Source organism: Eubalaena glacialis, chromosome 3 (genome assembly GCF_028564815.1).
Source record: "Eubalaena glacialis isolate mEubGla1 chromosome 3, mEubGla1.1.hap2.+ XY, whole genome shotgun sequence".
Classification (NCBI taxonomy): domain Eukaryota; kingdom Metazoa; phylum Chordata; class Mammalia; order Artiodactyla; family Balaenidae; genus Eubalaena; species Eubalaena glacialis.
In genome coordinates this window covers 74,147,482-74,219,570 of record NC_083718.1, presented here as the reverse complement: position 1 = coordinate 74,219,570, position 72,089 = coordinate 74,147,482, and positions in this window count along the sequence as shown.

The following is a 72,089-nucleotide window of genomic DNA, read 5'->3' as shown; positions in this document are numbered from 1 at the left end:
AAGGCAACCATCACCCTGACACCAAAATCAGAAAAAGATACTACAAAAAAAGAATATTACAGACCAGTATCACTGATGAATATAGATGCAAAAATCCTCAACAAAATACTAGCAAACAGAATCCAATTAAAAGGATCATACAACATGATCAAGTGGGATTTATCCCAGGGATGCAAGGATTCTTCAATATACACAAATCAGTTAATGTGATACACCATATTAACAAATTGAAGAATAAAAACTATTTGATCATCTCAATAGGTGCAGAAAAAGCTTTTGACAAAATTCAACAATGATTTATGATAAAAACTCTACAGAAAGTAGGCACAGAGGGAACATACCTCAACATAATAAAGGCCATATATGACAAACCCACAGCAAACATCATTCTCAATGGTGAAAAATTGAAAGCATTTCCTCTAAGATCAGGAACAAGACAAGGATGTTCACTCTCGCCACTATTATTCAACATAGTTTTGGAAGTCCTAGCCATGGCAATCAGAGAAGAAAAAGAAATAAAAGAATACAAATTGGAAAAGAAGTAAAACTGTCACTGTTTGCAGATGACATGATACTATACATAGATAATCCAGAAAACTACTAGAGCTGATCAATGAATTTGGCAAAGTTGTAGGATACAAAATTAATGCACAGAAATCTCTTGCATTCCTATACACTAAAAATGAAAGATCAGAAAGAGAAATTAAGGAAACAATCCCATTCACCATTGCAACAAAAAGAATAAAATACCTAGGAATAAACCTACCTAAGGAAGTAAAAGACCTGTACTCAGAAAACTATAAGACACTGATGAAGGAAATCAAAGATGACACAAACAGTTGGAGAGACATACCATGTTCTTGGATTGGAAGCATCCATACTGTGAAAATGATTATATTACCCAAAGCAGTCTACAGATTCAATGTAATCCATACCAAATTACCAATGGCATTTTTTACAGAACTAGAACAAAAAATCTTAAAATTTATATGGAGACACAAAAGATCCCAAATAGCCAAAGCAATTTTGAGGGAAATAAACGGAACTGGAGGAATCAGGCTCCTTGACTTCAGATTATACTACAAAGCTACAGTAATCAAGACAATATGGTACTGGCATAAAAACAGGAATATAGATCAATGGAACAGGATAGAAAGCACAGAGATAAACTCATGCACCTAAGTTCAACTAATGTATGACAAAGGAGGCAAGGATATACAGTGGAGAAAAGATAGTCTCTTCAATAAGTGGTGCTGGGAAAACTGGACAGCTACATGTAAAAGAATGAAATTAGAATACTCCCTAACACCATACACAAAAATAAACTCAAAATGGATTAGAGACCTAAATGTAAGACTGGACACTATAAAACTCTTAGAGGACAACATAGGAAGAACACTCTTTGACATAAATCACAGCAAGATCTTTTTTGACCCACCTCCTAGAGTAATGGAAATAAAAACAAAAATAAACAAATGGGACCTAATGAAACTTAAAAGCTTTTGCACAGCAAAGGAAACTATAAACAAGATGAAAAGATAACCCTCAGAACGGGAGAAAATATTTGCAAACAAATCAATGGACAAAGGATTAATCTCCAAAATATATAAACAGCTCATGCAGCTCAATATTAAAAAAACAAACAACCCAATCCAAAAATGGGCAGAAGACCTAAATAGACAATTCTCCAGAGAAGACATACAGATGGCCAAGAGGCACATGAAAAGCTGCTCAACATCACTAATTATTAGAGAAATCTAAATCAAAGCTAGAGTGAGGTATCACCTCACACTGGTTAGAATGGGCATCATCAGAAAATTTACAAACAACAAATGCTGGAGAGGATGTGGAGAAAAGGGAACCCTCTTGCACTGTTGGTGGGAATGTAAATTGATACAGCCACTATGGAGAACAGTATGGAGGTTCCTTAAAAAAACTAAAAATAGAATTACCATATGATCCAGCAATCCCACTACTGGGCATATACCCAGAGAAAACCATAATTCCAAATGACACATGCACGTCAATGTTCATTGCAGCACTATTTACAATAGCCAGGCCATGGAAGCAGCCTAAATGCCCATCAACAGACGAATGGATAAAGGAGATGTGGTATATATATACAATGGAATATTACTCAGCCATAAAAAGGAACGGAATTGGGTCATTTGTAGAGATGTGGATGGACCTAGAGACTGCCATACAGAGTGAAGTAAGTGAGAAAGAGAAAAACAAATATCATAAATTAACGCACGTATGTGGAACCTAGAAAAATGCTACAGATGAACTGGTTTGCAGGGCAGAAATTGAGACACAGATGTAGAGAACAAACGTATGGACACCAAGGGGGGAAAGCGGTGGGGTGGGGGTGGTGGTGTGATGAATTGGGAGATTGGGATTGACATGTATACACTAATATGTATAAAATAGATAACTAATAAGAAGCTGCTGTATAAAAATATGAATTAAAAATAAATAAATAAAAATAAAACAATTAAAAAAAAAAAAGAAACACCACACATTTACTATCCCATTTTTTCTGTGTCAGAAATACAGGAATGTCTTAGCTGGGTGGTTCTGGCCCAGGGTTTTTCATGAGGTTGCAGACAGGATGTGTTCAGGGATGCAGTCATTTCTTTCTTTCTTTTTTTAAGATTTTTTTAATGTGGACCATTTCTTTAAAGTCTTTATTGAATTTGTTACAATATTGCTTCTGTTTTATGTGTTGATTTTTGGCCTTGAGGCATATGGGATCCTAGCTCCCCGACCAGGGATTGAACCCTCACACCCTGCCTTGGAAGGTGAAATCTTAACCACTGGACCATTAGGGAAGTCCCAGGGATGCAGTCATTTGAAGTCTTGCCTGGGGCCAGAGAATCTGCTTCCAAAATGGCTCACCTCACATGGATGCTGGCAGGAGGTCTCAGTTCCCCACGAAGCAGACCTCTCCATTTGCTGCTTGAGTGTCCTCACCACATGGCAGCTGGCTTCCCCCAGAGTGAGTGATCCAAGACAGAGAACGGGAAAGAGATGCTGTGCCTTTTATAACCTAGTTACACACCATAACTTCTGCCATATTCTATTCATTATACTCGAATCACTAAGTCCAGCCCACGCTTAAGAAGAGGGGAATTAGTTTCCATCTTCTGCGGGGAGGAATGTCGAAAAATTTGTCGACATGTTTTAAAACCACGATAAAAGCTTAGGTGGGATTTTAGTAGAATGGCTTGCTTTCATAAGCAGAGGGTTAAGGAGTCCTCAGTCTCAGGGTTGCTGAGACCCTTGTCTGAAGAAAACACAATACAGAATAAGGCAAAACAATAGCAAAGCACAGACTTGACCTCTGTGAAGCCTGGGAGGAAGGCAAGGCTGAAAAATCTTTATTCTAGCAAAACCTTCTCATCTAGATGACTATAGAATTCCCTCTGGGGCCTACGGATTCAGGGCTGGGTGAGATTGTGAACAAGGCTAGCCTTGGTTTTCTTTGTTTGTTTTAATTGAGGTAAAATTCACATTACACAAAATTCAGCTTTTTAACCATTTTAAAGTGTATAGTTCAGTGGCTTTTAGTATATTCCCAATGGTGTGAAGTCATCACCACTCTCTAATCCCAGATAGTCCCTCCCAAAGAAACCCTGTACCCATTAATCATCACTCCCAATTTTCTCCCTCCTCCCTCCCAACCACCAATCTATTTTTTTCTATATGCCTTTGCCATGACTTTATGGTTCTGAGTCAAGAACTAAAGAGGAACCAAGGTCAGACTATCTGCAAAGGAGAGTCTAACATGTGTGGGAAAGTGGGAATTGACAAGTCCAAGAGAGCTAGTGGAAAGATGATACAATCCCAAGTAACAGAAAAGAGAGAATAATGTGAATATACTTACATAAGTAGTTTAGGGCCATCTTATAAACTTAGACACACTAAAAGGGAGTGGTCATTTGAATGCGTATTACCTGAAAATTAAGGGTGATTCTAGAGCGTCATTGGATTCTAAAATTTACTTTAGAAGAACATCCACACATTATCCTTGGCACGTGATGAAAGATGTAGCGATTCAACCCCAAATTGGCTGTGTTCCAATAAGAAATGTCATCTAGTTATTTTAGAAGCATAGATAAGAATCTGGTGGAGAACAACTGACTAGTGAAAGAATAAAAATCTAGATGTCATTTTGAGGGACAGTTTGGGGAATCAGTACAGTGTATTGGTTAACTGTATCTTTTTGAGCTGGACATCCTATGTTTGAATTCCCACTCTGTGACCTTGGACAAGTGACTTAACCTTTCTGCCTCTTTTGTAACCTAGGAACTAAGTAATAGTAAAGTAAAATAACGCCCGTTACATTTTAGGATTGTTAAGTGGAATAAATGAACCAACACACCGAAGACTTATGACCAGTGCCCAGCACGCTACTGTAAGCATCCACAGATGTTTGCACTGATCACCTTACCATTGAAGGAAGCACACTCTTTAGGGGAAACTAAAGAGATGTAATGTTTCTTTCATCCAATTATTTTAACATATAAAATCCTACATATTTTATACTAGGCCCTGGGCAGATGGAGTTTTAACTGTTCACAGCGTAAGACTGTGAACGAAGATACTGCAAATTCAGTCGCAGCGTCAATCTGCTGACAGTAACTGTTTCCCTTTGACATTTCTCAAAACCAGGACACCGTCTTGAATGCTCCAAGTGTGTGAAAGAACTCTTCAAAGAGACTCTAAGCTTTAAAAATATGAATCTGCATCTGGAATCACTCCTGTGAACAACACATTTTATGATACAAATATCTCCTGGGATCTCTGCGTCACCAACTCTTTTTAAAATAATGGAATTCTATAATGGAGAAAACATTGCTCTATAAAACGTGAAGTTTGGCTGTCAAAAAAAAGGGAGAAAAAAAGGAATGAGTGAAAGATTTAGTAACTGAGTCCTACGGTTAGAAGTGGGTTGGTAAGAGTACTGCCAATAGGTCAAATGACCAGAGTACCACAGGTAAGCTGTGCTATCAAATCGGATAGAATATGTGGGAGACCAAGCTCTTTTATGCCTAGCTTTTAGGATACTGTGGTTCAGCTGAAACCTGTCAACATGTGCTAAGGATCAAAGTCATTAAAATAAAAAAAAGGATCAAAATTATTATTTAAAAAGTACCATGAGAACTGAAGATAACCATCTGGTAATACCACTTGCCAAACAGGTTGTACATAAAATCAGCCTATCAACTGACTGTCAGTCTTTCTCCAGGATATGTGAAGTTTCAACCCAGTCCACTTTTCTAGTCATCTAGCGATGACTGCTAATTTAGTAACCAAATTTGTAAAGGATTTTCTAATGAAATAAGGTGCAAGAGAGTAAACGGGGTAGGGGAGAGACAGAGAGAGAGAGAGAGAGAGAGAATAAGTGTATTCATAAAACCCCAAATCTTCCTTTATGACTTATTCCTACAATCAGATCAGTGGGTATAGGTGATGCTTGATGACCTGTCAGATGAGTCCTGTGTATATATGTCATGATGCCTTTGTAGATGGGTGTCAAAATCTCAACACTGTTGTTTAAAATTTCTGACTGCTAGGCAATAGCTAACCTGCTTCTGGCCTATAAACAAGCCTGCCCCATCTACAAACTTATTGTAACAGTAAGCTGCATTAGCCAGCCAGGGCTCTCTGTTTCTACTCAGGCCACCTGACCACTGTCCTATGCACTGCTTGTTTTTGACCTGTGTTACACTGAATTCATTTCTGAAAGACTGAACTTCTGGCCTTCTGATGCATAACCATTCCATAATGCCCCCTCCTCTTCTGATAACATATCCTCTATTTGCACTCTGCCTCTATATGTTTAGGGTTCATATGCAATTTTTCTGACATTTGGACTTCAGTATTTTTCTTTAGATTTCAGCTGAGTTTAACCCTTTGACTTTCAGTTTTCAATGTAGTTTAATATAGTTATCCCTGCACTGTCCCAGCCCACTAAAATCCAGTGTCCAATGGGTGGCTAGGCCAATATTGACCTCTTAAGTGAGGAATTAAAAAATGGGCCACTATTCAGACAGACATCTAGAAAATCCTCTCCGTCTTGTACAAATATAAACAATACTAAATTGGACTTTGGCAGAGTTTTGAGACAAGGGAAAGAATAGAAACAGTCTGTTTAGTGCCCCTCCCCAACCTTCTGGGATATATGATGGCTTAGGTACCCATTTATTTGATTGTCTAGTTTACTGATTGAGTTGAAGTAACTGTAGTCAGAAATAACAAGACTTTTATCACAGCACAATGATGAAGGAATAGAGAGATTTATTCTGATCAGTGTTAATATTTAGATATCAGAAGCATGAAATACCTACCTAAATTACTGGGAATTAATCATCGATGTAATATAGCCCACCTGAGTCAGGGCAAATTGACAAATTGATATCTGAAAACAATATTTAGATATTACGTTGAAAAGGCTTGGGTTCAAACTCTGTTTGATGCTGATGCTAAAAAAGACCTTAGATGAGGGCCATGGAAATGTATCTATATGAGGTGGTGTCTGAAGAAGCCAGACTGCTTTTTGGAACTCTTACTGAGTACATTAAAAACAAGTTTTACTAATGAGAAGTGACGTTGCTCTGTGGTTAATCATGTTAAAGAAATGTTCCACATAATCACTGTGAAATTGAATGTTGGTAAATAAGTTGCTTAATATTTATTTAAATGATTTTGTAAATGAAGAGGAATAAGAAATAAGACGTTGGGTCATGATAAAAAGATTTGCCCTGAGAAGCCACTCACTTCAGAGAGCCAAAATATAATTGCAGATGTTCCAGGAGCTGTTGTAAATCCAAGGTATGGTTTCAGTTATCTAGATTGTATTAGGAATTTTATGTGGATAAATCAGGGCATGCAATTCATGTATAAATGCTGGTCATTTTGCTGGAAAAATGTAAAGGGAAGATCAGAGTTCAGACATTTGTATTCTCTTTGAGGTGTTTCTGAAGATCCTGAGGCCTCATAAAGCACAGCATTCTTGAGGGTGGGGAGCTGCTTGCCCTCTTTTCTTCAAAGTGACCCCTTTGACTTTTGGAGAGGAATCAGAAGCATCACACAACTTTCTCTGTCTAGAAATCAAAGGCCTGGATGATGACTTTGAAGGCACTAGCTAAGGAAAAATTTATTACTCACCCTGATCATGAGCGAAGAATTGTGACACCCATTACCAATTGGGAAAAGTCTCTTGGCAAAGTATCTGTTAAGTAGCTAAAACTTTTAGGAAATTATATCCCACTATCACTTTCTGTCAGTTGGATGCATAGATGATAAATATAAATAACACATATCATTTTTGTGACTATATGTGCTTCATAGAGATCTATAATGGAAAATGTATTTTATATATTCCATAATGTAAAATTTATTATATATAAGAAAGCACAATGTATTTAAGCATGGAATCACCAAGAGACTTTTGAGTACTGTTATTGAAAATATGATATTTAAGGAGTTGCCATAGAGAAAAGGCCTATAGATTTATTAAACAGTCTTTGAAAATCATGGAGACTGGAAGGGCTTCTCTTTTGGGCAAAAAGACATTAAGAAGAGGTGATGCTGAGGTCATCATTTTTACAATTGATTGGGAGACTGCTATGTACCTGTAGCTTTACTTACATTGTATTAGTCCTTCAAATTACCCTACAAAGAGGTTCTTATTTCATTTTATACGTGAGGAAACTAGGAAATAGGAAGGTTAGGTAATTTGTCTAAGTTTACAGAGCCAGTAAGTGGCAGAGCTGAGATTTAAATCCAGATCTATCTGACCCATAGCCCATAATCTTTCCAGTATGTAAAACAAAATGATGTTGATTAGATAAATGAATAGTGTTACTCCTGTTTCCTTCTGCTGACATGTGTGAATGGTGGGTTCCTAAAGATATGTCAGAGATTGCTGAGTTGCCAGTGGGTCTCTTCAGGAAGAAGGTGTGCTGGACCTGAGTATTATTAAAAAAGTATTAATTCATCACATATGTTTTGAGGCCCCTCCATGTTCATGACATACTATAAAGTTTGACAGGTGATACAAAGGTGACCGCATCTGCAACTCGAATAACGCATGCAGGGCTAATCTTTAAAATGTAAAAATGACCTAAGAGCAAAGATTCATGAAAGACTAGCATGATGAACAAGAGCACTGAGGGTGGGGCTTGTGTTACATGCACATCGGAGTGAAGATGATGATATTTTAATTTGAAAAAGCAAAGGCTGAGAGAGACATGAGGGCATCAGATCAGGACTCAGTTGACCCTTTGGCTTCATAACCCTGAGTAAATAATTTAAAACATTTGAGGTTTCAACTTGCTCTTTTGTGGGGATCCTAGGAAAGCCTCTTTGGTGCCTTGGTTTCCTTATTTGTGATATAGGGTTAGTAGTATCAACTTTGCCTATCTCAGATCATTGTTTTAAGAATCAGTTTGAGGAACTCACAGAGTTTTAAGTTCTAAATAGGCGAAAGGAATCATCAACTTTATGAAAATAAAATTAGTCCCTAGGAACCTTCAGATATGATTGACAGATATGAGAAGCACACAAATTCAACATATGATCCAACAGCCCCCGGTCAGAGGGATACAAATGAGGGGCCATGTTCAAGTGGGAACTCAGCTGGAAACTGAGGGTGGTCATTTGTTTAGAATTAGATATAACAATACTCTCTAAACCTCAGAAGGGTTGGTAGCGTGGTATAGGTAAGTGTTCATTAAATTTGAAATGTCTGTGGAATGATCATAACATTGTAGGCTACTGACTGATGCTGAGTCATTTAATCTGGATGTAAAGTGGCAAATATATTATGAGGTTTTCTGAAAAGGAAAACCAGGGTTTAAATGATTACCTGATTTTTAGCCTTTTTTTCTATGCAAGGAGAAAAGTGTGGGAAGTGAGCTATCACCTGTTTTAGGAAGGAGGTAGTATATGGTGAAGGAGGATCAGTGCTGCACATTGACATTTAAAAAAAAAATTTATTGGAATATAGTTGCTTTACAATATTGTGCTAGTTTATACTGTACAGCAAAGTGAATCAGCTGTACGTATACATATATCCCCTCTTTTTGGGACTTCCTTCTCATTTAAATCCCAATGAGACCTATGGCAACCACAAATGGATGGAGCACTCTGATTATTATCTTGTCACTGCTTTCTGGAGGATACTTATCTTGCAGTGCCTCCCATACCCTTTACTATCCAGCACCCCATTACCTGGACAACATCTGTTGACAAACACTCCCTACTCACAGAAATAACTCCATGTTAACTGAGGCTCATATAGATGACGCATTGGCCTCATAATATGATTCTAAAGCCACTTCTGAATCATCAAGGTGTGATGAATTATGTTCAGAATAAATTTTATGCCCCAAATATTTTGTTATGTTCTATATATCTTATAATAGGTAGATTATTTCAATTGTGAGTTTCTGATTGTCAGAACATCTGATTAATGAGAACACTTTCCTTCCCTATGCTGAATAGAAGTTACTATCTTACTGATCTAGTGATGTCATGGATTGGTGAAAATTCAAATTGGATCACATTCCTGGGGTTACAAAATTTGAGTTCAATGCCTTCCACAAGGTGAGACTTGGGATATGAAGGGAGAAGAGAGATGCTGAAAGGAGTTGGAATAGATAATGGACAATTCACATTTATCCATCTATTACCTATCTATCATTATCCATGCAGCCTCATTTTTAAGCATCTTGAGAACTCAGTGACACTGGAAGGGGAAGAATGTAAGCTAGTAACTTAAGGGGCCAGGACCAGGAGAACAGATTTGGCTGAGGTGGTCATTAATCCAAATCTCAATATCCAAGTGGCCATAACACTGCTCCATAAAGAGGTCCAATTCTTTAAATGACAGCAGAAATCTCACTTAAAAGACTGTTTGGGGGGGCTTCCCTGGTGGCGCAGTGGTTGAGAATCTGCCTGCCAATGCAGGGGACACGGGTTCGAGCCCTGGTCTAGGAAGATCCCACATACCACGGAGCAGCTGGGCCCGTGAGCCACAACTACTGAGCTTGCGCGTCTGGAGCCTGTGCTCCGCAACAAGAGAGGCCGCGATAGTGAGAGGCCTGCGCACCGCGATGAAGAGTGGCCCCCGCTTGTCGCAACTAGAGAAAGCCCTCGCACAGAAACGAAGACCCAACACAGCCATAAATAAATAAATAATAAAAAAGCTCAGCTATTAAAAAAAGACTGTTTGGGGTGGTTAGTAGTATTGTGATTATGTGGAGAAGAATGTCAGCCAAAATTTGTGGTGTGGACAGCTGGGACTCAGAGTTCAGCAGAGGTCCAGAGCCCCCAGTAAGATGCACAGGAATTCAGGGCCAGGTGTCTGCCTCAAAGGGGAACTGTGGTGCAATCAGTACATCAGAGCAGAAGCCTGACTCTAAAAGGGGGTCAAGACAGGAGAAGTTAGAGGAAAAGGCTGAAGCTTAGAAGACATGAGGGTGTCCAGGCTATCTTTGGACACCAAAGATGCCAATCTTCAGGAAGCTATGCTGATTTCACTTACTAGGAAATATTAGATTTCCTCCTACATTTGGGGGATGAGTCTACAGGCTGAAGATCTTTATACCTACAGGCAAGCAGGGCTTTAGTTGTAAGGATGACACTGACATATTTCCATTGCTATTCTGCCGCCTACCAACTTTCTGTTCTGATAAAGTTCTCTCAAAGAGAAAGGATGTGAGGTAGGCAGGCAGCCAGGTCATTATAGACACTGTCACATTTTGGGGTTCTTCGAAAGAACTTTTACTAATTATAAGTTTTGACTGAATGAATCCATTCTGAACCTTTAGAGATGTTACAGAAGGGATGGATGGATATGAGATAATGCTGCAGTTAGAGTAGCTCATGAAGGATTTTGTTGTTGCAAATGTAAAAACAGAATACATTTAATCAAATCAGATGGGTAAAATGAAACATAAATCAGTGCCTCATAGCTACTCATATTTTTGTTTCTATTTTACAACTAACATTTTAGGTCTATTCCCATGTAGACTGGCTTTTAAATTTTTCATTTAAGAATTTGCAAGGATAGGGGTTTAATCTGAACATTGATCTTCATTAAGACAGGCAGTTTAAAACTTTCAATTTTGTCATGGTTTTAAAGCTGTACGTGAAGCCTTTATCTCTTCCCGTTGAACGTGGGAGAGAAGGGAAATCTGTAACTGCGTTGGTGATCAGATTGTGGCAGAAGTCACACCTCTTGGCTTCTGAGGCTTGGTTAGAAAAGGCCACACAGCTCCTGCTGGTTTCTTTCGGGAAATTCTCTCTAAGAGCCTTTGGCTGCCATGTAAGAAGCCCAGCCACTCTGAGACCAGCATGTAGAGAGAGAACATGGAATTATCACATGCACAGAAAGATGCCCAATGAGCCCCAGCTCTTCCAGTCGCAACTGTTTTTTTTTTGTTTTTTTTTTAATAATTAAAAATCCAAGTACTGCCATATTAAATTATTATTTATTTATTTATTTATTTATTTATTTTGGGCTGTGTTGGGTCTTCATTTCTGTGCGAGGGCTTTCTCTAGTTGTGGTGAGCAGGGGCCACTCTTCATCACGGTGCGCGGGCCTCCCACTGTCGCAGCCTCTCTTGTTGCGGAGCACAGGCTCCAGACGCGCAGGCTCAGTAGTTGTGGCTCACGGGCCCAGTTGCTCCGCGGCATGTGGGATCTTCCCAGACCAGGGCTCGAACCCGTGTCCCCTGCATTGGCAGGCAGATTCTCAACCACTGCGCCACCAGGGAAGCCCCGCAACTGTTTTGAGTCTTCCCAGTCCAAGCACCAGAGAAGTGAATAAAGAAATATTTGGATCCACTTAAGTCACTACTCCACTGCAACCTCTTTAAAGATGTTGAGCAAGAACTGCCTCACTGTCTTAGTCCATTTGAGCTGCTTTAACAAAAGTACCATCAACCGGGTAGCCTACAAACAACACAAATTTGTTTGTCACAGTTCTAGAGGCTGAAAAGTCCAAGATTATGGTGGCAGCAGATTCAGTGTCTGGTGAGAACCCTGCTTCCTCATAGATAGGCATCTTCTCACTGTAACCTCACATAACATGATGGAAGGAGCAAAGGAACTTTCTTGGACCTCTTTTATAAGTGCATTAATTCCATTTATGGGGGCTCCACCCTCATAACCCAATCACCTTCCAAAGGTCCCACCTCCTCATAGTATCACATTGGGCACTAGATTTTCTTTTTTTCTTTTTCTTTTTGGCCTCACCACGTGGTTTGCAGGATCTTAGTTCCCCAACCAAGGATTGAACCCAGACCCCAGGCAGTGGAAGCGTGGAGTCCTAACCACTGAATGGCCAGGGAGTTCCCAGATTTTCAACATATGAATTTTCTGGGGGATAAAAACATTCAATCTATGACACTCACTGAGCCCAGTCAATTCCTAGATTCATTAACAAAATTAATAGTTGTACTTCTTTAAGCCATTCTTTTGGGGAAGTCATCACTTGGCAATAGATAACCAAAATACAATTTATGACCGTTTCTATGGAGTCTCTGCTTCCTGTTGGAGGGGAGGGGGTACAGGCGGTGGTGGTAGTGAGAGGTATCGTCACTGAGTTTGATGGGATGGTGAAACGGGATGAGGTGGAAGTTGCTTCTTACTGCAGCAATAGTTCCTGTCTTTCTACTTGCTAATTTTACACTGTCCCTTCTACCTTCCCTTTCCCTTCCTGCCCTGCTTCTATGACAAAAAAGGGACACATGTGTTCATTGCACCTCTTTTCAGAGCACATAGGTAGACTCCTAGAAGACTCCCTGCCTCTCTTGAAGTTAGGTTGAGGCAAGAGTGATATAAGCATGCCCCCTTCTTGCATGCCTAGCCCTAAAACCTTCCTATGTGACACTTGGATACTCTCTCTTTTCTTTCAGCAGTGATCTTGGAGGCCATGTTTCAGAAGATGTAGGAGGGCAATGCAACCCACGTCAGCTGTGACATGAGGAAGAAATAAACTACTCTGTTAAGCCACTGAGATGCTGAATATTGAGGCTATTTGTTCAGCAGCCAGTGAGCATTACCCTAACTTATACAGAATCCTTTGATCTGACTCACTTTTTGCTGACATGGAAGGCACCTAGGGGGAGCAGTCCTTTCTGTGAATATCTCACAAAACCTCAGCCCATCTTTTCACTCATTTTTTTTTCTTTCAGTTTTATCAAGATATAATTAGCATGCAGCACTGTATAAGTTTAAGGTGTAGAGTATAATGATTTGACTGCCCCTCATTTCCAACCCTCCTGTGGGGTACATAGAAGATGATCAAAGAGGCAGAACCCCCTTGGGACTCTGAGACCTACTCCCTTGTTATACCCACCTCAATCTTATAAAATCACATGTTTCTAACATGTGCTAAAGGAACTTAGCCATCATGTTTCCCTGCCATTGCGGCCTATGATTTACACAGAAGAGATCAAAATTCTGTATTTCATAACTGAATTTTCTCTCCTAAAGAAATCACAGTAATAAACTTCAAAGCAGATGACACAAGAGTAAGGGGAAGAAATGTAGAGAAAACTATCAACTCCCCCCCACCCCCAAAAGAAGACTGATCTTTCTTAAAGATACTGTTTTTTGTCAGTCAAATTAAAATATGTTTTTCCACAGATAAGTCAACTTCTCAATTGATAGTCAATTCAAGGAAGATTGAGTCAGTTCAGAAAATAAAACAGTGGTGTAGAAAAGTTAAGCTATAATCTGGTTTTTCAGTTGAAGTGTTCTCAAGAGCTGTGTATTTTCCAACTGTCCCCCTCTTCCCAGTGAAAAGGGAAGGAGATAAAATAATACCCTCAAATGCTCTTCTAATTGTCATAGTCATTATCTCTTTCCCGATTGTTCTGTATTTTTCTCTCCCACACACAAACACATATGCATTCGGGTTTCTAATCATCCACCAGCACACACACGAGAATCATGGCCATCTTAGACATTTGGAGATGCTCAAAGGTGATGGGGGGAGGGGAAGAGGGACCAACAACCCTTTGCCCCAGGAGGGAGCTCTTCCTGCCCAGAAGCTAATAGCGCAACATCACCCCACAGGTCATTCGACCCCACAGTTAAGAAAAAAATGCTGGCACCGGAGATAAAAGGGATATAATGAAAATGTAAACGAAAAACTTTATACCAGGCATGGCCTGACAGAGGGAAGATTGATATCCCATGATGCTTTGTCTTGATGAGACAATGAAAAATAACCACCACAGCAGCTGTGTCAATATCAGACTTGGTAATGCACCACTGGCTGTGGGTTTTTATTTAATCCGCTTTGCTTTAAGATGATAACGGTTGTTACTTTTCAGTGCCTGTCTGTCAGCGCCCAGCATTGCAATATTCCTCCGCAGCTCTGCGAGCGGGTTTCATTTATTTTAAAATACCATTTCACACACTGCTGACTTTTAACAGTGTTCTGTGTGAGTTTGTGAGATTGAATAGTGACAGAAACAACACTTTTTATGAGAATACAGAATATTAAAAACGGGGCACAATATACAGATGGCAGTTTTCACTACAGCTTGTTTTTTTCCCCCTTGCTTCTGCTACTGAGCTTTCCCACTGAATGCATTTGTAGTAACACCATAAATGTCACTTTCACTGACTGCCTTTTGGCATTTTATTTAAATGGAATTCAACTCCGGCTTGCTGCTGCCACTGTTGCTACTGCTGTTACCAACTTGTTTTAGAGTAGCTCTGTTTTACAGAATCATCCCCTTGGCTTCATTCTTTGGGGCCCCAGATCGGGAAATATAGAAATAACTGCTCAAACCCTAATGGCAAGGAGTCAAGGTCCAAGGATTCCAAAAGAAAAACTTTACCAGCAGAGGTTACTATAGACATATGTGTTTGACCTTCACAGCCACCACTTAGTGGAAAATACTTCTCATCTCTGAGAATACTTCTGACTGGGACATAAGTTACTTCCTTGTTGTGGGGAAAAACCAACATATACAAACTGTCTTCAGTTGAAAGCCACAGGAAAACAGAGAGACAGGGCTCTGAGTGACGTATCTGGGCCTTGGGTCTATTATTACTGACTAGCAGTACTTTGGTTGGGACGTTTACCTGGGACCTGGCTTCTCTCCATCGATTCTTATCTTGGCAGATACATGCTTATGCTGCTGGGCCTCTAGACACGTACAAGGGGTGGCATCTTGCTGCCAGCGTGATGTTGACGTGTGCAAATTCCCCTTTCTCTCTTGCACGAAACATCTGTTGCTCCATCAATTCCAGAGACAAAGTAGAATAGACAGGGGTGGTGAAGCCTTTTCCTGGGAGAACCTTCAATTTGGGGAAAACTGGATTCTTGTCTAGGCCAAATGAGGCTAGAAATGATGTGCTTAATGCAGCCATATAAATGTGTTCACATCTCACAGGCTCGGGCCTGAATCAGAGGCCTAAGAGATTTCTAGCTGAGAGCTCAAATTTTCAGAAAATTGGAAATCTTTATAGAAAAAAAAATTAAACAGAAAATGCAATTCAAAACCTCAGTCGTGGCCTGTATACTGTGGCCTTCATGGTCCTCTTGTACAATACCCCTTAGAAACAAGTAAAGATGGGAATATTGGGTAAGTCCAAAAACATTTTTACAAACCTGACTAGTTTGTGGAGACATCTGAAAGTCTGTCTCAATCTCTTTTTATCCTTTTAATTAGAAAAGTTGGGAGAGGTAGGAATGGGAGGCTAGAGAGATCCCCATAAAATAAACTTTGGAATCTCTTTGTTTTGGACTATTTATACTTCAGATTAACTTCCATAAGCCTTTCAGAAGTGCTGAAGCAAAGTTAACAGGACAAAAAATTAGGCCACAAAAATATTTAAATAAATTTGGGAAATGAAACTATTCAAGACCCCTGAAATAAAGGAGGAAAGAAAGAGAAAAGAGAAGTAGGACCCAGGCAAGGACAACGTTTTATACTATTTATGCATTTCAGATAATACCTAGCACAGAAATCTGTCTCTTCAAATGCACTCCCATATCAGTGAATGGGAAAAACATCTAAGCAGTTTCTTTAGACAAAAATCTTGGGTGTCATTCTAAACTCCTCTTGATTGGCAACCTTCTCCTCCAATCAATCACTAAGTTCTGACAAGAGATCTACTTAATATGATTTAAATGCATCTATAATTCTCTCCATCCTCACTTCCACCAACATTAAATTGTATCACTGGTGATGTATCAGTAGTCTCCTTGTCCTCTTTTTTCCTCAAATCCATCCTTAATAATGTTGCTAGAGTATTATTCTAAACAAACATCTGGCAGTGACACTTCACCCTTCAAAATCTATGCACTGTTCCTCTCTGATGTGATCTCATGAAAGAAGTTTTCTCTGAGTGCTTGAGCTCACTGCCATCTTTATCCTCCTTTACTTACTGTAAGCATCTCTCATGTGACTTGGCCTGTGTTTGTTGTCCTTTTTTAATCTTCTCATTTACATATGTCTTTTCTCCTGTCTTAGAATGTAAGGGATCACATTTATGTTCTTTGGTATCATCAACAGTAGCTAGTTGGCTCTTGGGTGCAGTGCCATACCCCCAATAAGTTATGTAAAACTTCAGAGAGTTTGCTGAATGTTTGTGTCTGTGTAACATGCAACACAGTGCCTGACCCAGTTATCAATGATAGAGCTGTCTGAAACTTAAGGCACTAGTTACGGTGCAGAAGAAAAGCAACTTTCTATTGTGTGTGATGGTCACGAGCATTATCTTCAGCCAAGCTTATAAGTGAGGGAAAATCCCCTGTCTGAAGACAGAGATCTCAGGGTTTGCCTAGAAAATCTTGGGTTAGAGATGGTATTTCTACTCCCAAACTCTTCTGCTCAACTACACTGACTTTTTTTTTTTTTGGTATGATTAGAATTGAGGTCAGTAACTCTTCTCTTAGGCTGTTGAGAAGAACTAGATGCATCTCTCCCACCATCTTAACTAGAGAGTCAGCAAAGGAGCGACGGGGCCTCCCTTTCAAGGGTTTGTGAATCATCTGTCTCTCTCTGGAAGGGAAAATTACTATTGGAAAGGTGGGCAAATCTCATCTCTAAGTTTCTTCTTCCACTGGCTCTTTATATTTTAGGCTTTGTCATTGAATGTGTATAATTAATTTGGACTGACAATTTCATTTTTTAAATGGGAATAGCTGTTATTTTAAAATTTCTGTGGATTTTTGGGAGAACATTTTTGAATTTTATGATTTCTAGAAGCTCTCTTTGTAGTCTTTCTCTCACTCTCTCTCTACCTTTTGTTTTTTCTCTATATTTTACAGCCACTACTCACCTCACAAACATATATGCCTTTTATTTATTTATTTATTTTTTAGTTTCATAGTGATAGTCCTTAAAGGTACTATCTCTTTCCATGACCTCCACTTAGGATCAAAAGGAAAAAAAAATATTGGGTAGAGTAAAAATCAGCTAAAACAAGTTTACCCAAAGATGCAGCCCAAATGCCTTTTCCTTTAGCTTCCATAAGAAATCTAAAACTAAAAGCTGAAAAAGGTGACAAAAGCAAAGTGTCTTCTAGGATAAGCCAAAGGATCTTTCAGGATGGGACACTAATTGCATTCTTCTCCAGGCAACTTTGACCTGTGTGACTGTCAGGAAATCCAAGCCCTCTGTGACCCAAGAAGCATCACCACGGTAGGGTTGTCACAAGCGGAGCTGTGAGTCAGCTGTTTCTCCAGAGGCTTCCTACCAAGAAGTATTTCATTTTCAGGAGAAAGAGAAAAAGTATCCTCCCTCCCTATTCCTCCATCCTCCATGAGTAAAACAGTTTCTAAATTTCCAGGGCTTAAAATCAGAGCTAATTTGAAAAAAAATATTTAGAGGCCTTTCAATGCCTAAGCACACAGATACAAACCTTTTTTTTTTTTTTCTTTTTAACCCTAGAGTTTTTCCTTCCATTAATTCAAGGCAACAAGAACTGGTATAGTTTCATCCTACCCCATCCCCCCATCCCCTTTCCCAGCCCAGACTCCAGAGTGAAGTTTCTGGGCCTCTAGCCACATCGGATTTCCTAAAAATTATAATTCACTTAAACTAACATTCTTTGCTTTTTCTCAAGGTATTATGGGTGACTGTAGACTTCCTGTCATTTTGTCATCTTCAAAGAGGACTTTGATATCTGGCTAACGCCTTCTTGGTCTCTCCAAAAGACATCTAAAATATTGGGGAGATTTAGTGTCTTTGTTGACATCACATCCAATGCCCCCAAATTACAGTTCCTTGCCATGTTTGATTCTAATCTTTCTTCCATCTCCTCCCCTCCAGCACCCCTGTAATATTCTATTTTCTGACCTAAGCTTTGTCTTCCTTATGTTTGTCTCTGTTATTTACACTACACATCTGTGCTCTGCTCTAACTGTGATCTCCAATTCTTTGACTCCTCCTGTTCTCCAAGTCTGTCAGGACACCCACTCCTGCCTGACTTCTCCTCACTCACAATCCAGGATAGTCACCATTCTAGTACATCATGGAATCTTTTGGTGGGGACCGTGGACATCCCTCACTCCCTTGTTTTCCTGACCCCTTCTCTCAGGGCTGCTCAAGAACCATGCCACGCATTCCTTGTCTACTTCTCTTCTCACCTTCCAAAGCAGTTCTTTCAAGGCTTCACTTTTCCTTGCAAATTCCCTGCCTCCACAGCCAGCCTTCTTCCCAGAAGGAAATAGAGGACATTAGGCTTCTAACTAGCCCACTGCTGGATGCTCACACCCTTGTGAAATTAACTACCACTTATATTCTAAGCACTCCCAAATCTATACTTTCATCTCCAGCTTGTTCTCTTCACTGATATTAGAGCTTATGAATCCAACTCCCCAATGAAAATTTCTTGTTGACTGTTGTTCATTTGTCTTAAAAATCAACAGGTCCCACACTGAATTTATTATATTCCTATTCTTAAACCTGGGATGTTAATATAAACTTCATCATATATTCATATTATTTTGAATTAAGTCAGAAAAGAGAACAACTAAATGATTTTAAAACTATTGAGAAATAGAGCCAGAAGGACTTAATGATCAATTGAATATGCAGGGGTAGCCACAAGTCTAGGATAATCTCTAGATTTAGCTTTAAGTGACCTGGTTTATGTGATTTCCTAACAGGAGAGGGAATATAAAAGGAAGAATGCATTTGGCAGTTAAAAAAATGAGGTCATTTCTGGACAAGTATAATTTGAATGAATTTGATATTCAGAATGCAGGTAAGTAAATGAGTTTTGGATTCAGGTAAAAGAACTGAAAGTAAAAGATATATTTTGAAGTTATCAGTATAGAGGTGGTAGAAGTTGTTGGGCTGGAAAGTGTTGCCCAGGAAGATTTTCAGTGAGAAAAGATCAAGAGTAAAAGCCTAGGGAACATCATTGTTTAAAGGTAAGTTGAAAAAGGAACCCGAATATGAAACTAAGGAGAAGGTGATAACACACAAGTAAGTTGGATAATTTGAGGGAAAAGAAGTGCTCAAAAGCATCAGATGTCAAGAAGAAATTAACTATGATAAGCACTGTTCAGTGGCTGTTGGACTTGGCAATTAGTGGGTAATTACTGACGTTAGCAATAATCATTTCAGTGGAAGGGTTCACGGGGAAGACAGATTTCAATGGGATAAGGAGGGAATGTAAACTCAAAGGGGAGAGAGGGGCACACGCATCATCATCTGTAGCGTAAAGCAGACCTGCGGAGAGCTATAATACAGGTATTGATGGGCTGTGGGCGGAGCAGGGAGAATCATTTCCTGTGAGTTTGGAGACTGGTGAAGGCTTCTTTGAAAAGGTAGTATTTCAGCATGGCTTTTTAAGGATAGGCAGAATTTTTAATCCATGTTATTGAAGCATAGTTTACATATGATAAAATGTGTCCATTTTTAAAATGTGCCCACTTTAAGTCTGCAGTTCAAGGAGTTTGACAAATATTTGTACCCATGACAACCTCAGTCAATATATAGAACATTTCCATCATCCCAAAATATCCTGTCATGCCCAAATGCAGTCAATACTTACTCTACTCCTAGCGCCAGTCAACTCCTGTTTTTCTTTCAGTCACTGCAGATTAATTTTTTCTGGTCTGTAATTCCATATAAATGAGATCATAGATATGCATTTTATGTGCAGCATTTTTTTTTTTTTTTTGCTATTTATGCATGTGGTTGCATATTTAAGCAGTTGTTTCTTTTAATGGTGAGTAGTATTCCATTGTATACCACAATTTGTTTATCCATTCGCCTGTTGATGGACATTTGGGTTGTTTCCAGTTTGTAGCTACTGTGAATAAAGCAGCTTATAAATATTCATGATCAAGTCTTTCTGTGGACACATAGTTTTACTTTTCTTGGCTATATACCTAACAGAGGAATTTCTGTGTGATATGGTACATGTAACTTCATAAGAAACTGACACATTGTTTCACAAAGTGGTTGTAAATTTTTACATCCCAATCAGCAATATAGGAGAATTCCAGTTGCTCTACATCTTCATCCGCAGTTGATATGTCAGGTTTTAAACTTTAGCCACTATAGAGGGTGTGTACTGATATCTCATTATGGTGGTCAAGTGCTTTTTCTGCATGAGACACAATCTTGTAGTTTTTCTGTGGTTTATTTTATTGTAATGTCTTTTTGGAACCAGTTTAATGTTGGCCTCAAACAGTGCGTTGGGAAGCATATCCCCTTCTCTATTTCCTGAAATTGTTTGCATAAGTTTAGTAATATTTATTTCTTAATTGTTTGATGGAAGTCAGAATGAAGCCACCTGGACTTGGAGTTTTCTTTGTGGGAATGTTTCTAATAAAAAATTTAATTCCTTTAATAGATTCAAGACTATTCAGCTTTTGTATTTAAGGAAATTTCAGAAATGTTTTTCAAGGAATTCATACATTTTATATAAATTGTCAACTTTATAGGCAGGAAGTTGTTTTTAATATTCCTCTGTAAGAGTATTTGGAAATGTTTTATTTGGAAACGTTTTCAAATTTACAAAAAGAATTGCAAAAGAAATTCCAGGAAAACTCATGTCTTTTACTCAAATTTACCTCTTGTTAGCATTTTACCTCATTTGCATAATTATTTGTTCTGTCGTCTCTCTCTCTCTCTCTCTCATAATTTTTCTGGATCTGTTGAGGGTAAGTTATATACATCATGACCATTTGCCACTAAATACTTCAGTGTGTGTTTTCTAAAAATAAGGATATTATTTTACATAATCATAGTCCAGTTATCAACTTCATATATTTACATTGATTCAATGTTTTTATCTAATCTATCATTCATATTCTAATTTTGTCAGTTGATCTAATATTGTCCTTTATCACAAATTTTTCTCTGTTCCCTAGAGGATTCAGTCTGGTATCAGGCATTGTATTTATTGGGTTGGCCAAAAAGTTTGTTCGGGTTTTTCCGTAAGATGTTACAAACTTTATGGCCAACCCAATAGTTGTCATGTATCTTTAGCTTCCATTAATCTGGATCATTTCTATAGTCATTCTTTGACTTTTATGATATTTTGGAGGAATACAGTCCCCTCCCTTTAAAAATATTTTTTCCTTTTTTAACTTTTGTATTTCTTATTCAAGCGGTTTGTTAATATCCTCGTGTGCTTGCTTAAATTGCTGTGTTATTGTTATCTTCAACTTTGTGGTTCATTGCATTTTTTTCAGAAACTCATCAGTAGAAAAATCTGTTTACAAATTCTGACATTTTGCAGTAGTTTTGTGTGGTTGTGGTTTGGTTTTTCTCTACTTGTATTCATTTTGCAGATAGAATTCCAAATTTGACAACACCCTATACTGGCCTTTTTGGCCTTCTCTGCTCATAAGCTGTTTTTCTTTATTATTGATATATAGCAATTTGATTACAATGTTCTTGGTGTAATTTTCTATATGTTTATTCAGCTTGGGCTTTGTTGAGAGTAATGGATCAATGGGTTTATGACCATCATCAAATTAGACAATTTTCAACCATTATATTTTCAAATATTTTTTCCATTCTCCTTTCTGTGGCTAAAATTTATACTTATTTTCCCACAAGCCACTGAGTCATTGATCATTTTGTTTTTGCATCTTTCTTCTGTGTTTCAGTTTGTATATTATCTATTGCTATGACTTTAAGTTCAATGATCTTTTCTTCTTCAGTATTTAATCTGTTTTAAGTCCTAACTATGTAATTTTCAGTTCAGATACATTTTCATCTCTAGAAATTCTATTTTTTTTTAAACACCTTTTATTTCTTTCCACATTAAGTCTATGTGTTCATTTTAATCTTTGAGCATATTTTAATATTTAAAATAGCTGTTCTAAAGTCTTACTAATTTAAGGTTTTCTTTCCTTTCTGAGTATGTTTCTATTGAATGATTTTTTTTCACCTGATTATAGGACACATTTTCTTGCTTTTTCATATCAGTAATTTTTTATTTAATACTGGACATTTTGAATATTACATAATTCTTTGCTGGATTCTGTTGTATTCTTTTAAATAGTGTTGGGATTTGTTCTATCAGGCAGTGTAATTTCTTGTGGATCAGGTGATTCTTCTGAGGTATGTATTTAAACGTTTGTTAAGGCAGAAGTACAGTAGCCTTTACTCTTCACACGAGTAAAGTATGAACCTCATAGTGTTCTGATGAATGTCCTGTGTATTTGACACAGTCTTTCCTCTCTGGCTGGTAGGAACCTAAAGGATTTACAACCTGTGTGAAGCTCTGGGAATTGTTTGGCTTATAGTTCCTCATTATTTGCTCTTTCCTGGGCATGACCTGGGGAGTTTACTTATGTATGCACAGATCAGCCAAAGACTTTAGGGACCCATGTTGATTTCTGGAGAACTTTCCCTACGTAGTTCCCTCTTCTTTGGTACTCTACCCTACAAAGGCTAGCCACATTCGTATTTCTGAACTCCACTCTCTGTCTCCTTAATTCTCTGACTGCCAGGCTTTGTCTAGATTCCTTCTTCCTACATTATACGGTCCAGAAATTTCTTCCTGGTAGAAATCCAGGGTAATTATAGGGTTCACTTCAGTTGTTTTCCTTCTATTAGAAACAAAGCCCTCTGCTGCCTTTTTTTTTCATTGCCTGAAGATAATAGTTTCAGACATATTATCCAGTTTATGGAGGGAGGTAATGTCCCATAGAAATTACTTTTTTATTGGCAGAAGTAGAAATGAAGTATGATTTTTTAAATAGTGGAAATGGAGTGAATGAGCAACCCAGGAAAAAAGCAAATAATAAGCAAAGGCAGTGAGGGGCAAAATTCTGTGTTCAAACAATAATGGACTGTTTGCGTCACTGGAGAGAACTATTTGAAGAGGAGGAAAGAATTGGAGATATGACCTAAAAAGCCTGATTCACTGTAGCCTTCAAACGTTTCTCTAGGTACTGTTTGTGAAGGGACTTTTCAGATGTAACACCAGTCTCAAATCAGTGGACAACTAAATACAGAGATAAACCAGGTGACCTAATCACATGAGCCCTTTAAAGGCAGAGAGTTTTCTCTGAGTGGTTACAGAAGAAGAACTCAGAGAGATTAAAAAAAAAAATGTGAGAGGGATTTTCCATGAGGGAGGTTCTCTGTTGCTGGTTTTATAATGGAGCTGGACCTGGGCAAGGGGCAGCTCTTAGAACCGAGATCTGTTCCTGGCTGACGCCAGCAAGTTCATGGGGACCTCAGTCCTATAACTACAAGAATGGGACTCATTCTCTGCCTGCCGACATCTTGACTTCAACCTTAGCTGGGAACCCAGCCATGTTCTGTCAAACTTCTGACCTACAGAATTATGAACTAGTAAATAAGTGTTCTTTTAAGCTTTTAAATTTGTAGTGACTTTTTTTAAACACAGTAATAGAAAACTAATACAGAGGCTAGTAAGATGTTTTATAGTGTAGTTTATCAAGATTAATTATAAAAGCCCTGATTTTAGAGATTTAATTGTATTACTTTAAGGCTACTTGCTAAAGATTTTTGTGTGTTGAAAATTTGCTCACAAGGAGATGGAACAATCTTCAACCCATCCATTGGAATATTAGGTGTGTATATCAATATACATAGGGTAAAGGGAGTAATTTTCTAAGATTGGACCAGGAGAGATGCATACTTGACTCTTGTCCTTTAGATCAACATACCCCACTTCTGCAACATACACTTGTCACCTAAAGGTTTGCCACAACTGACATTTAACTAGTACCAAACTTGCCCACTCCCTACCTTGGTGATGCTTGTTCAGTTTGCAATCTGGATGCACGTGAATTCTTGGTTCTTTCACCCACTTTGATCCTTATCTTCTAACTCCTAAGACTTGGTATCTGAATGTGTTTTTCCTTGTAAATGTATCTTGGATTTTCTTTATAGACCTGGACTTGGTCACTCATCCACTTCCTGGAATCATCATTACATATAATTTGAAATATTAAATATAGTATGATCCTTACAACATACATGCCTAGTACCCATTCAGGCCAGCCTGGTCTCTCTGGTAATGGTGTGACTCATACATTCTATATAAAATCCTGAGTTCTGGGCATCCTTCTTTTCCAGCCAGGAAATAGAGATGAAATTACCAGTAGGCATTTGTGGAAGAGATCACAGACCTCTGTATACAGGTGATCATGTGGGATATCCAATGAAAACATGAGAAGAAAGTTAGTCTGTACAATAAATATGGCAACAGCTTTTATTTACATCTTTACATCTGTTGCTATTGCTGTACTTGAAAACTATTGCAACCCATCCAGAAAACTGGGTACTCACTGCTGAATATGTCCACTTGCTACTCTTCATGCTGTTGCTGAAATGTCCTCCCCTGTCTTCTGTAACTGGAGAAATGCTACTGACCCTTCACTGTTTCTCTACTAAGCTGTAGATCCCTAGGAGCTGGTTGTGATTGGGTCTTGGTCATATATGAATCCTTGACCAAAGAGCTCTCCTCCTCTAGCTTTGAGAAAGACAAACATGGGGAATTTAGTAAAGGAAGAAACACTTTCCTCTTCCCAACAGACTAGAGAATGAAGTCAAATCTGCTAATCAATATTATGACAGATGTTCTGCCAGAACCCCCTCACAGTGCCTTGAATTTTGGTAGTGCAGAAGAAGGTCGAAAATTTCTATATAGGTGGGATCATTGAGACAAAGTGAGATGGGGTGGGAGAGTGCTAAGGAGACTTGGCTTGGAGCTGGATTTGTGTAGAAAGCATGCTTAACACTTAGATTAAGTAATTTTTAGACTAGGTTTGGTAGTTACTGATGGATATCATAAGGTAGAAGAGGTATAAAGCTTTTTTGCTAGCCCTGAGATACTCTTTGTGTCTACTACTGAAATGATTTTAATAGAGTTGAAAAGAGAGAGTTTGATTAATCTCATCCCATGCAGCCAAACGTGCTTGCCTAGGCAGTTCCTATAAGTTACAGGAATCAATAAAAATATCCCTTGTGCAAAAATTAGACTTGAAGTCTTAAGTGATCTTATGTGATTCAAAACATAGGGAGGACAAAAATGCAGTAATATTCATACCTCATTTAATTGCCTATAGCTCGTATCCCAGAAATGAGATATACAAAAATCTATTTCCCATTTGAAATCAAGGGAAGTCTCAGAGTCAAGGAAAACCAAGTACACTAATTTTTCTTTTCTTTTTATGAACTTAAGTAATGGAAGGAGGATTGTGCATACGTAAGAGAAGGCAAAGTTTGGTTCTGAATGCAGACTTTTCTATTTGACTTACTCCTGGGTGAAATCCCTCTGGGGAACAAGCACTATGCATTATACAGTATATTTTGCCTGATATCATAACTCAAAAGTCAGTGAGCACATAAAATTAAAATGTCTCTCTCTTAAAGCATAGCCAAAAACTGTGCATTAACAGTACGTAAGAGGAATTACAATCTAAAAGAAGTTTATATTATTTTTCTTTTATCTAAAAGTTCTTAAGAAAATGAGGACAAGATGTTATACTAAGTGTTTGGGGATCTTGAACCACATTCATGCGTTAAATGTGAGAACTTCAGAAATATCATTCACCAAACTTATATTCATAATTTGGTAGAGGATGAATGGATAAAAAAGATGCAAGATACACACACACACACAATGGAATATTATTCAGCCACAAGAAAGAAGGAAATCCTGCCACTTGTGAAAACAAGGGTGGAACTCGAGGGCATTATGCTGAGTGAAATAAGACAGAGAAAGACAAATATGTATAATATCGATATCACTTATATGTGGAATCTAAAGAAGCTGAACTCATAGAAACAGAAACTAGATTTATGGTACCTGGGGCTGAGCAGTGGGGGAAAAGGGGAGACGTTGGTCAAAGAATACAAACTTCCAGTTATAAGATGAATAAGTTCTGGGGAATAATACTGCATTATATAATACTTGAAAGTTTCTAAGAAAGTAGACCTTAGATGTTCTTATCACAAAAAAGTATTGGCAATTATGTTACATGGTAGAGGTGTTAGCTAACTTTATGGTGGTAATCATTTTGCAATATGTAAGTGTATCAAATTAACATGTTGTACATCTTAAACTTACACAATGTTATATGTCAATTATATCTCAATAAAGCTGGAAGAAACAAACCAGGGTTGCTTGGAAGTAGGAATGCTAAGGCTTGAACTATCCGTGCAAGTGTGCTTTGGGCATTTCCAGAAGAGATTAATTTATTAATAACCTATATTTTTTCTTTTCATCACTGATTTAGGTAATATCCTTTGTCATATAGGGAGATGAGGTATTAGATTTAACTTTTAATGGGCATCTCCATATATTGTAATATGTGAATAACTGATGTAACAAGGTAGAGAAATTCACCTTATGCTTGTGGATAAGTATTTTCCTAGTCATTTGGCTTTGTTTTCGGTTGTTTTGTTCAATTTTGTCTTTTAGAAAGGAGTGCAGTTTTTTCCTTTAACTGCTGGACCTTGGAATTAGGTCATATTGTTTCAAGTATTCGGCTTTATAAAAAAACTCCTAAGGAAAGTAAAGTAGTCTATTTTGTAAGGGTCTGTTTGTGAATTGTTTTCACTGTTTCATCTAATACTATTCTAGGTTTATAAAAGCCAAAGGGGTCTTTTGTGTCTGAGGGCCTAAAAAGAGTAGAGACAGGGAACTGGATAGATAAGGGGCTAGAGGCAAGATATAGACAGACAGACAAAAAATGGGCCTGGCATTCAGATCCCTGGGCCCTTTGCCTGAGGGTGGCCCTTTCACTGACCCACAGTCTGAAAGTTCCAGGGCCTGCAGACCTGGAGAGTTCCTACCCTGAGTGCCTGGGAAGTGCCCAGGACCAGAAGATGGACCTCAGACACGGCTGGAGAAATTTGCACAGGGAGCCTATGATGGGTCAGTGAGACTTACTTTGGCTGGTACCTTAACTAAGCACTGGGATCTTAACCATCAACTATTGCTGTGGGTGGGAACATTTTCTGTGCTTGGAAATGCTGGCCACTCTCTTTCTCTGGAGTGGGGTCCTTAAAATGTAGTTAGTGTGACTGAGGAACTAAATTTTAAATTTTATTTAATTTGAATTACTTTTATTTTAATGGGCACGTGTAGCTAGTGGCTACCATATTGGATATAGAACTTTCCCATCATCACAGAAAGTTTAATAGGACAACACTGCTCTAGTCTTTTATCCAGACAAGCCTAAGCCTAACTGCAAGTTCTAGCAGGTTCCTCAACACTAAACTCCAAGGGGACTCTTAGGAGTCAGGATCTGGGGTACCTGTACCTCAGAAACAGACTGGGACATGGTTAGCCCCCTAGCCTAGGCCAGAGAGGAGTGGAAACTACCATAATATACATATTCAACCCCTTGAGAAATGAAAAGCTTAATTTATAAGGTCATTGAGGAATAGGTTATCACAAAGTTGAAGTTGAGGGTAGAAGATGGTTAAAAAGAAAACTTTAAAGATGTTGCCATTAGAAAGAAGCATCTGACATTAATTTAGAGAAACTCTAGTTGAGACAACTTTTTCTGAATGAGAAAAATTTTTCAGTTTGGACCTATTCTGAAAGTTGCTTTTTCCTCATCAAAACCTGGAAAGGCTAAATTCCTAGGGAAATTGCTTAAGTTCTGTGCAGTAAAAACTAAAATTGTGATAACTATAAAGCGGCAGTAGATGAAGATCAGTATTTATGTACTGAATTTGAGCAATTTCAGAGATCAGCATTCCTTGATGGTGGTTCAAATGCTCTAATGTAAGGAAGCAACATTTCCGCTGCAGACCAGTGTGGGATAAAGCATGAGCCTCTGTTTCTTTGATCTCATCTCTGTTGACTTCTTCCTCCACTGCCCTTAAGCCACCCTCTCCCAGGGTCACAACCCAAGTCTTGCCATCACCAGAAACTATCAATTTCAGACACTTCACTTTCCAACCCAACATTTCCTATATTCTATGTTCCTCCAAATTTTCTTCTGTGGGTATACTAACATTTGAAAATTATTTATTTACTTTTATAGAAATTAAATCATACTGTGTAATACTGTTCTTCCACTCTTTCTTTTCATTTAGCAATATATTATCAACAATTGTTCTATACCAGATTCTTCTAACTTTTGGAATATATTACTAGTTCCTTGATTTTAAACTTTTTTCTTTATACATATATACATATATATGTGTGTGTATATATATATATATATATATATATACACACACATATATATATAAAGTCTTAGCCACATCTTGCAAATTGTTATATGATATATTTTCATTATCATTCAGTTTAATACAATCTCCAATTTCCATTGAGATTTCTTCTATGATTCATGTTATTTAAAAGTATATTGATTGTATGCTTGAACTGCCAAGAATCACTGGTTTCTTTAATGAGAAATGATATTTAGAGACCATAACATGGACTCTAGTGGTGCTTATTCCTTTTTGGTTGGTCAGTGTTTCTGAGCCTCTTCAATGAATAGAATTAAGAAATATGTACTAACTTTTAAAATATATGATACATTCAAATGTAAAATTAAAATTCAGAAAAACAAACAAATAGTATATTGATTAATTTACAAACACTTGGAATATGGGGATTTTATAGTCATCTTTTCATTATTGATTTCTAGCTTTAGGTATTACAATAGAAAACAAACGACATGGTTTAAATATTTTTGAGTTTGCTGATATTTACTTTATGGTCAATTTTGATAAAAATCTCTGTGTGGTTGAAAATTTGTATTCTCAAGTGATTGGTCCAGTACTCTATGTATGTCAATTAGATAAAGTCAATTAGATAAAACTAATCGTTTTATTCGAACATATTTATTCGAGCATGTTCGAATCTTCTATAGCCTTCTGATTTTTTTTATAAAATACTTGTTTGCCCTATTAGTTGTTGAGAAAAAACATTGAATCTTGCATAATGATTGGGAATTTTATATAATTCTTCAGTCTGTCAATATTTCAAAATTTTGTATCTATTTTGGGTTATTATTACTAGCTGTAAACAGGTTTAAATTGTTTTATCTTCCTGGTGAATTTACACTTTCATTGTCTTAAAAAGTCCTCAATTTGCAGTATTGCTTCTTGCCCTAAAGTATACTGTTGTTTATTATTTATTTTGGTTTTCCATCATATGGCCCTGAATATTTTTTTAAGTGCCAGGCAGGCATTATTTTGTCACAATTTATAGAAATAATTTGAGAATAGAGTGACGTTTTTCTCTCAGGGGATTTAGTTTGCATCATAGTCTACTAGGGGCATAGCAATTGCAGATTTGAACAAAAACCTACTGAATTCTGAATCACTGTTACTCCTACTTTGTAGCTTTTTGATGTTTGAGCCCAGGGGGAGAGAGAGTGATTAGGGTACTCCTTATTGGTAGTCCCAGGACTCCGATTTTGTCTTCCTGTCCTCTTTCAGCTGCCTCTTCTGGGAACAGGAGATGCTGCTAAGGGAAAATGTCCTCAAATGCTTTGCTCAACTCTTTGGCTTGCCTTCTTCTGGATCTTGACCCCATAATTAGCTGGAACCTTGTTATGTTTATAATGACTCAAGCAGATAAATATGTGTATCTGTGTGAGTGTATTTCAGTTATTCTAGTTGCTTTTAGTGAGAGGGTTTATCAGAATTGTTTTGGCATTTCCTCTCCTTCACTCTTCAACTGATTCAATCTGGTTTCCTTATCTACCATTCAGCTGCTTTGTTAACATCATATTGGCCACCATGTTTCCATATTGATTAATATTTTCTTGAGTCTCATCTTACTTGAATCCTCAGTAGCATTTGGCACCACTGACTATTCTTTCTACCTTGAAACCTTCTCTCTTGAGTTCTATAACCCCACACTCCTTTTTTCTCTTACCTCTCAGATATCTCTATCTCAGTTTTCACTGATGGCTTTTTCTTTTGTACTTTACCTCCAAATGTTAGAGTTTTGTATAACTCTTTTCTCCTTTTCTTTTCTTTTTTCACATTCTCAACTAAAGTGGTTTTATCCATTCCTATAGTTTTAAATAACAGATAAAAAAAAAAACCCTGAGATTTATTGGTAATACCTGCTTCTTTCTCACCTCTCATCAAGTCTTTCATTACCCCCTATAGTTCCAACCTTCAAAATGTTTATTCTCCCCATTTCTATTGGCACCACAAAACTCAAAGCTGTATTGATTTCTCACTTGAACTAAAGCCAAACATTTCTAACTGACCCCTTTGTTTTTCCTTGTTTCTTCCCCTTCAATTCATTCTCCACATAACAGTCAATTTGCTTTTTAAATATGTGAATTGGATTTTGTCATTCATGTGTTTAAAAATCCCTCTTGACTTCTCATTACAGTGAAAATAAAATAAAAGCCCCCTTTTTTTTTGATGTCTGTGTCTGTCAGGTATAGTGTTCAGCTTCTAAAATAGATATCCAACTAAGGTATTTAAACAAATCAAAGGTCTATTCTTTCATATAGAAGAACTCTGAAAAACATTCATCTAGTGTTGGTTTGGTGGCTCCACAAAGTCATGAGGTACCCTGGGTCATTTGACGGTGTTAGTCTGCCATTCTTAGCCTTGGCTTCCATCCTCAATGTGGCCCCATGATCATAACATAACAGAACTTACAGCTATTTATTTTTCAAATGGGAAGAAACAAAAGGAAAAGATGCAAAAGTGCCCCCTCCAGTTCTTTATCCCCTCTTTGAAGGAACTTTTCTGGAGGTTCTCAGCCAAGTTCTGCTATGTCTCCTTGGGCAGAACCTAATCACATGTCTATATCTATAGTCAGAGGAGGCTAAGAAAGATGATATTTTATCTGAGTGCATTTCCAACCTCCAAAAAAAAAAAAAAAAACCAAAAAACAACCTAGCTTGTCCTATAAGGGAAAAGACTACTACCAGTCTCTACCACAAGTCCTAAATGATTTTAACCCTGGCTCCTTCTCCAACCCTATGATACAACCTCTTTCTCTGCTTATCACATCTTGGCTGCATGATCTTTTGTGACCATTGTCTAAATTAAGATTTTCCTGTTAATCTCCATCATAGAAATCTTTGTGCCTTATAGTCTTTCATTAAAAGCTTTTGCTTTTAATGATTTGGCTGAACTGCTCACCATCCAGTAAACTGTATATTATTCTTATCTCATGATATTAATTTATTCATTCTTAAATCATTATACTTATGAATTACCAAGTTAAATAACTATTCTATATGTGATTCAAATAGCTATATGGAACAATTGAATACCCAATGATAATCTCAGCCAAATTTCTATTACCTACAATTAAAAGGCGAGCAACATAACTATGTGTCATACCTGTAAGCACCAAGTGTTTTCTAGAAAACAAAGCAAAAAATTACTTTTTTGTTTCATTTTCAGTACTTATGGCTCATATCATTGCTATTTGCAATTCAGAATGGTTATCCAGCCTGTTCAGGATCATATATTTCGTGGCAAAGTTAAATTAGAGCTGAGGTCTGGACACTCAGACTGACATTAAAAACAACAATAACGGGCTTACCTGGTGGCGCAGTGGTTGAGAATCTGCCTGCCAATGCAGGGGATACGGGTTCGAGCCCTGGTCTGGGAAGATCCCACATGCCGCGGAGCAACTAGGCCCGTGAGCCACAACTACTGAGCCTGCGCGTCTGGAGCCTGTGCTCCGCAACAAGAGAGGCCGCGATAGTGAGAGGCCCGCGCACCGCGATGAAGAGTGGCCCCCGCTTGCCGCGACTGGAGGACGCCCTCACACAGAAACGAAGACCCAACACAGCCAAAAAAAAAAAAAAAATTAATTAATTAAAAAGAAAAAAAAAAGAAAAAAAACAACAATAACAACGAAAACCTTAGATTAGCTTAGAGAAAACAAAATCCAAATTACTGTTCACTTCCTTCGATCTTTCTTGTGTATCTTCTCATTCCTACATTTTTGCAATCTGAACCCAGACACAGTACAGGGAAGAGGCCCAGACAGCAGGCACACATATCAAGAATTCCAGCGCTTATGTAGTCCCCTTAGAGTCAGGCATTTCCCAGAGTGTGACGGGAAGAGCTATATATTTCCTAGGTCGGGCCGGTGGTCTTTGTATCTTTAGGAAGAGTGAAAATGTGGGGTTGGCACAATCACCTCTGTGCCCTCAGAGTATTGTGGTGGGTCCCAATGCCCTTTGCATTTTGTCAAAGGGCATCAACAGCCTCCCATCCTCTGCAGAGGGGGACGGGATGATGGTGATGGGGGAACCAATTACGGCAGCTTCTCACTGCAGTGTGCAGAGTGGCTGGGTTGTCATTCATTACTACCTAATGTTTAGCTGCAGTATGCAAACCACCAAGGCTGGGAGGAATCACAGCTGAGAAGGGAACACCTGACAGGGGCAATAAAGCACCTTCTTCTTCAAGAGGTGTCACTGCAGGGTTGTAGAATTTGCATGCTGCTCCAGTGGCGCCTGGAGCTCAGGTTATTAATTATTATCCAAATCACCCCCCTTGTTACCTCCAAGCTCTCATTATGGCTGCAAACACAGGTATGTTCAACTCCCGCCCCACTGCCCCCATATATTATGCCACCACTTTGTTACATAACTACTGAGAGCAGAAGCCCGTCAGAGGGACTTTAAACAAAATAAAAGCTCTGCTGAGGAGTGCTTTCTCTTGGTTTGGCTTAAAGAGGATGGCGGTAATGTAAAATACCTTCACACTGAAGTTCAGTATTCATACTCATCAAGTGGACTTAGATTTTGAGATTATCTTCTGTCCTTTTGTCACAATGCATTTGCTTTGTAAAGGGCAGCATCAGCGCGGGATGCTGTTCACCACGCTCAGAATCAGGTCCTGCCATAAACAGAAAGTTAGGAGCATCTCTGAAGCAAGAGGTTAACCTGATCATTGTTGTTTATTGAGGCCCATATAGTGCCTTTCACAAGCCTCAGAAGCTTTATGGAATTCAGACTGACCCCATAACTCTGCCTGCTGGTGAAACATGGCTGCCCTTGCTGCCCGGCTCATCTCTTTTGTAAAATCACCAGCAATTGAACAATAAATGATTTGCTTTAGAATAGTAGGCTGTCTCCTTGCCCTCATGACCTCTCTTGCTCCCCCTGGGATCTAACAGTCTCCACCGTGTTGGCCTAGCCTATTCCCCACTCCAGAGGATATGCCAAGAAATCCACACTACCTGCACATTTTTGGAAAGCTGATGTCTTTTACTTGCAAATTGATACCTCTGTATAATCTGTATTTACATCCGTAAAAATTCATTCTCAAATATGTGACTAGTGGATACTGACTTTTATACTAAACCAAAGCAACTGTGATAATGTGGCTATAGCATTTAGTACAGTGCTAAGCAGCTTCATAAATATTGCTATCATTATTTAAATCAGTTTTAATAATAAGTATACCCAGTTGCTGACAAAATTTCTCCAATAAAGGCCGTTACCATGGGAAACTGTGCTTCTATATATCTCTTCATTTTTTTTTTTTTCTTTTTTTATGACACCTTTATCCCAGCTCTGTCATGCCTGCCCCTGAGGCTGTGATTGGAAAAAAATACTCCAACTACACAAATTGTGCCTCCTGGTGTATTGCTAGGACCCTGGGTTTTGCCAGTTTGGGCTGCTATAACAGAACACCCTAGGTTGGGCAGCTTAAATAACAGACGTTTTCTTCTCACAGTTCTGGAGTCTGGGAAGTTCAAGATCAAAGTGCCAGCAGATCCAGTGTGTGGAGAGGGCTGTCTGCCTGGTTTACAAGCAACTGTCTTCCTGCTGTGTCCTCCCCGTGGTGGAGACAGAGAGATCATCTCTCCTATTTCTTCTTATAAGGGCACTAATCCCATTCATGTGGGCTCCACCCTCATGACCTAATTTCCTCCTAAAAGCCCCACCTCCAAATACCCTCACATTGGGAAGTTAGGCTTGAATGTATGAATTTTGGAGGGACACAAACATTCAGTTCACAGCACTCAGCATTAGGATAAAGTCACTACTGAGTTTGAAATTCTGGTGGAAAATCATTTCAACTCAGGTCCAGAGGCCAGGCCAAGAACCAAAAGGATCAGAATTTTTGGTCAGATTCTGCCAATAAAAAGCTCTTTGTCCTTAGGTAAAGCTCTTTGTCCTTTGGCATCTGCTATGTGCCAGGCATACTGTAGTATCTCTCAGTTTAAAACAAAACAAGAGGCTCTGAGGCGGGAGCGGGAGCAGGGGCGTCAGCGTCGGGCCCAGCGGCTGGAGGCCAGACTCACCACACACACCGCTCTCTTTTGAAAGGGTAAGAAAAAGAAGAGGAAGAGAGAGAAACTACAGGAATCTACATCAGTTTTATGATGGCAGACATCCAGCTTCATTTGATGACACATCCAGCACCAAGCAGTCTTTCTGTCACGTGATACTGAAACCCCCGCCAGGTGGAAGAGGTTAACTGTCTGCTGCTCACAAGCACGGAGACCCCAGGCCGGTTGGACCCTAAAGTTTGATGATCTTGACTCCTGATTACCTCACCACCAGCCTATCAGAAGAATGTCCATGAGTGGATCACACACCCCCAAACTCCCCTCCCTCACCCTGTCTTTAAAAACTTTTCCCTGAAAGCCTTCAGGGAATTTGGGTCTTTTAAGCACTAGCTGTCCTGGCCTCCTTGTTTGATGCCCTTCAGTGAACGCTGCACTTTCCTTCACCAGAACCCACTGTCAGTAGATTGGCTTTACAGCACGTGGGCCGGCGGACCCAAGTTTGGTTCGGTAACATCTTCAGGTGAGAGCAGTTGACATGCCACGGTTTGGAATCATTAGCCTGGATCAGAATCACCTGAAGGGCTTGTTAAGTCCCAGAGTAATGGGCATCACGTGCAGAGCCTTTGATTCAAAATAAATAGGTTGGGGGCGGAGCATTTGCTCTTCTAACAAGTTCCGCAGGGAGGACGGTGCTGCTGGTGCAAGGACCACGCTTAGAGAACAGCGGAACAAGAGAGGTTAGTGCTTATAAAGATTTCTATATTATCCAACTTCAGCTACTAGCAACCTAGGACCAGTCTTGCTTTATGTATATCCCTACCCCGTCCTCCTCAGCAAATTGTTTTGAAATGAATATCAGAAATTGTTATTTTGTTTGTAAATATATCAGTACTTATCTCTAAAATATAAGAACGTTATTTTCTTCATTGTTTTATGTTAATATATAGAAATGCGATTGATTTTTGTGTGTTTATCTTGTATTGTGTGACCTCACAGAGCTCGCTTACTTGTTCTTGTTTTTTTCTTTTGGTGATTACTTGGGTTGGTCTACATAATCATGGACACCTGCAAAGAGAGAGTTTTATTTTTTCCTTTGCTATCTTTGTGCCTTTTATGTCTTTTTCTTGCCTATTGTAGTAGCTGGAACTTCCTGTAGTGAGGAGAATGAGAGTTGTGAGAGCGCGTCCTTGCCTTGTTTCCAGTTTTAGAGGGAAAGCTTTGCGTCTTTTGCTATTAAGTAGGATGTTGGTTTTAGTGGTTTTTTTGTTTGTTTTTTGTAGATTTTCTTTATCAAGTTGAGGTAATTCCTCTGTAACTTTCTGAGAGTTTTTATCGTGTTGGATTTTCTCAAATAATTTTCTTTAGCATGTTGGAATTGTGGATTTAATTTGATTTTCAAATGTTAAATCAACTTTGCATAGTGGTTTTTTGCAGAGGGGTCCGTTTGTTTTTTTGTACTGTCTTTGGTGTCAGGATAATACTGGTCTCATAAAATGAGTTGGGAAAACTGCAAAGGAACCTTCAAATTTGGCCATGGCATGGTAATTAGTGACCGGAGAGCAATGTAAATGATTAGAACAAAACTTTCACTAAGCTTTGGAATTAACATGAGGTTGAATATTGTCACTGCCAATATTATGAAAATTATTTTTGTTAAAATGAGCCTAAGCTGGGACTGAGTGAGAGATTTTAGTAAATATAAGTGAGTTTGTACTGAAGAGAAGCAGCCAGTAAAGATGGAGACTGTGGAGTAACCCAGATTAAAGACAAGCACCTGGGAGTGCTAAGTGGAAAAGAACCAGATTTGTAGGTAGAAAGATGTTGTGGTTTTTTATTGGTGTTGTGGGTTTGGCTCACGCTGGCTCAGGAGGGCCCACGGTTAAAATTTCAGGAAGTTTGCAAGACAGTTGACTTCACGTTGGTAGTTTAAAATTAACCAGAGTAGGAGTATTTACTCTATGGAAATTGGAAAATAGTACAAATCAGGATTTGAACTTCCCGTCACTGCCAGAGCCTGTTTTATTTTATTTTATTTTAATCAGTCATCAATTTTATTCACATCACTTTATACATGTCAATCCCAATCGCCCAATTCAGCACACCACCATCCCCACCCCACCGCAGTTTTCCCCCCTTGGTGTCCATACGTTTGTTCTCTACATCTGTGTCTCAACTTCTGCCCTGCAACCCGGTTCATCTGTACCATTTTTCTAGGTTCCACATACATGAGTTAATATACGATATTTGTTTTTCTCTTTCTGACTTACTTCACTCTGTATGACAGTCTCTAGATCCATCCATGTCTCAACAAATGACTCAATTTCGTTCCTTTTTATGGCTGAGTAATATTCCATTGTATATATGTACCACATATTCTTTATCCATTCGTCTGTTGATGGGCATTTAGGTTGCTTCCATGACCTGGCTATTGTAAATAGTGCTGCAGTGAACATTCGGGTGCATGTGTCTTTTTGAATTACGGTTTTCTCTGGGTATATGCCCAGTAGTGGGATTGCTGGGTCATATGGTAATTCTATTTTTAGTTTTTTAAGGAACCTCCGTATTGTTCTCCATAGTGGCTGTATCAATTTACATTCCCACCAACAGTGCAAGAGGGTTCCCTTTTCTCCACACCCTCTCCAGCATTTGTTGTTTTGTAGATTTTCTGATGATGCCCATTCTAACTGGTGTGAGGTGATACCTCATTGTAGTTTTGATTTGCATTTCTCTAATAATTAGTGATGTTGAGCATCTTTTCATGTGCTTCGTGGCCGTCTGTATGTCTTCTTTGGAGAAATGTCTATTTAGGTCTTCTGCCCATTTTTGGATTGGGGTGTTTGTTCTTTAATATTGAGCTGAATGAGCTGTTTATATATTTTGGAGATTAATCCTTTGTCCGTTGATTCGTTTGCAAATATTTTCTCCCATTCTGAGGGTTGTCTTTTTGTCTTGTTTATGGTTTCCTTTGCTGTGCAAAAGCTTTGAAGTTTCATTAGGTCCCATTTGTTTATTTTTGTTTTTATTTCCATTACTCTAGGAGGTGGATGAAAAAAGATCTTGCTGTGATTTATGTCAAAGAGTGTTCTTCCTATGTTGTCCTCTAAGAGTTTTATAGTGTCCGGTCTTACATTTAGGTCTCTAATCCATTTTGAGTTTATTTTTGTGTATGGTGTTAGGGAGTATTCTAATTTCATTCTTTTACATGTAGCTGTCCAGTTTTCCCAGCACCACTTATTGAAGAGACTGTCTTTTCTCCATTGTATATCTTTGCCTCCTTTGTCATAGATTAGTTGCCCATAGGTGCATGGGTTTATCTCTGGGCTTTCTACCTTGTTCCATTGATCTATGTCTCTGTTTTTATGCCAGTACCATATTGTCTTGATTACTGTAGCTTTATAGTATAGTCTGAAGTCAGGGAGTCTGATTCCTCCAGCTCCGTTTTTTTCCCTCAAGACTGCTTTGGCTATTTGGGGTCTTTTGTGTCTCCATACAAATTTTAAGATGATTTGTTCTAGTTCCGTAAAAAATGCCATTGGTAATTTGATAGGGATTGCATTGAATCTGTAGATTGCTTTGGGTAGTATAGTCATTTTCACAATGTTGATTCTTCCAATCCAAGAATATGGTATATCTCTCCATCTGTTGGTATCATCTTTAATTTCTTTCATCAGTGTCTTATAGTTTTCTGCATAGAGGTCTTTTGTCTCCCTAGGTAGGTTTATTCCTAGGTATTTTATTCTTTTTGTTGCAATGGTAAATGGGAGTGTTTCCTTAATTTCTCTTTCAGATTTTTCATCATTAGTGTATAGGAATGCAAGAGATTTCTGTGCATTAATTTTGTATCCTGCAACTTTACCAAATTCATTAATTAGCTCTAGCAGTTTTCTGGTGGCATCTTTAGGATTCTCTATGTATAGTATCATGTCATCTGCAAACAGTGACAGTTTTACTTCTTCTTTTCCAATTTGTATTCCTTTTATTTCTTTTTCTTCTCTGATTGCTGTGGCTAGGATTTCCAGAACTATGTTGAATAATAGTGGTGAGAGTGGACATCCTTGTCTCATTCCTGATCTTAGAGGAAATGCTTTCAGTTTTTCACCATTGAGAATGATGTTTGCTGTGGGTTTGTCATATATGGCCTTTATTATGTTGAGGTAGGTTCCCTCTATGCCCACTTTCTGGAGAGTTTTTTTCATAAATGGGTGTTGAATTTTGTCAAAAGCTTTTTCTGCATCTATTGAGATGATCATATGGTTTTTCTCCTTCAATTTGTTAATATGGTGTATCACATTGATTGATTTGTGTATATTGAAGAATCCTTGCATCCCTGGGATAAATCCCACTTGATCGTGGTATATGATCCTTTCAATGTGTTGTTGGATTCTGTTTGCTAGTATTTTGTTGAGGATTTTTGCATCTATATTCATCAGTGATATTGGTCTGTAATTTTCTTTTTTTGTAGTGTCTTTGTCTGGTTTTGGTATCAGGGTGATGATGGCCTCATAGAATGAGTCTGGGTGTTTTCCTTCCTCTGCAATTTTTTGGAAGAGTTTGAGAAGGATAGGTGTTATCTCTTCTCTAAATGTTTGATAGAATTCACCTGTGAAGCCATCTGGTCCTGGACTTTTGTTTGTTGGAAGATTTTTAATCACAGTTTCAAGTTCATTACTTGTGATTGGTCTGTTCATATTTTCTGTTTCTTCCTGGCTCAGTCTTGGAAGGTTATAACTTTCTAAGAATCTGTCCATTTCTTCCAGGTTGTCCATTTTGTTGGCATAGAGTTGCTTGTAGTAGTTTCTTAGGATGCTTTGTATTTCTGCGGTGTCTGTTGTAACTTCTCCTTTTTCATTTCTAATTTTATTGATTTGAGTCCTCTCCCTCTTTTTCTTGATGAGTCTGGCTAATGGCTTATCAATTTTGTTTATCTTCTCAAAGAACCAGCTTTTAGTTTTATTGATCTTTGCTATTGTTTTCTTTGTTTCTATTTCATTTATTTCTGCTCTGATCTTTATGATTTCTTTCCTTCTGCTAACTTTGGGTTTTGTTTGTTCTTCTTTCTCTAGTTTCTTTAGGTGTAAGGTTAGATTGTTTACTTGAGATTTTTCTTGTTTCTTTAGGTAGGCTTGTATAGCTATAAACTTCCCTCTTAGAACTGCTTTTGCTGCATCCCATAGGTTTTGGGTCGTCGTGTTTTCATTGTCATTTGTCTCTAGGTATTTTTTGATTTCTTCTTTGATTTCTTCAGTGATCTCTTGGTTATTTAGTAATGTATTGTTTAGCCTCCATGTGTTTGTGTTTTTTACGTTTTTTCCCCTGTAATTCATTTCTAATCTCATAGTGTTGTGGTCAGAAAAGATGCTTGATATGATTTCAATTTTCTTAAATTTACTGAGGCTTGATTTGTGACCCAAGATGTGACCTGTCCTGGAGAATGTTCCGTGCGCACTTGAGAAGAACGTGTAATCTGCTCTTTTTGGATGGAATGTCCTATAAATATCAATTAAATCTATCTGGTCTATTGTGTCATTTAAAGCTTCTGTTTCCTTATTTATTTTCATTTTGGATGATCTGTCCATTGGTGTAAGTGAGGTGTTAAAGTCCCCCACTATTATTGTGTTACTGTCAATTTCCTCTTTTATAGCTGTTAGCAGTTGCCTTATGTATTGAGGTGCTCCTATGTTGGGTGCATATATATTTATAATTGTTATATCTTCTTCTTGGATTGATCCCTTGATCATTATGTAGTGTCCTTCCTTGTCTCTTGTAACATTCTTTATTTTAAAGTCTATTTTATCTGATATGAGTATAGCTACTCCAGCTTTCTTTTGATTTCCATTTGCATGGAATATCTTTTTCCATCCCCTCACTTTCAGTCTGTATGTGTCCCTAGGTCTAAAGTGGGTCTCTTATAGACAGCATATATATGGGTCTTGTTTTTGTATCCATTCAGCAAGCCTGTGTCTTTTGGTTGGAGCATTTAATCCATTCACGTTTAAGGTAATTATCGATATGTATGTTCCTATGACCATTTTCTTAATTGTTTTGGGTTTGTTTTTGTAGGTCCTTTTTTTCTCTTGTGTTTCCCACTTAGAGAAGTTCCTTTAGCATTTGTTGTATAGCTGGTTTGGTGGTGCTGAATTCTCTTAGCTTTCGCTTGTCTGTAAAGCTTTTGATTTCTCCATCAAATCTAAATGAGATCCTTGCCGGGTAGAGTAATCTTGGTTGTAGGTTCTTCCCTTTCATCACTTTAAGTATATCATGCCACTCCCTTCTAGCTTGTAGAGTTTCTGCTGAGAAATCATCTGTTAACCTTATGGGAATTCCCTTGTATGTTATTTGTCGTTTTTCCCTTGCTGCTTTCAGTAACTTTTCTTTGTCTTTAATTTTTGCCACTTTGATTACTATGTGTCTCGGCATGTTTCTCCTTGCGTTTATCCTGTATGGGACTCTCTGCACTTCCTGGACTTGGGTGGCTATTTCCTTTCCCATGTTAGGGAAGTTTTCGACTATAATCTCTTCAAATATTTTCTCTGGTCCTTTCTCTCTCTCTTCTCCTTCTGGGACCCCTATAATGCGAATGTTGTTGCATTTAATGTTGTCCCAGAGGTCTCTTAGGCTGTCTTCATTTCTTTTCATTCTTTTTTCTTTAGTCTGTTCTGCAGCAGTGAATTCCACCATTCTGTCTTCCAGGTCACTTATCCATTCTTCTGCCTCAGTTATTCTGCCATTGATTCCTTCTAGTGTAGTTTTCATTTCAGTTATTGTATTGGTCATCTCTGTTTGTTTGCTTTTTAATTCTTCTAGGTCTTTGTTAATCATTTCTTGCATCTTCTCAATCTTTGCCTCCATTCTTATTCCAAGGTCCTGGATCATCTTCACTATCATTATTCTGAATTCTTTTTCTGGAAGGTTGCCTATCTCCACTTCATTTAGTTGTTTTTGTGGGGTTTTTTCTTGTTCCTTCATCTGGTATATAGCCCTCTGCCTTTTCATCTTGTCTATCTTTCTATAAATGTGGTTTTTGGTCCACAGGCTGCAGGATTGTAGTTTTTCTTGTTTCTGCTGTCTGCCCTCTGGTGGTTGAGGCTATCTAAGAGGCTTGATGGGAGGCTCTGGTGGTGGGTAGAGCTGACTGTTGCTGTGGCGGTCAGAGCTCCGTAAAACTTTAATCCACTTGACTGTTGATGGGTGGGGCTGGATTCCCTCCCTGTTGGTTGTTTTGCCTGAGGCAACCCAACACTGGAGCGTACCTGGGCTCTTTGGTGGGGCTAATGGCAGACTCTGGGAGGGCTCACGCCAAGGAGTACTTCCCAGAACCTCCACTGCCAGTGTCCTTGTCCCCACGGTGAAACAGAGCCAGCCCCCGCCTCTGCAGGAGACCCTCCAACACTAGCAGGTAGGTCTGGTTCGGTCTCCCCCAGGGTCACTGCTCCTTCCCCTGGGTCCCGATGCGCACACTATTCCATGTGCGCCCTCCAAGAGTGGGGTCTCTGTTTCCCCCAGTCCTGTCGAAGTCCTGCAATCAATTCCCACTAGGTTTCAAAGTCTGATTCTCTATGAATTCCTCCTCCCGTTGCCGGACCCCCAGGTTAGGAAGCCTGACGTGGGGCTCAGAACCTTCACTCCAGTGGGTGGACTTCTGTGGTATAAGTGTTCGCCAGTCTGTGAGTCACCCACCCAGCAGTTATGGGATTTGATTTTACTCTGATTGCGCCCCTCGTACCGTCTCACTGTGGCTTCTCCTCTGTCCTTGGACGTGGGGTATCCTCCTTGGTGAAGTCCAGTGTCTTCCTGTCAATGATTGTCCAGCAGCCAGTTGTGATTCTGGTGCTCTCGCAAGAGGGAGTGAGAGCACGTCCTTCTACTCCACCATCTTGGTTAATCCCCTCTCTTCATTATTATTCCCATTGTCCCAAACTAGGATTTCCAGACTGGATGTCTCTCCCAGTTTTTTCACTTTCTCTTTCTCTGTGTAGTGTGTGTATGTGTGTGTGTGTGTGTGTGTGTGTATAAAAATATATTCAATAAAAGAAAATTTCAGCTCAGTAAATATTTGTATAGTTTGCTCTGGATTCTGTTACTATGCCAGCTCAGCCTGGACTCCTCAGCAATTGAGGCAGCATAGTGGTGAACAGTATGGCATTTTACTGGACTTTGAGTAGGAAGGATTATCCCAACAGAGTCACCATTTATGAATATTTGGATTTTATAAAATTATATTTTATCCATGCAATATATTTGCCTCCTGCACACTCAAAATTGACTCCTGTATACGTTGAAACATGGAGGCAGCAAATTGAGGGCCAGAGTGCTTTAACAGAGACATGATCTTTTTCACTGGTTCTAAAATATACACCTGGAGATTGGAAGCAGGCAAGGGCTTTCAAGTGTCTTAGCTTTGCCCACTGAAAGAGTGAAAATAGAAATATTATTTCCTGAGCTCCATGGCCCACTCATCTGTCATAAGAACCCTCACAACAATTCTTTCAAGGCAGATGTTATTCACTTATTGCAGCTGAGGGATATGAAATGGAAAATGGCCAAACGATGTTTCCAAATTGACAGAGTAAGTGGCAGAGTGTGGCTTTAGCCCTAGATTTAACCAACAAAGGCTAGGTTCTAGTCACGATACCACATTTCCCCGGTGCGTGTTGGGCTTCAAAATACTCACACTGCAATTTCTCAAACATCTTTGTAAACGCCTCTCTGGGAATATCCTTAACAGCTATTTCCCCAGGTACAGAAAACATCAGTATCATTGCAATATTGTCACATCTGGTTTTTGACCCAGAAACACATTACTCACCTTAATTGTCAGACTTAGTTCCAAACACCTTTTGCCTGTTTTCAGAAATTAAAATCACCATGAAGGCATGGGAGTTTGCTCCACTGAAGGTATTTAGTTTCTAAATAAACAACTCCAAAGAGGGAACACAACAGATGCTTCAAAAGAAGGCAGTATCTGTGGAATCAATATACAACTCATTTGTGAGGCTTGAAACATCCTCTTATATCCTGCATTGCTCTTATTCTTGGTCATCAATCCATGCCATCTCATCTTGTTCCAATTTCCCTTTTCAGATGCAGGGCTCTGGTACCCACAAAAATCAAAATGGGAGACCAGGGTCGTTGTGTGGCTTGGCGTCTCCCACAACAGGGTCTGGGGGCAAAAATAGAGGGATTTGAAATAAAAGGATTTCCTTCTCTTCACCTTACACCCTACTATACCCATTGTATTTCACAGTGGTGAGGTGGCCCAGGAGTTGTGTCATCTCAAAGGCTGAATCCAGTTTATTGACTAAAATAGCCTAGTGTCAGCTCTGTTTGGGGAATAAAGAGAGGATTTGCTCAAACCATGGAGTGTAGAAGTGAGGAGCATCAGAGTGCTCTGGAGAAGCATCTTGAAAAGCCCAGAAAAACTATTCTCAGTGGTGACAAATGACAACAGGATTAAGTAAACTCTCCTTGGAATCCTCAGGACTTGCAAAAGGCACAGAGCTTCCAGAGGTCAGCTGGAACAGGGACTTGGATGATGACCTTTAGGATATTACAGGTGTAATGTGACTAGGCAGGCAAGAGAGCTTGAGGACAACTGAGTTTTGTAGAAAAATAGAGAACAAATTCTATGATGTTGGTTTAAAAATGTTAAAAATTAGCATTTCATGTTCACACATGTTACAATTAGACTGGGTCCATTAATCTTTACGTATAGGAGACAATATATGTAAGAGCTCTCATCACACTGATTGACATCTAGTAAGCATTTATATCTGTCAACTTTTATTGAAATGTGTGATCTTTGCAGAATCACGGTAAATCAGAGAGATGCCAGAAGTCTAAATGGGCAAATGCTATTTTGATTCCCAAACAGAAAGAGAGGATGAATTTCATAAATCCTGACAAGGCTGGCACTGTTCCTTAACAAGATGCTACAATTTGTAGACATTTAGAAGTGGTAGTAGTAACAACTAAGGGCTCAGTCTCTCTTGGGTTCACAAAGAACCTGCTGATCCTGACCAGCCCCATTTATTTCTTTAATAGTATTATTAGATGACAACGTTAGGGAAATAGTGTTAACCTAGTCTAGTTGGCTTTCAGCACGGTGGGTGTTATGGACTGAATGTTTGTGTCTCCCCAGTCATATGTTGAAATCCTAACCCCCCAGTGTGATGGTATTTAGAAGTGGGGCCTCTGGGAGGTGATGAGATCATGAGGGTAGAGCCCTCACGAATGGGATGAGTACCCTCATAAATGAGACTCCAGAAAGCTCCCTCCTCACTTCCACCAGGTGAGGACTCAACCAGAAGCTGTCTATGAACCAGGAAGCTGCCCCTCACCAGACAGTGAATCTCCCAGCTCCTTGATCCTGGACTACCCAGCTTCCGGGACTGTGAGAAATTAATTTTTGTTTTTTATAAGCCACTCATTCTATAGTATTCTATTATAGCAGCCCAAATGCACTAAGATAGCATGTAAAAAAAACTCTTTCATCGTACTCTGTGGACAAGGAGAAATAAGAACTTGTCCAGTGTATCCTTATACCATATTTTGAAACTTCTATTCAGTTTCATTAATCTTCCTGTCTGTTAATACATGGTTTTAACTACTTAATTTTAATTCTTGAGACTTTAACATATACTTTAATCACAGAGGACAGATTTTGTGGTTGGATAGGGGTGTGTCTTTTTGGGGGGTGTGTTTTGAGCTTGAGTTGAGAAACTTCATGAATGACCATGTCCAAGAGATGACATTAATGAATTATCACAATATCAAAGGAATTGTGAGTGACACCCAGTAGCACTGTCCTGATCAAAATTTTTATCAACAATGTGAAGAAAACTAGTTTCAAGAAATTATTTATTCAGATTTTTCCAACAATGCTCTATTGTCATGATATTGTTCATCTATATTACTCATGTACTGTATCTGGCTCCTTTTTTTCTCTTCTGTTTTTCCTTTTCACATTCTGGGAGGGATAGCAAATGTAATTGTGACAGAGTCTGCATCCAAAAAGATGATTTGCTATCGAAGTTTTGGTCCTGCTGTACACATAAGTGATGATTTTCACATACAGGAAACCCCCTGTGGGCATATTCAGATCCTCATGAGCCCCCAATGATGTTGTAGAGAAATAAAACACCCGATAATTTATAATTTCAAAAATTATGATGCATTGACAAGGCTCGACTAAAATACATGAGAATCCACAGAAGACATGCTATTTGACCCCACTTTACACTGATATATCCCTTATCTATTTGTTCAATGTATATTTAGCACTGAATTCTATACTGGAGAATACAGTCAGAAGGGCACTTCTAACATTCTCATGTTTTCTTCTATTCCCTTAATCTGTTCAAACTAGCTATCCTGTTTGCAAGATGAGTTCCTTCAGTTACCCGGAGTTACCGTCCTGAGAAAGCAGTTTAGCAATCATCTGCTGTTACTACCTGTGACCCCTCTACTCCCTAATTGGCACCTTGAAGTCATCTTATTAACCACATAAACAATTTCCCTCAAAAGTAGTTTTGCTAGGTACCTTCCCAGTGATATTTTAGGGTCCTCATAGACTAGGATCTTGAGAAATTGCAGGCTGGTAATCCAGCTCTGTATGTTAGTGAGAGCCCCTCATTACCAAGTGACCATGTAATTTGTCATCCAGTGTGAGACACTTTTGAGATCAGGAGGAGCTATCAGTAGAATTGCTGGGATGCTGGGACAGCAGTGGTCCCATGGGATTGTCCTAGGCCAATCAGGATGTAAGGTCATCCTACTCATAATGACTCAACTGCTGCGGAGATAAAGAAAGACAACAGTTTAGGGTGAACCCCTGGTCTTCTTAGTTGAAATCCATTTTCAAAGAAACCCAGGGTATTTCTTTTCTACACCTATGTTCCTGAAAATGTTCCTGAATGTTCCTGAAAAACATTCACTTTTGCCCAGCTCTTGGGAGAAGTGCATCTCACTCTGGAGGCAGCTACCTCTTTTTACTCTGCCCTAAGGCTGTGACTGAACATGGTTTCTTGTCTTGGGTCTTTCCCAGGAGAGAATCAGGTACCAGTCCCTGTGTGCCTTGACCTCCATGGGACACAAGTCAAGCCCCCAGGTGATTCTCTCATAGGTCTTTCATTTGACTTGAGGTGAGCCCTTTTGTGTCAGCTGGAGGTGTGTGTTTAGCTAAAGCATGGAGGACCAGTTCATGGCTCTTCCAATTCTGCACAGAATACCCCTAATCTCATCTGGCCATGCAGATGTACTTGACACCTACCATTTCATTCTTGGCCTTAGGGGGCTGCAGCTGAAGAAAATGTCCTTCATTAACATCCTGGTATGCTTTTGTAGAGTGCCATCAACCTAAAACGAAGATTCTTCTTATAAATTAGACCTTGAAATTTTCTTTTACAAATGTCTTCAATGACATTTTTTGACTACATCAAATCTTATACTTTTGGCAGACACTGCTAATTACCTATCCGATATCCAGTCTCTCCTTCTTTGATGACAAAACTCTGCCTTTATTTGGGTTGGTAGGAAGCCTATTAAAAAAGATTCATCTTCTTCAGATTTCCTTGAAATTGGAGATTAACATGAGACCCTGTTCTGTTCAGTGAGATGTTAAGTGGCAGTTGCTAGATGAGGTTTCTGGGAAAGCTTTTAAAAAGGACAGAGTTATTCACACATCTTTTTGCTCTTTTTCTCTTCTCTTGGTCTGGATTGCAGTCATGATGCTTGGAAGTGCTTCTGCTATCTTGTGACCTTAAAGGTGAGACCACACAGTAAGGATGGCAGAGCTTGAAGAATAGGAGGGTCCAGGGGTCATTGAACCACTGTCCAGCCCTAGACTGCCTACACCTGCACTTCTTGTTCCACGCAGTAACTACAGCATTTCTTTGTGCAAGCCACTCTCTGAGGGATTTTCTGTTACTTGCAGCTGAATGTATCATATCACTGACTAATAGAGTTCTCTGAACACCCAGTGTCTTTCTCCCTGGAATAAGTAGGAAGTAAAAACAAATATGCACATGCACCCAGATTATTTTGAGAGCAATAGGATGTTTGCTTATTGTTTTCTCCAGCTCTCCTAAGACTTACCTGGGGGAGGAAGAAGCAATAAAGAGAAGGGAAAAATAAAATGCTGTTTCGCTAAGATCTCCCTGATATGTTGAGATGACAGGGCTGCCTATTTTGTAGCCTAAATCATCAGATGTAACATAAAATACTTCCTCCTCTTGGAGCTATGGTTAGGAGTAGGTAGCAATAAGAAATGGACACATCAGGCTGAGCAGTCCCTCAGTGTATTCCATGAAGCATCTCCTACGTGCCAAAGACAGCTGGAATGGAGAAGAAGCAGGACAAAGTAACATGCTGGGGTGGCCTCCTAGGTTTGGCAGCAGTTTCGATGCCCTTGGTGTGCACCACTAGCTTTTGGAATTAGTGAACTTATGGGAAGGGGTATTGGCAAAAAAACCTTTCAGTGTCCTGGCAAGAAACATAAATATGTGTGAAATGTGAAGTGACCGTTGTAAGACAATTAATTCATAGTGGTGGCATCTGTCAAACTAGGGAGGACAAGCTGGCTTAGAGGATCAAGCCAACATTTAAAAAATCTTTGCCCCCCCAGAAAACTTGTACATAGGGTCATCCAAAGACAGAGGCAAATTTGCTTTACTGAGGATGGCAGCAAAAGGAGACAGCAGGGCTTCCCTGGTGGCACAGTGGTTGAGAATCTGCCTGCCAATGCAGGGGACACGGGTTCGAGCCCTGGTCTGGGAAGATCCCACATGCCGCGGAGCAACTGGGCTCATGAGCCACAACTACTGAGCCTGCGCGTCTGGAGCCTGTGCTCCGCAACAAGAGAGGCCGCGATGGTGAGAGGCCCGCGCACCGCGATGAAGAGTGGCCCCCCGCTTGCCGCAACTAGAGAAAGCCCTCACACAGAAACGAAGACCCAACACAGCCAAAAATAAATAAATAAATAAAATTTAAAAACTGAATAGGAAAGGATGAAGAAAAGCAGAAGTATAACAATTATCTTTAAAAAAAAAAAAAAAAAAGGAGACAGCAACAGGGTAAATTGAAGCCAAAGAATATGGGGAATATCTCTTAGCTGAGGGAACTATTTCATGAGCCCTCAAGAAACCACTCAAGAACCCCAAGATTTAATTGGGAAAGAAGTGGTGGAGGCAAAGCCAAAATAGGTGCTTTTGTTATTATGATTATGTTCTTCTTTTTATCCCCAACCTGAAATAGTCTGGGAATTGCTTGTTTCTGTGAATATTTTGCACTTAGGTTGAAGGGAGATAAAGTACATTCATTTCAGGCTCCATGTTTTCCCTCATCTTTGACCACACGTAGCACAGAGAACATGATCAATAAATGGTAAACTAATAAGGGGATTTCAATCAATCCTGGAATAATAGTGATGATTATGATGATGATAGCTATGATAACAATAATAGCTATGCATTTTGAGTGATGATTGTGTGTAAGATGTTATCTATGGATGAGATCTACAGATGAGAAAACAAGATGGTGGGGGGGGATTATAAAAATTGGTAAAGCCGGTTAAAGTGGCAGAGCCTGGAATCAAAGAAAAGCTGGTCTTACTCCGGAGCAGAGGTTCCTACCTCTTTGCTGTACTGCCTAGGTTAAGGGCTTTTATATAGTGAATTCTAGTATTTCCACAAAAATAATGGATATTTCTAAAAGAACTTAAAAAATGGTTCTCTGATAAAGCTAAGCAGGTAGCTAACTCCATCTACACCATCACAAAATAGCTGCTTTCCCAGTTTGCCCAGCAAGCAGACCTGCAGAGTGAATGGCTTCCTACTAGGCTGTTTCCATTGAAACATAGGGAACGAAGGAGAGGAGTGATGCTGTGGCACGTATAGTCCGCTGATGCTGGGTCCGATGATAAGATGAATAGGAGAATAATAAGGAGCAGTCTCCGTGGGTGCAGGCCTGCTGCGGAGAACAGAAAAGGATTCCGGAAGAGTGTTCTAAAAGTCAACTGCACCCCCTTCCTCACCGCCCACCCCCAACACACATCTACAAACCTCCTTGAATTCCAGTGGAGGCTGAACTTTTTGACTTCAGGCTCTGGCTGACTTGTAGGAATATAAACATCAACAGGTTCCCCTGGGAATGAAGCTTGTACTCCAGCTTCATTGTAATTTATTAATCGCAATTATTTCAAGATGAAAATGTAAGCTTGCTATTTGGCCACACACACATGTTACACATAAAAGGCTTCAAAATATCAAAAGAGCAATTTCCTCTGGGGGAAATGGAGCATGGAACATGGCTTAGATACCAAAGCTGGGGCCACAGGGCCCTACGACAATCACCATTCTATGGCTTCATTTGTGTCTTTGGGTTTTTCTGTTATTCTAATGGTTAGATCTCTGTCCTGTGCTGGCCAAGTTGCCTGCCTGGCTGGTTCAACACAATGAAAACTGTCTGTAGAACTGGAGCAGGTGTCAGTGAGTACCTTCAACACCATCATTGGCAACATCTGTCAGGAAAGACTTCTTACTTCCTCAAAAGAGGCCCTGGGGCTGCCCAGAGACTGCCCTGCACCCCTGTCTTCTAGAAGGTTTGAATGCAGATATATGAGGGAAAATGTGATCATGCATTGGGAAGTAGAATTAAACATCAAAATGAAAATCAAAATGAATATTAAAGTGGTTATAAGTTTATTTACAAGCCAAAAATAAGTTTGGTTTTAGGTTGGGAAGGGAAAAGGATGAACATAGAATTCATCCATATACACATCCTTCTGGTTTCAAATGTTAGTGACACGTGTGCTTGGTGTCAGCTCCTAAAGTGAGACCTGGAGGGGAAACAGAGGTGAGATCCTGGGGGTTGAGTATAGGAGAAACTGAGAATTTCCTCTGTGGTCCACCTAGAGGAAAGGGCAACAAGCCTTGCCTAGCAAGGTGATCAGGGACATTCTTGTGGGGAAGGTTGGGTTTCAGGAATGATTTACAAGATGGGTGGAAAGAGAAGCGATGGGAAGAGAGGTGGCAGAGGTGAAGAACATTGTATAACAGAGCCAGGACGGACTCTCTGCTGATGTTGTCCCTGCCACTCTGGGGGTTTATGAAAGTTGATTAGATGCTCTGTTTCTAGTACTCAAAAAATGTAGAGAAAAACTCCCCAGGGACTAAGAAAAATCATAGTATATGGATGCCCTGCATTTCTAGAGAAGAGAGTCCTGAAAATCTGGGCCTCTCCTTTTTTCAGGACTCCACTGAATTAGGCAGGTCTCAAAGGAAGGAGGAGCTGGATCCCAAATGTGCCTCTTGGGGTCCCCAGAGAGAATGAAGTCTCCCAGGGGATTTCTGAGCTGGGGAAGCAGACTCACTCCACCGCAGCACCATCAGCAGGACGCGCTGAGTAAATCATCAGGCCCTCTGCTGGGGTGCGCCTTGCTCCTGCTCTGATTCTCTCCTTCTGACATATCCGTGATGTTTATTAAGAGATGACAAGTCTATCAGGCCTCATGAGCAGTCTTTCATAAGGAGGAGATCTTCCCATACATCCAGGGAGTGTCATCAATCTTGTGCCGGCTCTGAGCTCAGAGCCTCTGAGTGAACAAGGCCCCTTCTCCGCCCCGCCCCCTCTTTCTAACCATCTCTCACTGGCTTCCTTTGCCTCCTCTCCCTGGCTTTGTAACACAGCAGGAGGTGGCATAAGAAGAGATGCTATATGCGTGAAGTGTTCCTGGTAAAGAGACGAATACAGAAGGATAGACTAAAAGGGCCCTTTCTCCTATGTTACTGGCTTTAGGGAATATATTTCATCATTAGAAAGGGAATGGGCAGAACTGAGACAGCAGAAATGACTGCCAGCCACACAGCTAACACTGTTTATGTTACAAACATCTACAGTATACAAATGTGTTTCATATAATACATGTGAATATTATACCCATCTCATAGAGACTCAGTTGTCCATCTTTCTAAAATATCAAAAATTTGGATATTCCATTCAGTGTGTATAGGTATTGTGTCGCCTTTCCTATGTGCCTGCTTTGTTTTCTTCCCAGAAAGATTTTTGTTGTAACTATCAGCATTTAATACTCAAGAAAAGACTCCATTGCTTTGCATAGGAAGCAAAACTGATACTAGTAACTAGCAATTGCAAATGGACCTCATTGAATATATGTCTTTTGAATATTATATATGTCACTATATTTGTAAGTCAAATCTGTTCCACATTTATTTTTCATTAGAAGGCCCCTAATCTGAACCACACAGCTTCAAGCCCTGAAAGACACTCTGTCAGATGGGATAATAATATCATTTTTAAATTTCATGAAATTTATTGAGGCTTACACATCATTTTTTGGCACTGGTTCAATATTTAAACATTTCAATCTAACATGTCATAAGGTTGTTTTTTATTTTGGGATGGGAGAGAGAGGAAATTATTTTCCTGTATCATGAATACCTCCAAATATTTTTTTGAATCTTCTTCTTTACTATATTATGTGCTTTTCAAAGATTTTGACACTGGGCTTTGTTCAGAGACACGAGGAAGGTCATGAAAAATGGCTCTTTTATCCTTTGCACGGCACCTCTATGACTATAGCAGAATCAGATAGGAATGAAAGATTAGACTGGCTTCATTCACACTTGAAGGCCTCTGTAAGACTTAGCTGCTGGTAAAGTGCTTTTAAATGCTTAGATTCTGTGATTTGTTTCAATCTGGAGCCATAAAGTTCCAGAAATGCTGTTTTTAGGAATATAATAAGCACCCAACATTAAACAGTTGCATATGCCAGCCTAGCCAGGACCTACCTTGGTATTGCAGGTGAGGGTCCCCAAGCTGTTCCATGTAACAACTGAATGTAGGCTTGTGTGTGTGCACACATGTGAGTGTGTGTGTATGTGTGTTATGGAGGGCAGGTATGGCTCAGACCATTAAAAGGGTAATACAATAGCAGCATAAATGACTTCTGATGGTGAGATTAGCTCTGCTCTGGATACCTAAAGAGAATCTTGTTACAGTTAAATGTGACATTATATTATTTTCCCATTTTGATGAGCACTACTAAAACGAGGAAAAGAGCCTGGTCTTTTATGGGAAAATTAAGTAGGGCAAAAAAGTTTCCAAACCTCCAAATTAGTTATGAAAAAGATTTTAGTTTTTATTAAAAATTAGCTTCCAATATTGGCTTGAAAATTTTAGTTCTCTTTTTTCTAGAATATGTAGAAGCTTTTGTTTGCATGGGGAAGAGTTGGGGGACCACTTCTTCACCATCATTTCAGACGTGTTTTGTTTTTGTTTTTGTTTTTTAACAGCTTTACTGAGATATAGTTAAAATACCATGCACTTCACCCATTTGGAATGTACAATTCAATGGCTTTTTATATATTCACAGATTTGTACGACTGTCACCACGATCATGTTTAGAATATTTTATCGCTCCCAGAAAGAAAGCCTATCTCCCTTGGCTGTTTACCTTTCAACCACCTAGGGAAGCAGGATCTATTTTCTGTTTCTATGGAATTGTCTAGTCCGAATATTTTATGTAAATGGAATCGCCTAATATGTGGCTTTGTGACTGGCTTCTTTCACTTCATATGATATTTTCAAGGTTCAACCGCATTGTTATATGTATTGGTACTTCACTCTTTTCATTGGTGGATAATATTTTGATGTAATGATCAGTTTGATGGGCATTTGGTGTTGTTTCTACTTTTTGGCTGTTATGAATAACGCTCCTATGAACATTCATGTACAAGTTTTTGTGTGGACATGTGTTCACTTCTCTTAGATACAAATTTAGGAATGAAATTGCTGGGGTCATATGATATGTTTATTTAATGTTTTGACAAACTACTAGACTATTTTCCAAAGAAACTACACCATTTTACATTTCCATTAATAGTGTATGAGGGTTCCAGTTTCTCCACATCTTTGTTATTAACTGTCTTTTTGGTTATAACCATTCTAGTGTATATAAAGTAGTATCTCATTATGGTTTTGACTTCCATCTCCCTGAATCAGGCTGATGCTAAACATTTTTATTTTTGCCTTTTTAAATCTTTAGAGAAATATTTACTCAAATCTTTTGTCCATTTTTTGGTTGTATTATTTGCCTTTTTATTATTGAGTTGTAGGAGTCCTTTATATGTTCTAGGTATGCATCTCTTAACAGATATATGATTTTCAAAAATTGTCTCCATTCTTTTCCCTTTCTTGATAGTGTCCTTTGAAGCATAGGGTTTTTAACTTTGATAAAGTCTAATTTATCCTTTTTTTTTTTTTTTTTTGGTGTCATGACCTGCTTTATTTTTACATGACTCTTCAAAGGAACTCCTAAGTTTTTGGATTCTGGCTGCAACAGGAACATTAAGGGAGAGTGGTATTGGAGTGGATGGTATTAAAGATTGATACCAGTGAGTTTAGAAAACCCAGATTTCTGCTGCAAGTACTTTCACAACATACCAAAGTCTCACCACATATTGGTTAGGAAAATATGTTGTAAAAATTTTGTTTTCTCAACCCTTCCAAGTATGTGTGACTCTAAGGACACACATATTGACTTTATAGTCAACTCAAAAATATTATACAGTATGCTGCCACCAGGTGGTGGTAGCAGCAGCCTTGAATGCACAGTCTCATTGTTTGCACTTCAGGAAACATGGTTTATGGGAGACCTGGGCTTTCTATTCTAGCCCATTGTAAGAATAACTTTTCAAGACTCTATTTAAAAAAATCAAATTTTCTAATAAAACCCAACACTGAATGTTAAAAGTATACATTTAAAAGAAGATAAAGAGAAGAACAGAGAGGGAATAAACATTTACTGAGCACTTACTATATGACTTTATGTACACAATTTTATTTAATCCTCATAATACTTTTTTATATAGCTTCAGTGTCTTCAGTTTAAAGATGTTTAACTTTTTTGTGTAGGGTCATATAGCAATGACATACTAGAATTCAGGCTACCTGGCTGTAAAGCCTGTACATCTGCTACTATGTCTGTATTTTGTGGCTTCCTATCAATAACTAAAATGTAAATTCATGTTCGACTAATATTTAATAAGCATCCACTGTAAATATGGGTACAATTTGGATTTTTTCCATTAATCCTAATTATTATCTAACATTGCTTAAAATAAAGGTGATCTTCCCCAGACTTGATCAGGTTCTTTTTCTCTTTCTCCAGCTCTCTCTGCCTCTCTTTCTCCTCCTTCCCCTTAAAACCAAAAGGCTTCACAGGCCGGTATGTAGTTTGGGGGTTTCAGCTCAGTTCATTGTCTCAAAAAAAAACCCTCCAGGAACACTTGTCTACAGCTTTCTGGTAGTTTGCAGATTTCCTGTTTCACGGCTTATCGACACTAATTGGGTGGCAGCCTTGTCCATACAGATCCCCTGAGCTTCCTGAAGGAAGAAATTCTGCTTGTTCTCCACTTTAGCTCCTCAAAATCCTTCTGATGCAGTAAATGAAGATTAATCTAGTCTGATTATTTTTATGTTTTTTTTTTATTTTTGTTTTTTTATAATTTTTTTTTTTTTTTTTTTTGGCTGTGCCACACGGCTTGTGGAATCTTAGTTCCCTGACCAGGGATCAAACCCTTGTCCTCAGCAGTGAAAGCGTGGAGTCCTAACCACTGGACCTCCAGGGAATTCCCTAGGCTGATTATTTTTAAGGCCCAGAAGACTTAGGAAGCAACTTTGACCTTCCCCTGACTGTTTAAAAGAATATAGATGGAGGGCCTGTTCCCCAATAGAGCTATCACCAGAGATACCTGCAAAGAATATGGACTGGGGTGGTGGGGAAACCCTAGGCAGGGCCTAGAGATCGGACTCCACTCTGTGTTCCATGTCTCTGCCAGGCCCACCAAGTATTTATTTACCAAACCTTTGCTTTCCCATCTCCATGTGAATTGCCTTCCTCCTCTTTGAAGTCCCAAACCACTATCCCCAACATCCTCTTTCATCTTTAGCTGAAGATGGTGCTTAAGGTGAGGGCTTTGGCCATTTTGGTGAGTTACTCAGTTTTCCTGGGTCTCCCCCCTGTTTACATGTTTTTAAACTTTTGTTTGATTTTCTCCAGTTAATCTGTCTCAGGTCAATTTAATTCTTAGACCAGCCAGAAGAACCTAGAAAGGTAGAGGAATGTGTCTTCCTCCCTGACACTTCGTTTCTTCTCCTTCTCTCTCTCCCTCTCTCCCTCCTTCCTCTTCTTCCTCCTCTTAGTCTTCCTTCGTCATTGAGAAAGACTTTTTTTTTTCCCCCTCTATTTTGCTATAACCACGTAGGAATTCAGGGCTTCTTTATGTCTTGTCATAAAATTCTCCATGATTGTTCATGTTCCCTTTTCACATGAAGTTTTACTTTCCTTTAATGCAGAGTATGTCCTGCCTGCTTACATGTATTTTCAGGGGGAATCACTCTTCAGGGTTTTTTGACTTTTATAGGCATTGTTTCTGTTTATTGTGGCAATTATCATCCTGCTCCAATATTTATAACCTATCTCTGCAAGAGAGATCTTCCAAATTGACTTTTAAAACAGTTAGTATGCATACTCGGATAAGATTTGTTTTACCAAAACTATAAACGGTGTTTTGAACCCTAAGGTGGATTCCTCAAGATTTGGGGAGGATCAACACATATGTACCATAGCTGCTTGAGTGAGAGTTAGGAGAGCAGCGTTTTTCAGTTTTTCATGAACTAAGATAAGGGAGGGTAGAGTTGGAGGTGATTAGGTTCAGGACTAGTGTTTCCGCAGAGTCAGGGAAAGGGGGCAGGTGTGGCAACGGGTAAGCCTGTGCCTGAGTCACGGCCCTCACGTAATGCACAGGAGAATCGCCACATGTGGAGAGACTTACATTCACAAACAGCTTTTGCATCTTGAGGCAATATCTATGCATACAAATATTTTAGTTGTTCTGCCTTTAAATCAATCAGCAACTGATTACTGGGCAATTAAAAGCTAGTCATTTCCAACAAGCTGGCCATGGAGGGAAAAAAATCTGGTGTACTTCCTCCTGACTTTATTATCTTCCCTCTTCCATCCCCAAGCTTAAGTTGGTAGTAAGAATGATAAGAAAATTCAGGAGAGTCTTTACAGCTTTTGGAAGCCCAGAGCATTCATGTGGGATTGTGAGAACATGGGGCCATGAAAAACTAGCCCTGTGCTCTCTTTTCCAGATAAATCTCAGAAATTTGGACCTATGATGATGAGAAGATCTCAGTCTGCAAATAAGAGCAGGCCTGCATGCAGGGGGGGGAGCTCTAAGCAGGAAGAGTGGCATCAGGAATGATGGGAAGGGAGACACATCAGGACCTGGTTAACCTTTCTGTGCTCTGAGTTATTGGAAGTTTTTAACAGCCTTCCGAAAAAGGACAGTTTTCTGGGTTTCCCCAGGACAGCAAAAGCATGCATAGGAAAGTTGAGATATCCAGACAGACAAGTGTTTAATGATGTGAACTCAGGAGCTCCTGATAAGGTAATGAAAATCTAACTCATCTCTGTTAGGGGATTTTTACCAGCCCCTAAGGCACTCTCTCTGCTCTTGTTTAATGTACCTCTACCAAGAGTAGGGAAGAATGATCCCTAATTATCCTTCAACACCTAACAGAAATTCCCTCTCCCCAATTCCCCTAGACAGAATAAATGACTCCTGCTGTGTGTTCTCATAGTCCTTTTACACAACTTTACTGTATTTTTATTCATTTAAAAATATTCATTCATTCATTCATTCATGTATGATTCGTGCCTTTTCATTTATTCATTCATATATGATTTGTGCTGCAGATGGTGGATACAGAGATCACTAGGAGACATTCCCTGGCCCTCCCAGAGCTCACAGCCTCAGGAAGCAAACATATGGGTAAGCAAATGATTAGAGCAAGGTGATTGTTGTCATTGGACAAGGTTCTGAGAGCACAGAGGGGAGGAGGAAACTTTCTGAGAAGAATGGTGTAGGCTTCAGAGGATGCAGACTGTGAAGGGTGGGAAGAATGTTATTAAGTGAACAATGGCCAAGGAATGAGAGTGAGTAAAACAAGTGCAAAGGTTCCCAGGTGAGCATGCACATGTGGTGCTGGGGGAAATCTCTGCAGGCTCATCTGGGCTGGGGTGAAGTGTGGGAAGTAGGAGGGGAGGGGGCTCTGGAAGCAGACAGGGCTGGATCACAAGCTTCTAACACACTTTGTAAAGGGAAGTGACCTAAGGCAGACCCTTGAGGATGATCCTGCCAGGTTCCAGGGGAGAGATGATGAGGGCCGACAAGGGAAATGGTTGCAAGGAGGGAGAGGTGGGGTCCATTTAAGAGGGGTGGAATTTCAAGGACTTGACACACCAGGTTTAGTGGAAGGTCTCTCCCAGGGTTCTCTGAACCTGAGAGCAGGGTTGAGTCTAGCTGGATTCTCTGTCCCCAGTGCCCTCCTCTGCCTGGTGGGGAGTTGTCATGAAGTCCACACTTATCCAGCAAATGAGTGAACAGCAACTCATGACCTCATGGGAAAGAGCTCATCTACTCAGTTCTACATGGGCTTTGACCAAAAAGAGAGGAAGAGAAAGAGAGTGTGGTTAATAAAATACATTGATTTGTGGCCACATAGTGAGGGGTAGGAATGATCCCTGAATGGCTATGCCATTGTCTCCTCCGACTAGCATCTTCTCCTTCCCTGTCAAGACCACAGAACTGCCCAATGTGAACTTGACTTTGGAGATATTTGGCCCACTGTTTGCACCTCTCTTCTTTTTGAACTGCCCTTCCTCCTCAGAAGCTCTTCACCTCCTGTCAATACAGGGCTGCCTATCAGGGCAAACCATCCAGGCCCATCTTTCTCATATAGCACTTAAAATTTAAATGCTTAAAAAGACATTTTCCATAAAACCCAATAGCACATAAGAAAGTACTCAAAAAATGGCAGATATTATTTTTTCCCCCACCACTTGAATGAGCTCATTACTTACGACTTCCTAAGTCTCTTCTTTCCATGGGAAAAACAAATCCTTTCTTGTGTGTAAATGAGATTAGCCTTCTTGAGTACAGATACCTTTGTATTTTTGAATGGGGTCTTTCTGGAAATACAGTGACCTAAACCAAGCAATGGTTCTAATGCTGGGACTTACAGCCCCTGAGGAAGAGTGATAGGGAGCTGAGTGCATTTCAGAGCTGTTTACATGGTACCCACAGAGATGGCTCCCTACCCAGCTTATGAGGCCTAGCCCCGGAAAGATCATATTGCTCTGGTTTCTGTCTCTTTGTAATGACCATCCAGAATGGCTTCAATGTGTTTTCCATGTGTGGAAGTGGTTGTAACTTTCAAAAGATGGCTTGCTGGGGGATGGGTTTGGGGAGGAGGGTGGGGTCTGGGCAGATGAGGCAACCATAGATGAACTTCGTGCACAGAACAAAGCATAGGGAAGAGGAAGCAGAAGACACAATAAAACACGTGTCTCTGCTCCAGCTTTGTCTGCCTTCTTGTTCAGTGCTGCCTCAGGCGGCCCGATTCTATTTGTGGGATGGACACCATAACAACGCCTGAAAACCAAGCACGTTTCTTTCTGTCTTGCTCCTTCTCCCTCTCCCTCCCAGGTATTTATTATCTCCTAACACACACTTTTCTAGGCCCTGTGGACACAAAGACACTGCAGAAATAGCCTTGGCGAAGAAGCTCACTGACTGGTGAGAAGAGAGATGAGGAAATAGACAATAATAGCAATAATCATTGCAAACACTTAAATTCCCTTTACTATACACTGTTTGAAGCAGTTTATTTACTTCTTCAATACTTACAACACTATGATACTACTTTCATTATCCCATTTTGAAAATGGGGAGACTGAGGGACAGAACAATTAAGTAACTTGCCTAAGGTCACCTATCTAGTGAATGACCAGGCTGGGATTCAATCAGCCACTTGGCTGGACCATGCAAACACTTCCCTGACTCTTGACACAGTTGTTTTACTGGAGAGGGTCTCAGTCCTGACTGACACCTCTGGGAAATCTTCCTAGAGGAGATGATAACTGAATCTTGAAAAAATGAATACAGGTTTCTCAGGCAAAGGGGGAAGAGGCCTGCAGGTTAAAAGGGGTCTTCCAGGCAGAGGCCATGTCAAAACCTGGAGATATGAGAGGGCGGGCTTATTCAGAGGATCCCCAGTTGCTCAAGGTCACTGGAGCGAGGGGTACAAGCCATTGTTACTGGTGCAGAAGCTGAAGAGGTAGGTAGGAGCCAGATCACAAAGGGTCTTCTAGTCCCAGCTGAGAAATGTGGACTCAATTCTGAAAGCTATGAGGAACCTCTAAAGATCTCAAAGATTACCAGACTTGAATTATAGACACCGCTGTCCTCGTTTATGTGCATTTCTGAAAGCCACATTGTAAAGTAGGATGGCTGCAAAGAGAGAAGCTATTCTTTCCTTACCAACTCCCTCTCCCCATCCTGTGTCTACCACCCACATACGCTAAGATGGGCTTTTGCTTGTTCGTTCACATATGCAACATGTATTCAACAGGTATTTATTAAGCACCTGTTATGTGTCAGGAATGGTGCTGGGTACCAACGTTACAAATATGAATGAAGCACAGGGAAGGCAGAGTTTCCTGGGGAAATAGACATATCAATTCATAGTTTCAAAGCAGTAGGCAAAATGCAATATAATGGATATGTTCAAAGTGCAGAAGATGAACGGTAGAAGAGGCAGTAGGTCTTCATGATTAATAACACAGACCCTTGAGTTGTGCTTCTCTGGGTTAAGACCCCAGCTCTGCCAATTATTAGCTCTGTGACATGAGGTCACCTGTTTCTTTTCCTGGGGTCTCAGTTTCCTCATCTCACAAAAGCAGATCATAATATTAACAATCTCACAGAGTTGTGGTTAAATGAGCTCACATTTTAAACTTATTGAGTACAGTACAAAATTAGGAGCCCTGAAGTGACATTGTTCCCCAGTAGATGTCACTGCTACATTGCGAGTTAGGTGAGATACTATCTGAATTCAAGTCTACCACTTAATAATCCCTTCAGAAAAGTGTTACATCAATGGACTTCTCCTCAAAATACAAAATACGGCAGAAGGTAGGATGTGAAATGTATAGGGTTGAGGGGGTGACGATCACCTTTTATAAAAAAGTTCTAAGTCTTTAGATCTACCTCACTGTTTTTAACGTTTTCTGTAGTGGCTCTCTGGTGGAAGCAATTTTTTCCCTGCTTCCTAGAAATCTTGGATGTGACTCCTTCAACTTAGGCTTTGTCAGGAAGCATCTGCTCATTTCCAAGTTTTTCAAGCCATTTCTGAGAAGGAATGGAATAATGATTGACAAGTTAGGCACTGAGGCCTAACTTTAAAAGGAACTCAGGATGGGGAATGGGACACGGTGACATGGGAAGAAACTTTGTGAGGTAGCAAGAGGCAACTTCACTGGGACTGGCTTTATGGCAACTGGATTTGAGCCTAAAACTTTATTTTCTATGGGCCAGGAAAGGTCAAAGTTCAGAAATACAGGTTTTGCCCCATGACCTATATATATCTCAGCTTAGGCATAGCACTGGGTGAATGAGTTCTTTCTGGTTCTTAACTCTGACATGACCAGCCCTTGAGGTCAAATGGGGAGGCTGAGACAACAGGGGTCATCATATACTCATTTACTTATCAGAGTTTTACAGAAAATCTCTTTTGGGCCAGACTTTGTATTAAGTGAAGGGATACAGAGATAAATAAGTCCTGGTTCCTTTCTTTTCCTCAAGTCTAGACAGTCCACAGTCTAGACAGGAATGGAAGAGCATGCAAGCAATAACTTGAGTGGAAGTTATAATAACTTGAGTGGAAGAGCATGCAAGCAATAACTCTAACATAAACGTTTAAATATTATTTGAGAAGTGTAAACAAAGTCTATAATAAAAGGGAAATGGACATTTTTTTGGAAGGATGAATAGGAGTTTGTCATGTGGAGAAGTGAGAGAAAAGCATTCCAGATAGAAGAACCAATGCATCATACACAAGTATAAAAACTTAAGGGCAAAATTAATGGCAATTGTTCTGAATTGAGAGTGTGGGTATTTGGGTAGACAGATGAGGTGCCACCCTCTAATTCAAGGAGACTGTACTATAGTGTTAAAAAGACCCGAAAACTTTACAAATGGAATCTTAATATACTGCAGAGTTGGAGCCACCCTTCTTCCCTACATGGTTGAGTCTACAACTTCTGTTTCCTTGCCAGGCAATCCGTGCTCACTTCATCTCCCAAGGGCCTGGGCTAGAAGGGTAATTTGGGGCTCACAGCACAATTTGCCTTTGCCTTTGCGAAGGACAGCCTTGGTAAAAACAATCAGCCTTAACATGCACCAGATAATAATAATCATGATATTAATAATGGCTAATCTTGTTGAGTGCTATCTGTCAAGCTCTGTACCAAATGCTTTATGTGTATTATCTCATCTAATCATCACAATAATCCTATTAAGAAAGGAAGATGGTGCCGGGTAAACAGTAGAGCTTGGGCTTTGGCCATCTGGAGCCAGACTGCCTGGGTTTGTGGGGTTGATTCTATTCCTTATTAACCGTGTGACCTTGGAAAGCTGTTCAACCCCTCCCTGTGTCTCAGTATCTCCATCTATAAAATGGGAATAAAAACACTACCTACCTTTTGTATATGAATTCATTTTGAGTGGACACCTCAAGCGCTAAGCTGGGCTGCAGATTGCCCTTGGTGTGCAGAGCCGAGAATGATTTAAAAACCCTGCTTTGTATCCAGCTGGCACCACCCATTCTTCACTTACTGTGAATGAATCCAAGAAATTCAACAGGTACAAGCAATCACCAGAAAGCTATTTGTTGTGATTGGAAAACACTCAAAGAAATGGAGTGCTTCATAGATGATTTAATATTTTAGAGGTAGCACATATGAATGAGTAAGCTCAGGGTATATGAGTGCGTTTACATTCTACATCAAGGTTTTACTTAAAGTTTACATTTTGTTTAAATGAAAAGTAAGATCAGTGTAACATGGCTTAAACCTTTCTCAGAAATTTATGGCTTCTTTTAATAAACCTCATAAAAACACTTTTAAACATATGCAGCGTTCTTAATGTAATGGTTTCATTCTTGAAATATATAGTATTTAGGTTGTATCTAAAATTCTCTAAAAGTATCACAAAGGCTGTAAAAATATTGTTAATGGGAAGAAATCTTTTAGAGGGATAAATATTTTCTTGGAAAAGCTGTGAACCTTTTAGGCAGGGGAATGCCTTGGTTTTGAAAAATAACAATTTGCCTTTTTTTTTTTTTTTTTTTACATCCTTTCTGTGGTTCTACTTCAGCCAATTATTAGATTAAAGCAAGCTGTTGCTACGTGCCCTAGAAACTCAGATGGATTTGATGTTGCACCCTAAGTTTGAGAGGACAAGTTCCATTTAAGGCTTTAATGAGGTCAAGGGAACAAAGCAGGAGGCTGGCTGAGTCTTTTGTGTTATTTTAGGACTGGATCTTAGAATTATGAGGCTTGCATAATGCCATGGAAAGAACACAGGATTTAGAGCTAAAAGCCCTCAGTTTGAGACCTGGCTCTGCCATTTACTAGCTTTGTGACCTTGGCATAATCACTTAGATGCTCTGAGGCTCACTTTTTGGGGGTCTAGAAAACAGGGTCAAGAATACCTTCTCTAGCCACTTTGTAAGTATAGTGTGGAATCAAATGAGATAATGCATGAGAAAGTGCTTTGTGAGCCAGAAAGGTAGAAAGTGCACATAGACTTTATTTGCTGGACAAACATTTGTTGAACACTTACTATGTGCAGATACAGAGCACAGCCTCTAAACCATTCTACACAGATAAGTCTCTTCTATTATTTAAGAGAAACAGTTGCATCCTTCTTCAGTGAGCTGTTTCTCTCTCTGGAGATTGCAACCTGCAGAAAATTTTCCATTAAGTATAATTTAAGATACATATAGCTGTGAATTATAGGGAAGCATGCCATGCTACAGATGGAAAAAATATTGAGTCCAACTTCTTTACAGCACAGATGAGGGAGCAAAGATCCAGAATGGGAGATGGTGTGCCCTGTTAAATTCAGTTTTCATCTGCTACAAGCCACAATTCTATATACAGATATAGTAAAATAAGAAAAACAATACTTCTTCTACCTACTGCACAGACTTATACTGAGTGAAGAGGGAATTGTGGAGGATGAACCTGGAAAGATAGGTTAATATCAGTCCAAGAGGGATCTTGTATATATGTTAAGGAATTTAGAGATTACCCTGAAAATATGGGACTCCAGTAAAATATTTTAAGTAAGAGAATTACAGAATTAGACGTATGTTTTAGAAAAACGACCCTGGGACAGTATAGAAAATGAACTGGCTCAAGTCATGGCAGGGGACAAGGAATCATGTTGAAGGCAGTTATAGAACCCTGAAGAGAAATAATGGTTTGAATGGAGGAGTGTCAGTGGGGATGAGCTTCTAGGTCTTTGGCTTGGCAAATAAGGTGGGTGATAATTTTCACTGAGAAGAAAGGAGGAGGAGTTTATCTGGGGGAAGACTGAGGTTAGGCTGACACTGAGGGGCAGGTGTAAAAATAAGTAGTTGAATATGATCCTTGAAGTTTGGAAAAAGCTTTGTGCTAAAGACATTTATTTGCTATTTCTAATTCCTATGATGAACACAGTTTAGACTCCAGTGTACATTGTTGAGAGAAAACAAGATATAGGGCAGAAAATAATAAAAACAACTAATAAATTATTTAGCCCTTTTTATGTGTCAAGCACTGTATTAATTTAACATCTTATTTCTCACATCAACCCTATAAGGTAAGAATTAAGCCCATTAAACAACTGAGTAATGAAGGATCAGATAGGTTATAATATGATTAATAGTCATATTAACCCTTATAAGCAAGGACTCAAAAGGAGATCTATCTGTCTTCACAAGCAAATGCTTTTACTCAGATGATACTTTTCCGGGACAGACATACCTGGGTTCAAATCCTGACTCTGCCACTCATTTGTTGTATGAACTTGGTTGAGTAATCAGACCTCCTAAGTCTTCTATTAATTCATGTATGAAATGTGGTTAAAGACACCTGCCTCTCTATCTCACAGAGGGGATAAGGGAATAAGTGAGATTACATATGAAAAATTCTTAAAATAATGCCTGTCATGATGTGTACTCAATAAACAATGATTTAATTGGCTTCTCTAATTACAGTCTTTCCCTCTGTATGTCTGTCCTTCAAAATGTTATTATCGTTTATTTAAAGACATGCGGAGGGCTTCCCTGGTGGTGCAGTGGTTGAGAGTCTGCCTGCCAATGCAGGGGATGCGGGTTCGTGCCCCGGTCTGGGAGGATCCCATATGCCGCGGAGCAACTGGGCCCGTGAACCACAACTACTGAGCCTGCGTGTCTGGAGCCTGTGCCCCGCAACAAGAGAGGCCGCGACGGTGAAAGGCCCGCGCACCGCGATGAAGAGTGGCCCTGCTTGCCGCAACTGGAGAAAGACCTCGCACAGAAACGAAGACCCAACACAGCCAAAAATAAATAAATAAATAAATAAATAAATAAATAAAATGCTGCCTTAACTCCAAAAAAAAAAAAAAAGTTTAAAGACATGCGGAGAGTTCTGATTTTAGTATCATCCCATTCCACCACTAGTGATATCAAAACAAAACACACTCTGAGTCAGTAGTCATCTAATAAAAGATAAGAGAGGTCGTCAAGGACTTCTCACCCCAAAGAAAATAAATAAATGAGAAAAGACACAAATGAGCTTGGCTTGGAGCTTCCAGGACCTTGGCAGTTGGGAGCTGGACCCTCAGTGGTCTGGAGCCAAGATCTGGTCAACTGAAATTAAGAAGCTGAGGCTATATTCATATAGCAATACTAAAAGATTACTAAAACTTGGAGTGGCAATTAGATGAGGAAGTGAGCTATGAGATAAAACCTTCCAAATTGGCTAACATGGTCCTAAATAGATGTCTTCTGACTTATTAGTATATAGAGAGGAAAACTATCCCCATTTTAGGCCTTTAGGTCTCTCACAGATTACCAGTCAAACAAGAAGGCAAGATACTATGTTTGAGAGCAGAAAAACAACAAACAAAAAACCAAAAAAACTGATTTTGATCCCCAAGGAGTAAAGATGCTGAAGTTGTGAGGTAGAGGATATATAAGAATTCTCTATGAGCTTAAAACAAAAAAAACTATCAGAAATTTTAAAAAATGATTTAAAAAAGAAACAAATGAAACTTCTAAATATTAAAAGAAGTTTAATATCTAAAATTTAAAATATCTTATGAGATAGACAAACAGCAGATAAGAGAAAGTTGAAGGGTGAAATAGTTAAAAAAAAAAAAGAAATAAAAGAAAATAAATATATGAAAAATAGAATGAGAAATTCATTTTCTGGAGTTTTGGAAAATACCATAGTGATAATGGGAAAGAGACAATATTTAAAGAGATGATGGCTGTGAATTTTCTAAAACTGATGAAAAACACACATCTACAGACTAAGGAAGCAAAATATATCTGAAGGGGTTTAAAATTTTTCTCTTACAAGATGAGAAAAGTGCTCACCATAAAAGAAAATGTTGATAAATCTGGTTATGTTAAATTAAAATCTCCTGTTAATCAAATAAAATCACATGTGAAGTGAAAAGACAAGATCTTCAATTACTGTGTTGTCTTGTTTTGAGGACATTTTCAAGGGCAGTCAAGAATCTAGTTATTAGCATGCTGAAGAACTCCCTAGAAGTTTATGAAAGGTTTTAGTATTAATTTATTTTATCTTGGTTTACAGTCTTGCATGTTTAATCTGAGGACTCATGGCTTTTCTCAAATATGAAAAATTATCAGATATTAGCTCTTTAAATGTGCTTTTTTACCATTCCTTCTTTACTCTTCTGAGATCTGTGTTGGAGTCTATCAATTTATCCTCCACGTCTTTTGACTTCTCTTTCATTTAAAAAAAAAATGCAACCTCTGTTTTAATAGAACTATACTGCCAAACTAAATAAGGTGAAAAGTGGGATAATCAGTCAAAAATACTAATGAAAGATTAGTATTGTTTAGGTACAGTAATGCTGCCTTTCAAAATTATACTTTTCTTTCATTTGAAATATTTCTTTTTGTAGAGCCACTATGGAGAACAGTATGGAGGGTCCTTAAAAAACTAAAAATAGAGCTACCATATGATCCAGCAATCCCACTCCCAGGCATATATCTGGAGAAAAACATGGTTTGAAAGGGTACATGCACCCCAATGTTCATTGCAGTGCTGTTTACAATAGCCAAGACATGGAAGCAACTTAAATGTCCATCAACAGATGAATGGATAAAGAAGATGTGATATATATACACAATGGAATATTACTCAGCCATTAAAAGTAATGAAATAATGCCATTTGCAGCAACATGGATGGACCTGGAGATTATCATACTAAGTGAAGTCAGACAGAGAAAGACAAATATCATATGATATCACTTATATGTGGAATCTAAAAAAATGCTACAAATGAACTTATTTACAAAACAGAAACAGATTTACAGACTTAGAGAACAAACTTATGATTACCAGGGGGGAAGGGCAGGGGGAGGGATAGACTGGGAGTTTGGGATTGACATGTATACACTGCTATATTTAAAATAGATGACCAGCAAGGACCTACTGTATAGCACAGGGAACTCTGCTCAGTACTCTGGAATAACCTAAATGGGAAAAGAATTTGAAAAAGAATAGATACATGTATATGTATAACTGAATCTCTTTTCTGTACACCTGAAACTAACACAACATTATAAAGCAACTATACTCTAACATAAAATTAAAAATTAAAAAAAATATTTCTTTGTGCTGTGTTTTGGATGAATTCTTCAGTATTAATAAGTATTCCACTATTCTTTGTATCAAATCTAGTAGTTAGCTGTATACTTTTCATTTCCAGAATTTTTTTATTGCCTTTCTTTAAAAAAAAAAAAAAACTCTCTTGTTGTTTCACAATGTTTTATTTTTTTTGCGAAGAATAGGATTTCTTCCTTTATGTGAGGATGTTAACTGTTATTTTAAAGTCATTTTAATTGGTTCTATTGATTTCATTTAATCTCTATGAGTTAATTTCCTAATTGTTGATTTTGGTGGCTTTCTTAACATTTTTTTTCCTTATACTTTTTTAGCTTTTTGTTTTACCTACTCATCTTCTGTGGAAATCCCACTTTGCATCATTTTTATCTTACTCTTCCCTCCATAGTAGTTTTAAGTGTGGTTTTAATCACCCTTATCAAGAATCACCTTAGGGTTAAAGGCTCCTACTACCTTTTTATATTCTAGATATTGCAGGTCTAGTCACCAATCTGGGTGGCCTGACTCAGGTTTGGCTAAGAAGCTGTGTCTGTTTCCTCCTTCCTCTCCAAGTAAGCAGCTTTATATAATTCATAACATAGAGAGTGTTTGACCCTCTTAACAAGTAGGAGACACTCACCTCATAGTTGGTTTTTAATTGTAAGATTGGTTCTGGTTTCATTCTTCACAAAGGGCACATTTCAGTGCCCATTACTCAACAAGGTGGTAGCTTTTCATTGCCTTTGCCTCTTTTGGGAGCTGAGTTTAGAAGATCTGCGGATTTAGCACCATTTACTTTCTTGGGCTTCTATTCCAGTTCTGTTCCACAGAGATATTTATTTTATTTCAGAGCATTGAAATATATGTGGAGATGGAAGTTGCCCTGAAAACATGAACTCCCCATGCTATTTTTAAAAACTGCTTTAGTGAGTTGTAAGCAACTACAAAAAATGGTACATACATAGAATATATAATTTGATAAATTTTAGTCCATGTATACACCCTTAAAACTGTCACCAAAATCAAGATAATGAACACATCAAACACTTCCAAACATTTTCTCATTTCTTACCTAACATAGCTCCTCGCACCCTACACCCATCCTCATGCAACCACTGATGTGTTTTCTGTTCCTATAGATTAGTTTGCAGTTTCTCAAATTTTATATTAATTGTACTAAACAATATTTACTCTTTCTCATTGGTCTGGATTCTTTCACACACAATGATTATCTTGAAAATCATCCATGTTGGTGTGTGTTTCAATAGTTCATTTATTTTTATTGTTGACTAATATTTCATAGTATGGATGGCCCACAATTTGTTAATTTAATCACCTGTTGATGGAAATTTGTCTTGTTTTGAGTTTTTGGCTCTTACAAATTAAACTTCCCCAAACATTGGCATACAAGTCTTATGCTTTCATTTCCCTTGAATATTTACCTAGGAGTGGAATGATTAGATCATGTGATAGATATATCTTTAACTTTTTAAGAACCACCCTAAAAGTTTTCCAAAGTGTCATTTTAGTTTGCTAGAGGAGTTTGTTAGAGTTCCAGTTCTTCCACATCTTTGCAAACACATGACATGGTCAGTATTTTAAATTTTAACCAGTTTACTAGGTTTGAAGTTGCATTTTCTGTGGTTTTATTTGCATTTCTCTAATCACTAATGATGCTGAGCATCTTTTTATGTGCTTATTTACCATCCATATATACTCTATGGTGAAGTATTTGTTCACATCGTCTCCCCATTTTGTTATTGGGTTTTTGTTTTCTTACTGTATATTAAGTGTTCATTATGTATTCTGATACAAGTTCTTTATAAGTTATATATATACTTTAAAATGTTTCCTCCAGTTGGGATTGTCTTTTCATTCTCTTAATGATGAGCAGAACTTTTAATTTTTTTTAAAGCTTCTAAATATTTTTTGTTTTTTGGCTGTGCCACACGGCTTGTGGGATCTCAGTTCCCTGACGAGGGATTGAACCCTGGTCCTCGGCAGTGAAAGTGCAGAGTCCTAACCACTGGACCGCCAGGGAATTCCCAGAAGTTTTAATTTTTGATAAAATTGAATTTATTGATTTTTCTTTTATGAACCATGTTTTTGGTGTCATATCTAAAAAACCTTTGCCACACACATGGTCACAAAATTTTTCTCCTTTTAGAAGTTTTGTAATTTTAAATAGTACCTTTAGGCATATGATCTGTCTTGAATTAATTTTTGAGTTTGGCATGAAATAAGGATATAAGTTTACTTTTTTATGTACGGGTATCCACTTGCTACAACTTTTGTTTGTTACAAAGACTATCTTTTCTACACTGAATTGTCTTTGCACCTTTGTCAAATATCAATTGACCACATAGGGTGGGTCTATTTCTGGACTGTCTAGTCTATTACATTCATTTGTTTGTGTTTACACTAATGCCACATTGTCTTGATTAATGTAACTTTATAATAAGTATTAAAGTCAGGTTGTGTAAGTCCTCCAACTTTATTCTCTTTTCATGGTTATTTGAAATATTCTAGGTCCTTTGTATTTCCAAATGAATTTAAAATTAACTTTCACAAAAACTTGCTAGGATTTTTATTGGAATTGTGTTAGGTTATTCAACAATATTGGGGCAATTGACATCTTAACAATGTTGAGCCTTCTAATCCAAGAGCAAAGTATATAGCTCTTGTTTGATTACTAGCTATAACTCTTTATTCTGTTATTTTTAGTGATTGATTTAGTGTTTATACTATATATTGTTAATTTATCAGTCTACCTTCAAGTAATATTATTGTACTTCACATGTAATATTCAAACCTTACATCAGTATGCTTCCATTTCTCCTCTCCTGACCTTTATATTATTAATTGTCATATATTTTACTTTCACATATTTTATCAACCCCATAATACATTTGTATTGTTTTTACTTAAGTGGTTATCCTTTAACAATATTTAAATAACAAGAAAAAGCCCTTATATATTTACCCATATAGTTACCATTTCCAATGCTCTTCATTCCTTTATATAAGTCCATACTTCCATCTGGTGTCATTTTCCTTCTGCCAAAGGCTTCTTTTTACATTTCTTGTTGTGTGAATCTTTTAGTCATCAATTCTCTGTTTTTTATGTCTGAAAATCCTTCAGTTCACCTTCCCTCTTGAAAGATATTTTCACTAGGTATAGAATTCTAGGTTGACAGATTTTTTCCTCTCAATACTTTAAAGATGTCATTTCGTTCTTTCCTTACTTGCATTATTTCTGAAGAGAAGTCTGTTGTCATCCTTATCTTTGTTCCTGTTTGTATGTTCCTGGTATGTAACATGTCATTTTTCTTTGGCTACTTTTAAGATTTTCTCTTCATAACTTGTTTTGAACAGTTTGATTATGATGAAACCTTGTGTAGTAGTTTTCTTCATTTTTCTTGTGTGTGTGTGTTTCAGGTTTGTTGAGCATCTTGCATCTCTGAGTTTACGTTTTTCATCAAATTTAGAAAAATTCTGGCCATTATTTCTTCAGATTTTTTTTTTTTTTTTCCTGTTTCTTCTCTTTGCATCTCCTTCAGGGCTTGTAATTATACATATATTAGGCCCCTTGAAATAGCCCCACAAGTAATTGATACCCTTTTCTCTTTTTTTCTTTCTCTTTCACTTTGAATACTTACTATTGCTTTGTATTCAAGTTCACTAATATTTTCTGTGAAATTTTCTGATCTGCCATTCATGCCAACCAGTGTAGATTTTTATTTCACACAGTATAGTTTACATATTTAGAAGTTTTATTTGCATTATTTAACACCATCCATGTCTCTGCATAATGATTTGAACATATGGAATACAGGCATAATAATTGTCTTATTGTCCTTGTTTGCTAATTCTAACATCTGCATCAGTTCTAGGTTGATTTTCACTGACTGATTTTTCTCTTCATTAAGTGTACTATTTTCCTGCTACTACTATGCATGCATGGTAATAGTTTATTGGATGCCACACATTGATAATTTTACCTGTTGGGTGCTAGATGTTTTTGTATTCTTGTAAATGTCCTTGAGCTTATTAAGGCAAGGTCTTCTGACTACACTACCTGATGCCCCATTATTTATGAGGTCTCCAATTTGACTGGTAGAAACAGTCCTGCGTATGTACCATGCACTATTATATCTAATTCTTTCTGGAAATTCTTTCCCTAGTCTCAGGTAGTTACCTCAAGGCATATGCTAATCAGTACTTGATGAAATCTTAAGATGTACCCTCTGTAGACCTTTGAAGTTCTTTTTCTTTGCAGCTCCCTCTTCTCTAGTAGTCTGTCTTATGGACCCTAGTCTCCTTTCTCTTTCTAGTCTCTTAATTCTGTCTTCTCATATCAGAGAGTCTCCCAGGCTCTCTCTGTCTGGATTCTCCCTCTGTATTATTCAGGGTTCTCCAGGAAAAACAGAACCAATAGGATATATGTGTATATAAATATAATAAAGAGAGATTTATTTTAAGGAACTGACTCATCTGATTAGGGAGGCTGGCAAGTCCAAAATCAGCAGGGTGGTCTGGCAGGCTGAAGACCCAGGGAAGAGTCAAGGTTGGAGTTC